The 72089-nt window shown below is 31.7% G+C and overlaps 2 protein-coding genes across 2 annotated transcripts; both read right to left on the minus strand.

Moving 5' to 3' along the window:
• Positions 1-12507: 12507 nt before the first annotated feature.
• On the minus strand, positions 12508-34444 carry LOC105320476 (uncharacterized). Its single transcript, XM_066072674.1, has 6 exons — positions 33842-34444; positions 32668-32803; positions 14793-17414; positions 14334-14422; positions 13621-13717; positions 12508-12758 (listed from the first exon to the last, which is right to left on the minus strand). Exons 1-6 carry the CDS (start codon positions 34442-34444, stop codon positions 12508-12510), a joined length of 3798 nt encoding a protein of 1265 aa, XP_065928746.1.
• A 13675-nt stretch (positions 34445-48119) lies between these two features.
• On the minus strand, positions 48120-49154 carry LOC136272012 (uncharacterized). The gene has a single exon (XM_066072675.1). It carries the CDS (start codon positions 49152-49154, stop codon positions 48120-48122), a length of 1035 nt encoding a protein of 344 aa, XP_065928747.1.
• Between the last annotated feature and the right edge of the window lie 22935 nt (positions 49155-72089).

The raw sequence follows: 72089 nt of genomic DNA on the forward strand, positions 1-72089 counted from the left end.
AAATAATCATTAAAAATCAAGGTGTATTTTTTTAAATAAAAGGTTATCTTGTTGTTCTAATGCCCTTTTTGTGTGATTATATATAGGGTTTGCTTTTATTAGTACATGTAACACCCATATGGAGAATAAGACAAAAAATACGTACCCAATGCATTCGATGTCAATTCCAAAAATTTACTTAACGTTGAAACCTAAAAAAAATCAATCGCAAAAGTCTAATATATCAATTATTGACTATTAATCTACATGTATATAAAATGATATATATAGGACCACATATTTTGTTAATCTCAATTCTTTCTATAAAAATTGCAATTGTGAGCCGCACAACACAGTAACTGCAAGACGTCAACTACTTAACGCAAGTAAAAGAAGTTTCTTGAAGTTTAACAAACAAATATTTTATTTTCAATCATTTTTTTATGAATTCATGAAAAATAAATGATAAAAAATTAAATGCTTTACATTTACAACTGAACTCTTTTCAACTGAATTAATTATCTACTTTTTCATTCGACGTCAACCAACCACCTATACCTACGAAATGTTTAATAATGGCGTCTCGTGGCGTACAAACACACAGTGTAATATCAAAAATTTATCCCATGAGTGATATTCACCGCATATTGCGATAAACATGTGATAAAGTGAAAATAAACTACTGAATATAGCAAACATTTATATTAGTCCCAACTTCATTCTTTAAAAAAAAATAGTATGCTTCGTTCAATTTTGTACTTTATATATCGTATCGTCATACGTTTCTAATAGTTATGTGTTTCCGATAGTTTATTTTGGTCGCGTGAGTTTTTTCCAAAATGACATTATTTTTGGGAGTTGATTTTAATCAACTCTCCTATGCAGTGACTCTGGCAAATCGAAAGTGAAACAATGTTTGGACCTAAGAACAAATGTCAAATCATCGCCGCTGACAAGACTTAGTTTTTGAAAATAATAAAAAAAAATTCGATGTAACGTATGCTGAAGCATTGTTTTTCAAGGAAACTTATCTATAAACACTTTGAAAATAGTCAGATTTTATATAATACAACAATTTAGATATTTTTGTTGTCTCGTGTGTTCCTACGCCAGAGTGTAATAAAGTCTCGTTCAACCAGACGCTCGGCTGTTTCCGTAAATCACCGAGAAGCAGAGAGGCTCTCTTGCATGTCGGAGATTAACGGAGACAGCCGAGCGTCTGGGCGAACGAGAGTTCGATATCAAGAGTGCTTGGATCCATCCGATGTTTAGAATTGTTCCGATTACTAATACATAGCTTGAAATCTATCTTTAAATATTACACAACATGATTCATATGGGGTTTCTCGAAATTCTTGTCGGAAAAGTCTAAAAATTCATATAATAAAAAAGTGCGTAATTCAAATACAGACTAGAAATCAATTGCCATGCAAGCTAAGTTGATTTTAAAATAAATGATAATCGATAAAATCAACTCCCCTCAGTACTTCAGTACTTTGATTCAAATTTACTGTCCTCTATATACATGTATGCAGCTAATGTAAATGTTTTGTTTAAAAGTCCTATAATGATTTTCTCTATTATTTGAATAGAGGTAAATTAAATTGCATAAAATTCTAAATATATTATCACAATATAAAACTTGCTTAGCGTCTAGTAAAATACATTTCTAATGATGTATTTTCATGCTAAAATTATCACTAGACGTTGTGAAATTTTTCTTTTTATTGAAGTCGAAGAGCGCAATAAATTGAGCTTGTTTTAAAATTTAAAAAAGTAACTAATTACCTTGTAAATAATTTTTTTGTAATACGTATCAGTGATGCAAAAAAAAAACGACATCAAAAAACTGAACGAAATCAGTTGAAAACGGCTTTGAAAACAATTGAGATTGTTACTAGATATATTCAAAAGGTTACATTGTATGTCACTTTTAAAAAAACTATTATTGTAGACATTTTTAATGAATCGTTCTATTGGAAACATCTGACGCTCATTTTGACGAATCAAATGCGACATCAAGTTTATCTACGGCTAAAAACTGCACAACATGACAACTTTTTTTTAATTCAGCATCGGCGATTTCAGAGGCTATCTGAGGTTTAAAATGATATAGTTTCGAAATTGTTAACTAAAGAGACAGCCATGCAGCGATGAATTAAAGGAACCCATGACGCCAAGATATGTGTACATGCAAAACAAATATTCTAAAATTTGTATTTAATAAAAACTCAATAAAATACGTCACTTGATTATTAAGTTTTGGGATAATTAATGTCATTTTAAAACTACTAATAATTAAAAGAGATAATGTACAATTCAGTTTTCTCGTTAAAACAATTTAGCATATTAAATCCCAATCTTTTAATTAAATTGGTTCTCTTTGATAAAACTTCAAGTCCAGCCTTCATCTAAATATTATGCTTAGAGGCCAACATGCTTACCGTCAACTGGTTTTTCATTGGACACCTACACTGGTTAATGATTGTTATGATATCGTTGAATACATAGTTATGTTCATAATTATTATAGGACCAAGGTAGGTACACGCATGGCTAATGGCCCTGTCACACTGTCACGATTTTGAGCTACGATTGCAAACGATTAAAAAATATCGCGCTATCTCGGGATTCATCGTAGTAACAGTCGTGTGTTTTTTTTTTCCTACCTCGCAGCAAATCGGCAAACGGCTTTCAGAATGTTAACAACAATCGTTGTCACAGTACTATTTTCAAGAATACGTACAACATCGAACTGCACTCAACGGGGCTTAATGAAACTGTGTATATAAAACGGCTTTATCAAAATTCTATTTTTGATATTTTGATGAAAAAGTATGTCAAAAAAATAGTGAATTTAATAATCACTTATTCCAATATCATACAGTAAATCTTTAGGTACGAACACGGATATTGCGAATTCTCGAATGTAGCGATGTTTTGTGGGTCCCGATAAAAATTCTTAAAACAATCTTTCAACTTTTTACAGTTATAACGAACTCGATGGTTACACATTTACAGGTATAACAAACTAATTTTGAGTTACGCAGAGGTGAAAAAATAGCACAAATTCCATCTTTCACACTGATATATTTTAAACATTTCTTTGAATGAATTTTTTTCACCTTATTTCTTCAATTTGCCATACACCTATCTGATTTATTTCCAGAGAAGCTATTTTATTCCAGGCCTTAATGACAAAAGATTATAGTTGTGTGGAAGGAAAATAATTTATGATATATAATAAATCGCTATCATTATTGTTGTAGTTATTACGAATTCGTTATATGGACATAATGAACTACGGAATCCGATATAACTAAATAAATTAACCGGTTGGTAGAAATTCACTATAAACGGGTTTTACTGCATTTAGAGTATGTTTTAATTTGTATGAAATAAATTTGATGTAGTGAATGTAAAGTACACCATACAACTTAAAGGGACTTGGACACGATTTGACTTAAAATTTTCAAATTTTATTTTTCTATTTTCAATGTATATACTGATAGATATATAAGTTTTTAATGCTATATCAACATTTTAAAGTCAAATATCAAGTTATAAGCAAGATACAGAGTTCATAATTGTTTGTTACATATGTGTCGTATTGGTGTAAGTTTCAATCAAATGTATCTTTCTTTTGTTGATACTAGTATCTATGAAGATATTGAGTTGGTTTAAATTGTTTTTTACTGTCATTTTGTCTAAGAAATAGTAAATCTCTACATTACATATTTTGTAAACAACTATAAGACTCGAGCTTTGTTTACATAACAACCAATTTTTTCCTCTGTATCTCGCTTGTAACTTGACTTTAGAATTCAATAATTTGGTTAATCATTTAATATAATGCATAAATCACCCGTACCTTAACATATCGCTGACAGAATACGTTGGAATTATTCAACGAAAGGCTGGGCGAAAATGTTAAATTCCATAGACGACAAAGCCTGCCATCGCATACATCAATTCCAATGCAGTCAACTTCGGTTACACATGTAGCACTGCACGTCAAAATAAGGTTTCTTTTATCAGGAACAGGAAATGTGAGATACACACTTCCATCCTCATTCATAGGTATACTTTTCATAAAAGTAAATTTATCTTCCTCTATAACACTAAAACATTTATGAAAACAAAGACATATCGATACAAGAAAATGAGTGAACAACGAGAGTTTGGTGACAGATAGCATACTGATGTCACTGTCACAATAAAAGAAGTTTGAAATCTTTTTAAATCCTAGAAGGTATATGCGGTTACTTGTCCTTGAAATAGTTTAATTTAAAAAAAACTAATATTTGTTACCACTATACACATTTGACAGTAATTACGGTGATCAATGTAAAAACTTTAAATATGTTTTTTTCTGACTGGCAGCCTCTATTTGTTCTCCAGCAGTGGTAAAACAAAAGGTTCAACTAAGGTAATGCGTTAATTAAAGCTCTCGCTGCAGTACGCATGTTTATTTTAACTGGCGCATTCGGATAATTAATAACTAGCAGCTTATTATGGGAATTATGCAGAATTTCGATTGAAAAGTTTATAAATTAAAAATGTAGCGTAAGATGTCAAAATTAAAATTCCTGTAAATATTGAGGCTAATTATTTAGACATAATTTTATACCTTTTTATTTGTCTCGGGAACATATTTGTCCCTCCAGTGAAATGAATGAACCACCTTCCTGAGGAAAAAATACAGCCTCTGTTTTTTTCTTGTTTTTAATAATTTACAGAAACGTAAATTAATCTGTGTTTTAATATGTCTGAAAACATGTTAAAGTACATGCGACCCTTTGAACAAAAACCAAATACAAAAAAAATATTTTAAAAAACCCCTACTGAATGAAGTTTAAAGAGTTTAAGATACCCTTTAACAACAAATTTTAAAAAGTCAGCACCAATTATAAAATTATCTTGTGTCTTGGAATAGCAATTTACGCAATAAAAAATGTTTGCAACCTACATGAAGTGCATGTTTGAGCATTGTTTTATCTCTTTTCCTAAGACATTTAAATGTAGTTTTCTTTGCCCCCTTCCCAAATGAGCCCTTTAGACTATTGATTTAATATTACATTAAGCGAGCAGGATACTTGGCGGAAAATGATTTTAAATCAGGTCAGCAGGGATTGAAATTGGCGAATTTCTGAACCTACCTCTTTATCTGTTAACTATAGTCTGTCCCAAGATATTTTTGCCGCATATTTTCTTAAATTATTCAATATTTATAAATACCTCTTGGTTCAGACGATGTTCATTCAATAGTATGAAAAAATCCCAAGATTTCCCCTTTAAAACGCCCCCTCTAGCTTGTCGGGTATCAGTACACGGCTAAAAATAAAAAGTCTACGAGGTTTTTCCATTGCCAAGGAGATGAAGACGCCCGGATGATAACGTTGAAAAATTGCGCGAGGGGTCCCGAGTATTTCCGAATGGAGAAAAGATGTCAACATTCCCCATTATAAATCTCCGTAGGAAATCTGTTTTCGTTCCTGTGAATTTTTACGAGGGAAAAATGATAATGTGTGAATGAAGTTATCTTGGAAATTTTCCCTTCCATCGATTTTAATTGCACTTCAGTCACAGGTATGTGTATTTTTATTAAAAACCGTTCAAATATGCAGCATAAATATCTTGGGACAGACTATAGTATATGATTTACACTTTGTGATGTACATATTTTAGCTTAGGTCGCATCCCACTAAAAAATGTTAAATAAAATGCACAGCCAAAAATTTACAGACATGATGAGTTAACGTTTTTTTCTTCGCTGTCTATCAATATCTGTATCAGTCATGCAATATCAAACCTATAAGCCCATATCTCCTCCCTTCGGGCTTTATTGTATTTGATCATACCAAATTGTATTCCATCACCTCATACTATCAAAGAAATTATTCCTTGAAATTATTCATAAAGAGTAACAAATGATTGCAAATTTTTCAGATATAATTGCATTTTGTATTACATGTATCACATTTAAGTACAATAGTTGTTTTTTTGTTATGAAAAATCATAGAACAATATCTTTGTAAAGACCTTGCATCAGCTGTACTGTTTATTTACAGGAATCAGGATGATATTTTTCATTAATAAGTAAACTTGGATAATAGGTAGTATTTTTATCTGGCAGATAGGTCACAATTGTGGAATTGAAGTAATTATGATTATTTGATTGAGGATTTTCAGCTAAGGATAAAACACTTCATTTTATAGTTCTGTATACTGTGGTTTCATTAATTTTCGTGAGTATCAATTTTCGTGGATTTTCTAAAAACCACAGTTTCAAGGATACGTAATTTCGTGGCCAATGATCCTATCAATACAAAATGTTAGTTGAAATTGAACTTCAATGAATTTAATTTCATGGATCAACTTAACAACGAAATCCACGAAAATTGGTATTCAACGAATATTGATGAAACCACAGTATACATTTTGTTTTTATGCGTCACATTGCTATAGCACACTTATATATTGCTGTCAATACAGTCGGAATGTCTGATTGTTTACAGCTAAATGTAATTTGTGTCATTTCGCAAGCTTGATTGTTTTACTATGTTCTTATAACTTTTATATACCAGTTCTTTTAAATAAAATGGGGAGGAATGTAGTGATAATCATAAAGCATAATTATTTACATCGGGTCCGGGGTTCAATAACAATCAGCTGATCAGGTGCACGAAATCGACAGTTGTATATATACCCTGATTACAGACGGACGCTCTCGCCGATCCTGTGCTCTTGATACAACTCAGCCTGGTGAGTTATTCACAAACTGCATGGGCACTCTGCATGTTATAAATATACACCTTCACAACAGTACTTATAGCGAGCTGTCGGCACGCAGTGCCGGCGCGAAGCGAGCTCTACCGGCAAGGCGTGTGTGAATAGAAAATTCGGGCTAGTTGCACATTCATTCAACAGATTTTTTTGGCGTCAATAAATCGGACCAGTAATGCATTGTTTTAATCGCCCCAGTAGTTCCATGTAATTATGGTTTCCCATTTTCACACTCTCAGGAGAACAAGTACATGAATTGTTATCGCTGACACAACGCAAATTCCATTACATAAGATTAACGGAGTTATCGCCCCTTCGAGTGACGTCACAATGGATTTCTTACACATTGATCCGACAGACTTTTTCGGCGTCAGTAAATTTCGACCCACAATGCAATTCCTCAATGTCGGTCGATCTCACTAGACTAGATACTATCTCATGAGAATCAAAGTAAAATTTTGAGAAACAGATAAATTGTGTAATTTCCATGCTTTTTAAGTAAACGAAACAGTATTTTTCGCGTATTTTTTTTCAGTGTGTTTTCAAAGAGACAGGCGACACTTGACAGACGTGAACTTTGACGTCACAATAAGGGGAAACTACTCTAAGTAGTTATTGTAAATCTGCTGAAATATAAATACCAAAATCTTCTCAAAATTTTGCAGAGCTAACGAATCGGGACATTTCTTCTGAGACAGGAAACAGCTCTCATTTGGATAAATGCTCACATATATTTTATTCACTATATTTACGGTCCAGGGACGTTTTTTAAAAGGGGGCGTGGCAACATCATTCAAAAAATCTTCACAAGCAAAAAGAGAAATAAATTCTCAAAATCAGGAAAATTCTAATTGGGGTGAGGAATGGGGAGTGCGTATTATGCCTTTAGCTCCTTAGCTGCACAAAAGTTTCTTTATTTTCACTACTATTTATTACATACTCCCGGGGGATCCATTTTCCTTACATAATCAACAAATGTTTTATACGTTAATTTGATTTTTTTTAAACGGGGCCGGAGGGGGACTTTGTGATAAGTCAATTTTATTGAATTTCAACTTAAACACTTTTTCAAACATAATTTTTATGTTCATTATGATAAGCGTAGCGCAATAGGTTAGAGCGTTAACAATGAATCTGTAAATCATTTATTAGAATTCTGCTGAGACTTTTGAAATTTTAACTTTACAATAAAAAAATAATAATACACATTTTGGGGTCAAATATTGTAAAATTTTAAATTTGTAAACAGTGAAAGAATTCAATTTTAATGTACTTTTATTCACATTGATATCGACGGGTGTTCTCTGGCGCGAGCTCGTCATCACCCAACAGAATATCTCGTGATACCCAAAATAATTGTCCAATAACTGTAACATATTTGTAGACACCTAGTGCAATATATTTCTAAATTGTGTTCAAGCACTTTTTACTAAAACGTTGAACAGCTACAAACAAGGTGCATTATAGTTATTTATGGTTTTATTACACAAAAGACAAATTTTAAAATTTTCATAAATAAAACTTGTACTAAAATGATTATCAATCTATATAAGGGATCATTTTGAAAACCATATCAGGGACGACAAAAAGACAATAGCAATTGTTTTTCTTCCTGCATTTTTATTGTTATAGTAACAATATCGAATATTCATTTTTGTTAAAAAGAAAAAACAAAATACAGTGATTAAAAAGACCACCAGAAATCTTTTTAAAATTGTTTTGATAATAAATAAATAATTATATTAGAAAATAAATCCGGATTTTAAACAGGAATCGACTTTAATTTTGTCCTTCACAAATATAAGACACTTAAACGTCACGTAAAAAGAATATCAAGCTGCAAAGCGGGTATGATAAGGCAACTCTCAGCGATCATTTAAGTAGAAATTCCTCTGATTGATATGACGTCACAGTAAGCAGCATGATGTGATCATTGAAACGCAACGTGTAGTATTTTATTTGCAGCTGAGGGGGAAAATCATCAAAACACCTATTTATTTCTATATGTTTTTATATCATGAAAAATGTTTAAATGATCAGTTAGTCGTCTTAATTGAGTTATACAGTCTTATTAAATGTTAATTTACACGTTTTAAACCTTTATAGGAATGCATCAAGTGCTAAACAGGTGCAGGATGTCAACTATAGAACAGTCAGTTACATATGTCTCTCAAAAGTGTTAAAATATTAGGACATATCTCATTGAATTTCAACTTAAACACTTTTTCAAACATAATTTTTATGTTCATTATGATTTATATGTATGAACGAAATGTGTCATGTTTAACTCCAGTATAATTTACTTTGAAAACACACTTTTATTGAAATATGTAACTCATTTAGAGGTACACATGTATGTATTCAACTATTGTTTGTAAATAAATATATTTTGTAATGAAAGGATGTACTGAAAGATTTGTTTGGATATTGTCCGAAGACATTATGGAGAACGAGCTAGGGTCAAGACATTCTGATTGGGTTCAAAGATAGCTGCATCGTGTTGCAATAATTGTGAAATTTAATGGTAATGAAATTAAGTTAGGATTCTACTGTATGGATTAATATTAAGAATTTAATCACAATAACTATTTGTAATTGTTTATATTCTCATTTATCACAATTGGGTCAAGATTTGACTAAAAGACAATTTTTGTGCGTAATTTTTTTCACTTATAAAATATATTTTTATCGTGTTGATTTTTAATAAAAATCTTATGATTGTATTTAATTTTAAATGAACATTTTTAGAAAGAAATCAAAACCTGACTCGTCAGGAAAAAGATTAAAAAAAATGAAAAGTTAGAGTGGGACAGAAATCAGGCCAAATATTCACTAATTAAAGGTAAAAAGTTTATACAGTATATTAATGTTAATCTTCTCTGACTTTTCTTTTTAGCCACTAACTTCCAGGCCACAAACTTTCTATAAATGTACAACTAGGATTATGACATGAGTATAGTTTTATTGACTTTATTTTTCCCAAAATAGTTATTAATTAGCGTAGCGCAATAGGTTAGAGCGTTAACAATGAATCTGTAAATCATTTATTAGAAGTCTGCTGAGACTTTTGTGTTTTTATTTTTACAAAAAAAAAAAATAAATAATAATATTTAACACGTTTTGGGGTCAAATATTGTAAAGAACTATATATGCTAAAAGTTAGATTTGGCCCCCATAATTCGTCATTTTTTTTTAAGTATTTGATTTATTTGCACTTACTGGCAGTATAATAGCGTCAGAAGTGACGCTAGTTCTATAATTCAATCAAAATCAGTCAATAACTGACATTTTTCTTACCTTTTTATAAATGGGAAATAAAGAGCGCATGCTTGAACAAGGTAAAAAAATGGTCACTTATTAGGCTTGGCTAGATACATTTCTGATTAAAATATTTTGTTTGTTCAAGCAAAATGAAAAAACTACTTGAAAACCATCTGTTTTATGCTAAAAATGCAAAAATGGCGGGAAAAGGTTGTCTTTACGATTTCATATTTCTAAATTTTGGGCAGTTAAATCAAAATGAACATTATGTAAAAACATCATGTATATATCTGTACAAAGAAAACAAAGAATTACAGTAAAATGACGATGTTCATTTTAGGGGGCCATTTTAGGTTCATATCATATATAGTCCTTTGAACATTTTTAAACAATGAAATTATTTACTTTTAATGTACTTTTATCCACAGTGATATCGACGGGTGTCCCATACGACCTTAATGTGTTCAATGAAAAATATCCCTAAAGAACCTTTGCTCATCCTCAGTACGCTTTTTGTGTTGAATATTTTCAGCAGGAGAACTGTTTAAAATTACTTGGATCAAGTTTCATGCTAAAACCATTATGAAAAATATTTTAGGCGTGTCACATTGAAATTTTTATATCTTTAAAATATGTTACAATATAAAAAGATATCATGATAATAAAATGATTATGATGAAGACACTTATAAAGATCATTTATGCAAATAGAAAATGGTGGAATCAAATCTGAAACAAATGAAGCCCACCTTAATAAACAGGGTTTAAATAAAAGCCAATTATTTACTTACATTACGATCACTGACAGTGATGAAAGTAACTCCGTGATTTGCCTAAAAGGCAATTTTCTACGAGAAGATCTAGGTCAATCCTCGCCTTTAAACTAATTTATTTTTTTATATTGTGAAATATAAGAGTTTATGAGAATTACAACGATGCCAAAAAAAGAAGAAGAAGAAAACGTATGAACAATGACAACAACGCCAACCCCCCACCCCCCTCTCCACATTACCCTTATATTTACATTAATTTCCCATTTTTCCAAATTCCTTGAGTTCTTTTTTCCGACGATTTTGGATTTAGAACGTGTTGGTAAAAGCAAGTTGCACTTTTTTCTTTATTTTTTAGTTTACAGTTAGACGTTTATGCATAAACTGAGTGGATAAATATACATGTACATGAAACACAAATTACGAGGGTTGTCCCAAAATAGCGTACATGTACACAGGACACATAATTTATAATCTGTTCACTGCGATTTCATTAGACTTCTATGTTTTCTTCAATGACCCTTTGGCAAACAATACTGAAAAATTCAAATCTTTACTTTATTTATTTCTCGAGAAAATAAATAATTAGTAATAACAAGTTTTGTCAGGCGGCGCAATGTGCGACGTAGAACATTTCCAGTTTTACGTTGTTGCTAAACCCTCCACATCGTTTAAGATAACATTTACGTTTTATTTCCGAAAAAGTCTCAGAAAAAATATTGTCTTTAAACAAGTAACCTGAGTGCACATTCAACAAATATTTCTAGTTTTTTTTAAATATTTTCTTTGTACAAACGATCTGTCGGCTCAAAACTTGTCCTGTATTACTTGTTGTCTAAGGTCTGTCTTGCCGAAATGTGTCGTTGAGCATTTTGACGTCCATTGATATCGTTCGGGGTTTCTTTTAAACCACTAATTGTCATCATTCAAATGATGTCAATCATTTGATCATTTGATAATTGTTCAAATATTTTCAATGTTTTTAACTACTTATTCACGAAACGCATTTTCAATCGACTTTGTTAATTTCATTTACTTTCAAAGCCGCTTAGCATTTATTTCATGATATTTACAAAATTGTATCAGTTACTGCTGCACCGCCTTAAACGCTGACATTGTCATTTTATTATGAGTTAACTTTTGAACATGACATAAAACGCGCTAAAAGATATTTGAAGGTTTTGTTATAGCCCAAACATTTTTTGAGTAAATAATAGAATTATTATCAAATATCAATGTATGTTCTTTTTGAATTTTTTTTATTCGAAAAGTACTTTTTCTCGCAATCTTTATTTCATTATGTTGATTTTAACTTTATGTTTTTCACATTGCGCCGTATGTCGAATTTCTGATCTAACATGCTTTCATTTCACTAATTTAATCTCAAACACTATTTGATTTTTAGACATTATTTGAATGCAAATTTCTTGAACCCTTTGTGGCACAAATTTCATCTTCCTTTGTCTTCGATTAACTGAATAACGCCAGTTGTCTACGCTATTTTGGTACAACCATCGTATATCAAATGACAAACCACCTATAAACATAGTCGTACATATACATGATTTTCGTGAATCTTTTCAGAATTTATTTCATCAAAATAGAATAAATCTAAAATCTACAGATTTTGTAATCATAAAATATTCCTTTTGATCCTTCGTAAAACATAATTGACCGTTTGAAAGCTGATTCATACGTATAGTCCAAATATGACTATGGTTTTCGTATCATCATTCGCACTTCTTTAAGAGTGTGATGATTGTCAAATTGAAACCAAAAGATCCCGGTCTTATCTGATTCATAAACATGGTTGTATTTCCCATTTAGATTCCCTTCTGTGCACCAAACAGCCCATGAATACCACCATCCTCCTTGATATACATCTGTGCACACTTTGGTCTTGCTTCCATCATTATCCTGATCCATAGTGCAAAATGAGGCGCCATCTGTTATCCATAATGTATCTGTAATACGACACCATAAATGTTATAACAAAACGAATAATTTAAGAATCGATGATGTAATTGATAGGACGAAAAGAAATTTTGTTAAGTTAAAAAAATAATAATAAATTACTATTTTTTTTATTAACTGAATTTATAAAGTAGACTTTAAGTCACTTTATAACTGTTCATAGTAAAAATAAATGCAATGCAACTACTTTGATTTTTATTTTCAAAAAATCTGAAAGGATAATCTTAGCATTGCTGCAGGCATCTACATGTAATACATGTAACTGCTATAATTGTACAAAAGCAGGTTTTACATATGAAACCATCAAAAACACATTCTTTAGAATGATATTTAAAATATATATAATATTAAACATAATAAGCAATGATATAGTATTTTCATATTACTTTAAATAAAGTCGTAAAATAATTGATAAAAACCCTCACCACCAATGTCCCCCGATATCCATGTATTGTGTATTTTATACAAAAGAGCTTCGTCGTCTACTAAGAATGAGTATTCAGCGTATCCCTCTTGGCCATCAAACGCCTTTATTTCAATCCTTAAATGAGTGTATCCAAAGATACTAGTCAGCTCATGTATATAGTTGTTTCCTAGAATCATGTTTTGTTGAGTTTTATTGCAGACAAATGAAATATTAAATATATCAAGTTATTACTCTAAAAATGCCAACCAGACAAATCATGTATAAATTGAGTTTTACTAAGTTCGGATTTTAAACAGATTATTTGTCGAGATTAGGAATAAATGAGATAAATTCTATAATTATTAAAATAATGACGTTCATATGGTTTTAAAAAAATATTGACAACGTTCATTTCAAATACATTGTGATACCTGACTGCAACATACCTAACCAGAATTCAGAATCTAGGTCACCGAAGCCAACTTTATATTCAGCCCAGTTCCGGTAGAAATCAACACTTCCGTCGTATCGTCTCTGTATGACCTGCAAAGTAGAACATGAGGAAAATTGACCAAGCAGCGACAGCGACAGCGACATGTTGGATGCGAATAAAGATAAAGTATATTGATTTCCATCAATGAGAAAAGTATACAAATGATCGATTAACTTTTGTTTTTTCTGAAATTTTACCCATTTATTACGTAATGTTTTCCTAATGTAGAATTCTATACACACTGCTTCAGGATGTCATAATTATATTTTAGGTATTAAATAATGTAATATCATACGTATAATGTAATAAATAAGTGTAATCTGATGTAACATCGTAAAGGCCGTAAAGAACACAAATTCGATTTGATATATTTTTGTTCAAAAGACGAAAAAAAATTGATTAACGTATCAATCTTTGGGATTTCTATCGGGCTTAAAGTAATTGTCAAAAATGTAGCTTTGATTTTTGATTTGTCGACAGAGTTAACAGCATTATCAGGTCGGAGATACCGTTAAGCTCAAGGTAAGAACAGCATGTAGCCATATGCATATACAATTGGTATAATGATTCCACAGATTACGAAACGAAGATTTTAAATAAAATGAAAGAATACTTATTATTCATATACATTTCATACATGCATTATGTTAAAAAAGATGAACATACAATCCAGGAGTAAGTGTCATTAAAACAGGGAACTTCGTGGTTTCCTCCAGAAAATTCGTATGTCATCACACAACGCTGTTCGGAACTTTCTGAAAGTGTAACATTTTCAAATTGCAATTTTCAAATATAATCTTACATAAACATTTTTATTGTTTTAAAGAGCTGGATGTTCATGACTATTTTACAACTTTTCCTGATCTTCTTAGGAGGAAAGGCTTTGCATAAAGATTAAATGTATTTTTAAATTGTAAGGCAAAAATACATGGAATTTTTCTCTTTTATTAATATGGTACCGATAACAAAACCATTTTTAAACATCATAGGAAGATCTGTTTGCTAATTTCTTGACCACAGAGCCTCCTTAAATTTGGTTACATATCTTGAATAATAAAATTGATTCACTTGTGAAACATCTTTTTAAATATTATTTTGAAAAAAAAATGTTTTAAAAAATAGTACCTGTTGTCATCTCATTTGTGCTGTCAGTAAGACCTGACGCTTCAGTTGTCGGTGCGTCTGTGGTTGTGCTGTCAGTAGGGCTTGACGTTTCAGTTGTCATAGCATCTGTTGTTGTGCTGTCAGTAAGACTTGACGTTTCAGTTGTCGGTGCGTCTGTGGTTGTGCTGTCAGTAGGGCTTGACGTTTCAGTTGTCATTGCATTAGTTGTTGTGCTGTCAGTAGGACTTGATGTTTCAGTTATCGGTGCGTCTGTGGTTGTGATGTCGGTAGGAGTTGACGATTCAGTTGACATTGCATCTGTTGTTGTGCTTTCAGTAGGGCTTGACGTTTCAGTTGTCATTGCATCTGTGGTTGTGCTGTCAGTAGGAGTTGACGTTTCAGTTGTCATTGCATCTGTGGTTGTGCTGTCAGTAGGAGTTGACGTTTCAGTTGTCATTGCATCTGTTGTTGTGCTGTCAGTAGGACTTGACATTTCAGTTATCGGTGCGTCTGTGGTTGTGATGTTGGTAGGAGTTAACGTTTCAGTTGACATTGAATCTGTTGTTGTGCTGTCAGTAGGGCTTGACGTTTCAGTTGTCATTGCATCTGTTGTTGTGATGTCAGTAGGAGTTGACGTTTCAGTTGTCATTGCATCTGTTTTTGTGCTGTCAGGAGTGCTTGACGTTTTAGTTATCGGTGCGTCTGTGGTTGTGCTGTCAGTAGGGCTTGACGTTTTAGTTGTCAAAGCATCTGTTGTTGTGCTGTCAGTAGGACTTGACATTTCAGTTGTCGGTGCGTCTGTGGTTGTGATGTCGGTATGAGTTGACGTTTCAGTTGACATTCCATATGTTGTTGTGCTGTCAGGAGGGCTTGACGTTTCAGTTGTCATTGCATCTGTGGTTGTGCTGTCAGTAGGACTTGACGTTTCAGTTATCATTGCATCTGTTGTTGTGCTGTCAGTAAGAGTTGACGTTTCAGTTGTTGGTGCGTCTGTGGTTGTGCTGTCAGTAGGGCTTGACGTTTCGGTTGTCGTTGCGTCTGTGGTTGTGCTGTCAGTAGGGCTTGACGTTTCAGTTGTCGTTGCGTCTGTGGATGTGCTGTCAGTAGTACTTGACGTTTCAGTTATCGGTGCGTCTGTGGTTGTGATGTCGGTAGGAGTTGACGTTTCAGTTGACATTGCATCTGTTGTTGTGATGTCAGAAGGGCTTGACGTTTCAGTTGCCATTGCATCTGTTGTTGTGATGTCAGTAAGAGTTGACGTTTCAGTTGTCAGTGCGTCTGTGGTTGTGCTGCCAGTAGGGCTTGACGTTTCAATTGTTGGTGCGTCTGTGGTTGTACTGTCAGTGGGACTTGACGTTTCAGTTGTCATTGCATCTGTGGTTGTGTTGTCAGTAGGACTTGACATTTCAGTTGTCGGTGCGTCTGTGGTTGTGCTGTCAGTAGGGATTGACGTTTCAGTTGTCGGTGCGTCTGTGGTTGTGCTGTCAGTAGGGATTGACGTTTCAGTTGTCATTGCATCTGTTGTTGTGTTGTCAGTAGGACTTGACATTTCAGTTGTCGGTGTGTCTGTGGTTGTGCTGTCCGTAGGACGTGACGTTTCAGTTGTCGGTGCGTCTGTGGTTGTGCTGTCAGTAGGGATTGACGTTTCAGTTGTCATTGCATCTGTTGTTGTGTTGTCAGTAGGACTTGACATTTCAGTTGTCGGTGCATCTGTGGTTGTGCTGTCAGTAGGACTTGATGTTTCAGTTGTCGGTGCGTCTGTGGATGTACTTTTACTGGGAATTGACGTTTTAGTTGTCGGTGCATCTGCGGTTATGCTGTCTGTGGGACTTGACGTTTCAGTTGTCATTTTATCTGTGGATGTACTGAGACTTGACGTTTTAGTTGTTATTGCATCTGTGGATGTGCTGTCAGTACTACTTGACGCTTCAGTTGTCATTCCATACGTGGTTGTGCTGTCAGTAGGGCTTGACGTTCCAGTTGCAGGTGCTTCTGTGGTTGTGATATCAGTGTGACCTGGCGTTTCAGTTGTCGGTGCGTCTGTGGTTGTGCTGTCAGTAGGATTAGACGTTTTAGTTGTCATTGCATCTGCGGTTGTGCTGTCAGTAGGACATGTCGTTTCAGTATTAATTGTGTCTGTGGTTGTTCTCTCAGTAGGACTTGACGTTTTGGTTGTCATTGCGTCTGTGGTTGTGATGTCATCAAGACTTGACGATTTAGTTGTCATTGCATCTGTGGTTGTGCCAATAGTGGAGCTTGACGTTTCAGTTGTCTTTGCATCTGTGGTTATGCTGTCAGTGTGACTTGACGTTTCAGTTGTCATTACATTTGTTGTTGTGTCATCAGTTGGAATCAAAGTTTCAGTCGTTATATCTTCTATACTGGTGCTGTAGGTACTAGTCGACACTGAGTTTTCAAATGTCATTACGTCTGTGGTTGTGCTATCAGTAGGAGCTGACGTTTCAGTTGTCATAACAACTGTGGTAATGCTGTCAGTAGGACTTAACGTCTCAGTTGTTGAAGCTTTGTTTGTCAATTCAGTTGACAATAATGTTGTTTCAGACGACATTGTATGCATTGTTCTGTCGGATATTGAACTCTGATCATTCGTGGGAGTAGTGGATGGTTGGTTGCTACTTGTATCTGTTAACAACATAAATAGAAAACTGTATCAAAAATAAAACAAAAGGTATACAAGAATACCAAATATCCGGGTTTTTTGCGTTTCACAAAATTTTCGATAATGGGGAATATGTGAAGCATTTTTATCAGTAATGCGTCAGTCATTTTTTTGCGATTTAAAAAGCTTCGTATAATAAATGATACAGAATAAAGTTTCTGCGTATTCAATACATGTACTTTGATTTATAAGAATAAGAACTGCAAAAAAGCGAAGATTAGATCTTCGCAAAATTTATCGTACATACAATAAATCTAAATTCAAAACGCCTTTTATTTACACACATTATTTTGTCACTTTCCTTATCTTCTTTGATATTATATGGTAGTCTTATGATTAGCCTATTGATTTTTTTTCCGAAATATACGTACCCACTACATTCAGAGTAAATTTCTGAACTTCACTTAGCATTGATACCTGAAAGAAATATTAATGTGAAATGTTATTCAAAAAGCGTACAAGTAAATAGACCTATTTTTTAAAATCAAATATTATACTTAGCCAAAGTAATAAAACATTAATTTTTTTTTTCAAATAATAAAAACTCCAACATCTGTATTTCTAATTACGTTCTTTTTTATTCAAGCTAGAAAAAAACTAAGAAATGTTTGTAAAGGACTTGATAAGTCGATCGTTCATGTTGAGATTAAAGGGAAAAACCTGGAACTTTTGGAAATGAAAAGTATGTTCGCAAATTTTTTTAACTCATTTGTGAATAAAAATAAACAAGCTTTTTAAATGCAAATAGAAAAATTCTCAAGTGCATAATATGTCAGGATTTAAATTTAAAGCAAAGCAAAAACATTTTTTGGGGAATTCATGCGTAAAATGAATAACATTTACTCAATATTACAGAAATAAAAATTCTTAATAAGATTTATTTGTAAAAATCACATACTTATAAAAGTAAATGTAGAAGTCTGGGTACTTATAATCATCAGATATTTTTAATTGATACAAAGACACAATTTGGTGTAAAAAAAAAATGCCTTTGGAGAGGTTGCTTGCTATATCAGCTGTTAACGGTCAATATGCTTGGCTTGAGAATTGTAACGTCACTCAGCTGTTAGTGAATAGTTAACAATTTCATTTAGTACATTCAAGCAATAAATTATTTTCTTTGGTGATTATTTAAAAAAACATAATTACCAAAGCGAATTATGTATTTCTGCTGCAATGATCGCTACATTCATAACCCGCATGAATCATCAAAGAAAGCATTTTATTGCTTCTATATTTACATTTTTCTTTCAACAAGTTAATAAATCAATTGTAAAAAGTAAGTTAGTTTAACAAAATTACTGTTCATGTACATCAGTACGTTAGATAAAAGAACAACTAAATCGCCTCCTACGGAAATTTGAGTCTGACATCATCATGATTATTTCGTGCAGTCCCAGAATTTTTAAGGTAGCTTCTGGTTTCGAACAATTGATAAATGAGGTGTGTAGATTTTAGTCTGGCTGTTTCTTTAGAGCTATGAATTAAGTAAAGTTTCCTTAAGAATAGAGGGCATCATACTCTGTAGATACTCTGCAACCCACACAAAAGGAAATTATAGGCGGTTCAAATAATTTATTTTTTTTAGAATTTGCAATTATAACTTTAAATGTAATAAAATCCTAACGAGCTAGCAGGAAATAAAAAGAAACACGCAATAAAAATAATAATTTGAACTTTTAATCAAATAATTCCAACATTGTATGTATCAGGATAAAATTGATTCATTAAAAATTAAATATAAACGGGATGGGAAATATGAAAACGTTAATATACATGTACAACATAAAGTACTTAAAGTGGCTTTGTCACGATTTTTGCCAAATAATTTTTTTTTCGATTTTAATGTTTACAATGCTTAACGCCACAGTTAAAACTGGCTGCACGTGTTTGCTGATTGTGCGTGTGCTTCGGGTTTGCCAGTCGCGGCTCCCGTGGTTGATCGTAGCGTTAAAAATCATATTGAAGTGATTGCGAATGCAACGTAAGACAAACGGACGTTTGATGTGCCAGTCGTAGGTGTCACGTACAACTATCTTTAAAGACGGGTCGCCACTCGGAACGTGTGTTGCCCGTAGGAATTGTTCTTCCGTCTTACGATTGTCGTGCACCATTCGTACGTTCGCAATGCCAGCGACAGTAATAATATTCGCGTCGTATACGTCACCTGCAAGTCAAACGTACCGACGTCTTTCTGTGCCCCACGACAGCTGCACGGACAATTGTTAGTTTTCACGTTAAATAAATAACATTTCTTCTCTAGACATGTACTGAAATATTTATCTGTTGAAAGCAAGTAAGTATTGAAACGTCAAAAGAACTCGTAGAAAAAAAGACTATTGTTCTGTTATTGCTGCAACTTCCACCAATAGGATGTGTTAAAGTTTTTGTGTAGTTGGTTTTTAATAAGTAAAAAATATCATTCTGCGCGTAAATATCATTTTTCCTCTCCTTACTCTGAAAATGCATATGATTCTATCTTAGCACGCTTGCAGGTCGAAGTAATTTGGAAATCTTATGCATTTTCTGTACTTCTATTACTTCGAATATCTATATGTACTTCAATATCAAGTTCCTTCCTATCCTGTTGTTCTTCTTTGCTTTCCATCTTTTAATTAAAAAGAACGCATTTGTTTGTTTAATTCGGTTATTAGAAAGGAGTAGAAAACTAGAAACTTTGATTTGATTTTGATGAATGGTAAAACTGTTGATTCTCTTATCCTTATGTGGATTTTTTTCATAATCCTTTTTCATAAAAAATACTATTTATGGGCAATGCGTACGTATCAAGAGGAATTGGTGTACGCATGACATATGTGTGACGTATGTTTACAGTACGTTTAATTTATATGTTGATGGTGAACACAAGCAACTTGCAGTCAACGTACGTATTACGCAAGAGACAAGCGAAATCTCCTTACGTTATTCGTGCAATTTAAATCGTACGGTTATCTTATGGGTTTCTTGAGTGAAGCACAAGTGCAGCGTACGTTTTGAGTTCTCGCAAGGAAACCGCGATGATTGTTGTGCATGTCCAACAGCCACCGCGCGTGCTGACGGGAAGCGTACGTTCTTCCAAAATCGTAAGATGTACGTGCGTGTATCGTAAGATTTTCATTAAAATCCGCCCGTAGACCACCCGTAGAAGCTCATGCGACCAGTAGTGACTTAGGCTCAAGTAAGGCATTTTTAAAAGGCAACAAAAATTTGAGTGTCATTTGTTGAGTCATAAGCGAGTTACAATTCTTTGTTCTGTAAACAAAACTTTTTTTTACATTTTGAATGTTAAAGTGGAAATTCCAGTTTTTTACCTAAAATGAATGTGTTAAATGTTAGGGGATGTTTATTTATGCTTAAAATGAAAAAAAAGATAGACAAACCTGCATGAAAAAGGATTTTTACTGGTATATTGAACCTAAATAAAAAAATGTTTATATGACAAAAAATTGTAAGCCCTGTATCTTGCTTATCATTTAACGAATGACTCTGAAATTGCATTTGATCAATATAAATGTATTCTTAAAGCATTGTAAATAATAAAAATAGAAAAACAGAATTAACAGAATCTTGTCTTAAGAAGGTAATTAAACCTTACAATGGTAACAAACACCAAACCTTCTTAAGTAATGCATTTATTACCTTGATATACCGTTGACAGAGTTCTTGTGAATGATTCATTGAAATGCCTTGGTAGAAAGTTCCATTCCATAGACGACAAAGTCTTCCTTTGCATATATCAATTCCAACGCAGTCCTCGCTCCTTCCACATTTTGAACTACACGTCAAAATAGGATTTCTTTTAAACGGAACAGAAACTTGTTGATATACGTTTCTTTCCTCATTCTTCGATATCGTTTTCCAAAAAATAAATTTATCTTCCTCAATAGAACCAAAACATTGAAGAAAACAAGACCATACCAATACCAGAAAATGGATGAGTGATAAATGTTTGATGAAAAATAGCATTCTGAAAACAAACTCATCCGATGGTAAATTTGAAAGGTTTGAACTATTTTATATCCTTAAAGGTATAATGGTTTACATTATCTATGAACCGTTTTAACGAAAAGAAAAAGTTAAAGCTTTTTATCTATTATAAACATTTGAAAAATTTGGGATGGATCGATGTTTTTAATTTAAAATCCTTCCTCACGACTGGCAGTCTTTTTCCCCAGCAGTGTTTAGACAAAGAAACAAAGACGATTAACGTTATTTTAAATCCTTGCTCCAGAGCGAATGTTTACTTTGAAGATTTTCTGATGAGAAAGAACAGCCCATAAGTGTATTACGTGAAAAGTCGATTAAAAGTATTTCATTTTAAAGAATGGCTAAATAAATTTTCTTGGAATACCTTGGCCAGTTTTAAAACCTTTAGAATATTAATGTCCTACTTTATATTTGTAAATGGGTAGATATTCGTTTACAAATGAAATTATGAAAACTATTTGTTTGAATTTGTTAGATTTGTATGGTTTTATCTAATATATCTTTCGATTAGCGAATATTTTAGCATAATCCAATCAATGATATAATAAATTCTTTTAGATGGCGTCAAAAATTTCTTTTGTATATATCTCAATCTAGACTTCATTATGTATACAAAAAAGCTATTTGATAGAGAAAGTGCGGTCCAAGTTCTCTTTAAATTGGGACGTATAATTTAAAAAAATCACGAGTATTTTAATAAAACCATCAGTGGTCGATTGCTTAAACATTCAGCTAACCAATACGATGCAAAAAGGATTCTTTTGCATTGTTTTCAGATAAGTTGCACCGGACCTCTTTTAAGTTAAGGATCGATTTCAACTCCATAACTACCAATTTCATATAAGTATATATCTTAGTTGGAGCAATTTACACACTATCAACCGCAATGCGAAGAATTTATACAGAATTTCTTATATAGTTTAATTTTCTGCTATTTATATATAAAAAAAATCCAGAAGTTTTAATTTTAAGGTGACTTTAAATTAAACAAAATTCAAACACAAATTCAGGCGGATTAATATGCTCTTTAGACGGGGTCACATGACCCCGTTTATTGGTTTACTGTCAGCCGTAGTCTCAAACCGAAAGTCACGCGTAGAACACATGAATTGAGTCTACGCGTAAGAAAAGATTGCAGAAAGTTTTCAGGCATTTCAGGAAATGTATCTATAATCAAGGTACTGACGGGAGTTCACGCAAAAAATAGTTAGTGGCGAACGGATTTACTTTTACCTATTGATTTTATATGAATCGCTGCCGGTAATCGTGTCAGATAAGCCGGTCTAAAAAATCAAAATGGCGACCGTGACAAACCTTGTGATTCTTCTTTAAGGTAGAATGACACATCATCACAAATGGTTGACCGCTGATCGAAACGAAATCTCGTTTTATTAAAAGGATTCTATGGACTGCAGTATATAACTTTCTCTATAGCCGAGTGGATAAAGTGTCGGACTTGTGATCCGTTCACCCGAGTTCGAATACTGCTGGGGCTTTTGTTGTTACTTCCTGGACTGATTATTTTAGATATTCATTTTTTATTCCCAAAACTGCAAACTTTTCGCTTATTTGACATTTGTACAGTTTATTTATCATTATATCTTTCAATATCAAAACATTTCCTATTAATTTGAGTGACTTTTACCAGGTGTGTAATTCCCCCTTAAATCCATTCATTACTTTCCAAATGATACTGAATACTATAATACTAGTTAATAGCAACACGCTGTGTGGAATTAGCAACGTCACACTGCGGCTATTTAATATTAAATGTACAAATACATAATTATGACATAAAGTTGGATCACACGATTTATTGGTAAATACTATTAAAAGTTTATTAAAAATAATAATTTAATAAAACAATTCTTAAAATTTAAACTTTCCGCTGTACGTGTCGTCCTAAACTGGTATTTTTAAATACCTAAGCAATTCTTTATATAGCCCTGTCTTACAAACGGGTTCTCAAGAACCAGGTGACACAAACAGGTATTCGAATGAAAACCTTATATTTCCGGATGATTAATTCATTATTTCACAAAATAGAAATTGACTTCTGTCCAATTCGTCCCTCAAACGAACGGAATCATATTTGTTATAGTACTTTGAATTATCTTATAGTGAAAATAAGTATTTCTAACGTCTGGTGCCTGTGTTTGTTATCGGTATACAAATGTTAACTTTGTTCGGTAATTCAGCAGTTGGGGTGTTTTCATAAACTTTGTATAACGGATACCGACTTGTGGATTTTCTCTTTGACCACAAAATTAAACAAATCTAATAATTTAAATTATCTACCTAGATTAAGTTGTTTTGATTGCCCCCCTTAGTTGCAGTTTTTTTTTTCATTGGGGTCTAATTTTAACATAAAATAACGTTGTGTCAATTAATACAATTATGAAGGAGAGTCCCAGCCAGGATTTAGTAAAGATTTTAGACAATTTATGAGGTAATTGCAAAATGTCGAATTTTAACATTTATTGATACATCTTATTCAAACTCATTTTTTGAAGTCTATTCAAGGAAAACGTGGACAATTACAAATTCAAACGTTCAAGACCCTGTCTTTCAGTACTCTCAGTACTTTGATTTACATAGGTGTTATAATTATTGCGACGTAGGAAAGATTATTTAAACGATGTTAAAAAAATATGTCATTCAATCATGAACACATCAAAAATAAAATTGAACAAATTATAAATAAACCAAATTTCTTTAAAGTCAATATGCGTTTAGTAATTGATCTTACAGTATTTCTGTTGATACTAGTTAAACATATAAACTGCCATTTTCCCTTTCTTAATAGATTAAATGACTTATTTAGGAGAAACCCCTAAATTTATCTTATTATTATTGTATATTACATAAATAAGCATGTACAATGGTAAAAGGGGTGATAACGAACAGTGTTTGAAATCAAACGTCGAAAAGAAAAATACAGGAGCAGAGCAAACACGAACCTCTAAAAGAATTAGAGATCGGATCGGGTGTTCAGGTGCAATGGAGGAGTGAACATCCCCTGCTGTCGTTGTATAGACCATAGAACTTACGAAAAGATAATTTCAATCGAGACTGTTTATAGTCCTGTTTTATTCACGTGTTTGTCAGTAGCTTGCCTCGCCTTAGAAACTGCTCATACGAAGAGCATGCCCTTGCATAATGAGCTGAGACACAAATTTCAATATGTAGGTGGTGAAGATATATTGCTACATAAATAAAGAAAGTTGCTCTTCGAAAATTGAAGTCATCACGTTTATCATAAAGTTTTGTTGTTACATGTAGTTTACTATCATTGTTCCTTTTCTGTTGAATATCAAACCATGAAATAAATGAAGCAGGCTCTGAGGTACCTTTTGTTTCAAATACACTGGAATATATCGAGCCAATGTTAATATGGAAGTAACATTTGTTAACTGAAAATACGTCGTCGATATACCTAAATGTTGAGGTGAAGCTAAAGTTGAAACAAAAAGCAGAAAAAACCCAGTGAATAATCCAAATGTCTGTTTCTGTGAATATTTTTTTCTATGAAAAGCCATTCCACTTGAATTGTAAAAGAAATGTTCAATCATTGGACGGCTGTTCTGATTTCAAATGTCATGATATTGGAATTTTCATGAACAACAAAAGAGGTGACACTCTGTTATAGTGCAGATGTCTCTGACAGGGATATCATGTACATTTAGAGCACTATTGGGAGAGAGACAGATTGGAAATAAGTGTAAGTCTTTAACTTTCATTTGTATGTGAATCCATGCCTTTTAAAACAGGTAAAGATTTTTTTAAGAGGAACATCAACAGCTCTTTGTTGGAATATTCTGTCAAGTACACAAAATCTATAACTTTTAGATATCATCTTAAAAGTGTGGGGTTTTTAAAAATTCCCATGAGATTTCAAATCTTTAAATAATGCTATTGCACTTAAAGGTTATTTAAAACTATTGCAAACGATTATGATGTTTCATGATTTTGCAATTTCTTTTTTTAAATTATCTCTAACAACTTTCACAAGACCTCAAAAAGGGTTTTAATAATACAAATTCATCATATTTACCCAACAACACCATAAAGAAACCTCATATATCAATTACAATATCTTTGTTTCGGGGAATAAAACTCAGACGAGGTTTATTTTGTTTCCGTTACACTTTTTTGTTTTATATTTCCGAGACTATATTCATATTAAAGTTCGAAGTTTTTCATCGTCACTCCATGCTAATGCAACGATCTCTAATGGTGAACAATGTGTACCGCAGGAAATCTTAGGGCTTCTAGTTCCTGTTAGATGGGTATTTTCTGAAATCCTTTTATTGGCTTGATGTGTTTCTTTACCCCCCCCCCCTCTTTTTCCCCAGCTCATATAAAAACAGCCTTACGAATGTCCAAAACTGAGTTTCAATCTACCCTGAAGTTTAAAAAAACTTCTGCAACATATCTAGTTATTTTTAATCATTTTAAAATCAAGCTTAAATAATATAAACTTGAACTTGTTGACAAGACTTATTCACTGTTTTGCTTTGTAAAATCAAAGTCCAAAGCAAATTTTGATAATGAATGGATAATTAAATATTAATTGTATTCACTTCAATCCGAGTTTTTTTTAGATCAGCATGTGTCATTGGTCTTTACATATAGATACTTTGTCAGAAGGCTTTCAACTTTTTTTTACTGTGATTTCATTAATATTCAAGGGTATCAATTTTCGTGGATAAAGTAAACATCACAGTTTCAAGGATACGTAAATTTGTGGCCACTGATCAAATGAATACAAAGTCTTAATAGAAACTGTAATTCGATGAACATTTAATTTCGTGGATCAACTTAACAACGAAATCCACGAAAATTGGTGTTCAACGAATATTGATGAAAGCACAGTACAAAAGTTATTGTTTCTTTCATTAGAATGAGGAAGTTAATAATGAAAATTTGAGTGGCATGACCTTTAATAGGATCAATGAAGCTTTAAACTTTTGTTGATATCAAAAGGAACAAATGAACTTGTTCAAACAATTCTCCACGGTAAAAGGGGTAAAACTTGTTGTTCAAATTTGGCGTATAAATTTTTAATTGAAGCTAATCTCATTCTCTGAGAAATACTATACCACTGTAGATTTGTCAGGAAAAAACTGCTTAAATAATTACCAATAAAAAATTGATATTTAATTTCCAATAAAAATTGACTCATTCTTTTTAAATAGTCCCTGTAAATCACGACATTTAAATCTTACTGTTGAATATATCGAATACAAAGTCAAGTTATCTCTCTTTGACATACATGTACAATGTGACCATGTTTTCCTTTTACGTGTTAATAACTGATCGCGATGGACACAAAACAGGCTACCTTAATTTTGTCAATATACCATGTAGTCAAAATTAACACAACTGAAAAAGTGCGACGTTAATAGTACTTCAAATATGCTCGACTGTCACAAATTTTTTAAATGTATTTTATTTTCTTAAAAAAGTATCATACATCCATGCATTCTGATTTCGTAACATTTTAAAAAGTTTGATAGTTGATTCCCATAACAAGTTATTTATGATCATGTATTTAAATACAGAGTTATACTAACATAACTTTAAAGAAAATGACATCGTTTCACCCCTATCTCTTTAAACATCAATTACCTTTAGTTAATGCAATTGTATTTGATAAACACATTTTACCAAAAGTGCAATATTTAAAAAAATACAACATGGCTCGGAAAGACACATTTTGTTTATGTATTTCGGATGAAGATATCTAGGGACACAATGGAGAGTTGTGTACAATTGATCAACGGTTCGGCTTGTGGTACGCTAAGGATGCTTTTGCCACATTGAATAACCTAAATGGAGTTTCATATGATATTAATGCATGTTTACTAGACCAGACCGGAATAGACTGGTTTGATTTGTATGCTGGGTGTGGGTTTTTTTTTTTACATCACTTTCAAGAAATTCAAATGATGACACGAAAGTGAGAAACAGATTTTCACAAACACCAAGGAATCAGCAAAGAAACACGGCTAAACTATTTTGTATAGCAACAACTTTGGAATCATTTTATTCAAGGGGGTTAGTGTTGGATTTGCTGAGTAAGCAAAATATTCCTGATTCGAGTTGGCGTAATTTTGTTGGTAACAAGTTAGGTAAAAATTCAATAAAAATTTAACAAATGCTTGAACATACGTTCGTTGGGATCTAAATTCATGGACTAGGATAACCTGCTGTGTACAGATCTGAATGTGAATCTTAATCTGCTTCCAAATAAAGCTAATAAAATAGACACTTGTACTGATACATTCCTATATTTATATGTTAGAAACAGCTCGCTTCACTGTAGCTGCAAACACACGGCAGCTTTCCAGAAGCTGACCTTCTAAGGACAGAAACTACTATGTAGGTAATCTTTAAAGATGTATCGTATTAAAAAAATTCCATATTGGAATCATCAAGCACAGATTCATAGTAATGTGCTCCAAAAAATTTTGTTTGTTTCCATGCATTCTAATTTTCCTTTTTTTTTTACTTCACCATTGATCATGGAAAGGAGCAACATGCAAGAACATTGAATCTGTATTTCGACAAACATAAGAAAGTTCGATAACTCGTTTAAATATTTAAGCTGTGTAGCAAGTGTTTTTCCGAAAGTTTGTGCTTTGCTATTTTTAAACAAACACTTATTTTTGTTTGATATTCACGGCTCTTTGTCTCTAAAATATATCGATACATTTTGGATGTTTAATTTTTTTGCCACGCTTTGAAATATAAACGATTACTAAAAACAATATCAATAAACTTAACTAAATCATACAGGAGTCAATATAATGAAGAAAGATTGGAGTCAATATAAAAAAGATCAAACCAACCCGATAACATATTAGGAATATAAAGTAACTTTAAGTTTAAATGTTTCAAAGAATTCGAAGCTAATGGTTGAATTAATCGTTGGATGTTTCCTATTCACCAATATTGGTTTCTAAGTTGGTATACTAAAGCAATCAAGAAAATAATTCAACCAACTTTATTATTATCGCGACATTATTTTGCGATTTACCAGAAATAAACTGGTTCTTGACGACTATTTTAACAACCACTCATCATCTACATTCGTTTTCATCTTACATTTATATGACAAAGTCAAATTTGCGTAAATATTGCGACTATGAAGCACTCGGTATTATCGCAAATATTTATCGCACGCGATTAAATGTTGATTTCCACTAATTTGTCTTTCAAACTCTTTACCATATAAACTAACGTTGAATAATGAAAAAAAGTCTAATATGCACATTTATCGATCATATTCTAGCTTCAGAACATTAAAAAACACCTGTGCTAACCACAGTATTGCAAACAAGATTTGAAAAATAATTAAAATAAAAAAATGGGATATAAGACCAAAAATTTGTTTGCACATATAAATGATACAAAAAAATATTTGTTGAAAGTCAAACTTCTTTTCAAATCGCTTTTATAATTCATCACTTTAATAATACGTATGTCCAATTTAACTTATCGTAGTGCACTTCTTTGGCAGTATTTATTTTTAGATATCATAGTGGCTTTTTAAAAAAAATATCCAGCATCCTGTATCCGTCACATTCTATCCTATTCTGTGCAAATATTAATGAATAACAGCAATGTATATTCTTACAATCATGAAATAAAAATGTATTTAATGAATCATTTCTAGCTATAGAATAGTGAAAACTGTTTTCGAGCTTAAATACAATTATTATACAATGCTAATAAATATATCTCATCTGAAGTGATTAGTGCACTTTATAAATAATAAAGTCTTGATCGAAGTAACCACAAAAGAAGAGGATAGGAATTCTGGCGCTATATGCTCAGGGTTCAATTCTTGGTCTTGATTGATTCCTTGATTAAAAAGAACGTATGATTAAATTAAACAAAATCGAAAAAATGTATTTGTTTGTACTCGTTACAATGTTAAATGAACAAATACATACATATACTTCATACAAATTCAAAGTAGGTAAATATAAAAAATCAAAGTGACTCAAACAATTTTCAATTGATTTTCAAACTCAGTCTTTTAATGTCTATTGTGTCTTTTTCTTCCAGTGCTGAAAAATAATATTAGCTTGCTGTATGAAATGATAAATCTTTAATAAGATAAGTTTTAAAAAATTCTTCCAAAAGTGTTTGGTGCTGACAAATATCCTCCCCCCTAAAACTATTTATAGGGGAGGTTAACGTTATAATCCAAAGTTTTATTTCAAATTCCTCGATGTTCCATTTACTGTTAATGGTGACACTTTGCCTCCACAAATGTGTTGGTAATATCGAAGAAAATAAATATGCTTTTATGAAAATGATATCTATGAACGAGGAACAAAATGTGTATTGCAAATTCCTCATACCTTATAAAAGGAATTATATTTTAACGTGTGGTGCTAAATGTGGAATTGATGAAAGCTGCATGGGAATTGATGTTTGTGATGGCAGGTTTTGCCGTCTTTGGAATGCGACCTTTTACCCGAGCCTTTTGTCGAATGATTCAAATGGACTATGCAAGCGGTATATTAAGGTAGTTTTTGTATGTACTTTTTATTTTTGTTATAAAAAAAACCCCAAGGTAATTCGTGAATTTGTTGAATTGTATATCAGAGATAAAAGTAATTTTTGTAATTTGTTAATCCTTAAATAACGTTTTATAATATCATTGCTTTAGTTTTATGTTTTTTTTATTTTTTACATTCAATTACTGGTTAGGATGAACTAAAAATATTGTCTCCAAACAACTTTATATGGCATTTTATCTTTGAGTACTGTGAGTCTAAGGAAACGCATTAAATTAAAAACTCCATGATGTTTTTACTAAAATACGGATAAAATTTGCTTTTTATGACAAGCAGAATCTAGTGTATTAAGCAATCGACGTATCAAGGTTCCATCAATCAATTAAAACAAGGGTGTTTTTTTTTAACCAAATTGAAGTCTAGTAAAAAGAGTTTTCAAATACTAGTGTCTTTTCATCTAATGTAACGTGTTTATGTAAAAGAAATAACTGATTTTTTTTCTTTTGGGCTACCTTTAAATATTTGACTGACATCCACGTATTTTTTCATAGCAGAGTTTCAAACAGCATTGCCTTCCCTCCGTTGTTAAGCCTTGTTATTTATATTCATTTTTTTAATTAAACCTTACCGTATCTTTATCCTTCCATAGTATTTTGTGTTTATGTAGTGTTTATGCATATATTATTAATTGTCTCAATGACACTTATATTCAAATTTTAGAAGTAAAATCCAACTTATGAAAATCCTTTCAATGCGATTTTTAATGCTGCGATCAGCAACAGGAGCCACGACTGGCAAAAACGGTAGTACAATGTACACGTACGATCACTAACGACATACGACCAGTTATGACTACTTGTATAATGTACCTAGTTTAGTGGATTTTTAATAAATTTCAAGCACTTTTGTGGTGTTTGGTATTAATCAAAATAAAATAATGCATTGCATCTTTTTCTGCATTTAAGACCTAATTATTTTTGTCAGAGATATGTAAAGCACTTCGAAAATACTCTAAATAGAAAAAGTAACGTTCTTTATTCTTTTTTAAAAAATTACATAACAAAGGGGTTTTGTTATAAATCTGAACTTATTGTGACGTATGGAGCTTTTAAACATTTTTAATATGTCATTTTCCTTGAAAAGAAAAAAAACGACAATCTAGACTACGATTACCTGAAAGTATCAGTTATAAATATTATAAATACCGTGAATTTAAAATATGATATGAGTTTAATAATAATATAATAGTATATACACAGGATTTGTCTCAATTTAGATTAATATTACATTATATACTATTAATTATTACTAATTTCCTTAACGTCTTTAGTGAAAACGGCAATGTGTAATAGAATATTCAGCTATCTTTTACGAAAAAACGAAACTGAAAGAGAGTCAATTAAGAGCAATTAGTATGTATTGTCTTATTTTTTAAGTCTTTTTTATTTATGTTAAGTCATCGTACAGTGCTGCTATCCTGAAAGTTGACAAGGATAGAATAGGATACAGGAAGACGTTTACATGATAGAAATACTGAAGTCAAACTCTATCCTATCCTATCCTATTTTATCCAAACCTGATTCGAGTGTAAATTTTAGAGTGTTTTTGCAACAACAAAAAATAATTAAAAAACACATTAACAACAATTTTGTTTATTATACGAAGTAAAACATTAAAAAAATATTATCAATATTAAATATTTACAAAGCGGTAGATAAAATTGATGCGCCATAAGTTTTTGTCAAATCGAAAACAGCTTAAGTATATAGTTATTGTAAACTTTAAGGCTTCTCAGTGCAGCGTAAAGACAGTACATAAATTATGTTTTATGTCCTTATAGATATTTCATTTTCTATTGATACATGTATCATGAACGAATAAGAGAGAGAGAGAGAGAAAGAGAGAGAGAGAGAGAGAGAGAGAGAGAGAGAGCGCTTTTGCACCGTGGTTTTATTAGAGATATATAGTCTAAATGATTTAAGAATTCGTAGAGAAAGGTGCATTACATTGCATGATATTGAATTAAACTATATTGTAAATCACAGTAAATTTATTTGTTGCTTAACAAATAATTGGGAATCAAATGCAAGTTTGCGTTTTCTGTGAATAAACATTTTCCTGACAGCAGGTAACCCTAGACCTAAATTGAAATTAGAATAAGGAGTAACTGTATCAGGATTAAACGCAGAAAAATTATATATACTAGACACTTTTCCACCCTTTAAATCATTTATATTTTGTTTGCAATGTCGCTATCGTGGTTCCCACGTGACTTAACAAAAATATTTTATTGAACTGTCAGTGATTTATATTAAATTTATAAAATATGCGTAGAGGATTTGTGTTTCTAAATTTCCTTTTTGATTCAATACATACAAATACATATAATATCGGGGTGTGCTATTGATAATACGTTTTTTGGGAGTTGATTTTAATCAACTCTCCTATGCAGTTACTCTGACAAACCGAAAGTGAAACAGTGTTTGGACCAAAGCACTAATCATTGCCACTGACAAGACCTAGTTCTTAAAAATAACTTATAAATTCCATATAATGTATGCTAAAGCATTGTTTTTCAAGGAAACGTATTTATAAATACTTAAAAAATAGTCAGATTTTAAATGGTACAAACAATTTAGATATTTTTTGTAGTCGTATGTATTCTTACGCCAGAGTTCAATATAGTCTCGTTTACCTCGAAGCTTGGCTGTCTCCGTAAATCTCCGACAAGCAGAGAGTCTCTCTTGCTTGTCAGAGATTAACAGCGACAGCCGAGCGTTTGGTTGAACGAGACTAGAGTTCAATATTGATCCATTTTTCCAGAAATATTTCTATCAATGATACATAGTTTTATTGAATTAATTCATCTTTAAATGTTACTTAACACGATTTATGTGGTTTTATCAACATTCTTGTGTCGCAAAAGTCCAAAAATTCATATTATAAAAATGTGCATAATTCAAATACAGATTAAAAACTACCCGTACTTGTAATGCAAAATAACATATCATTGATTTTAAAATAAATAAACATCGACAAAATCAACTGCCGTCAGTTCTTCGGTACTTTGATTGGTTTTTATTTTCGCTAAGTTGAACAGAAGTACAGTATGGTATAGTTAAGGTTATTTCTCAAATCTGTTTATTTTAATGCCAACCTATAATTCATAACCTTTAATCCATAACCTAGTACATTGTATGTGAATCAGAAAAGTATGATTAAAAACTGTACTTATTTTCTATTATGATGGATACAATGTAACATGTTGAACTTATTTGAAAATGTTCAGAGGTTAGATATTATCAAGGCGCATTCCTTTGTTGTACTGTGTGCTATTGTTAAACATATATTTTGGCTTCATTTATTTATTAGTATGAGTTAATGTTATAATAATTAGCCCACTTATCTAGATTGCATCATTGCATATCTTTGTTTTAATAAGAAAAGATATTGATATTTTTCAGGTATCAATGCTAGGTCAATTTGAGCAGTCCACATTGGAAGTGATGGGTATGAAATCTCATTCATGAAAAAAAATCAATTAAACAAAATAATAATCTAAACAAGAAAATACCTAATGTAAAAACAAATGCCTTTTATTCTTTTTTTAAAAATCTTGGATAAAATAACAATTTTGAATAATAAGAATACATGTCTCTTTTTTAAAATTTGTTTATTATATGATGAGTTTTTGATTAAATGTTTTTCACAGAAATAGATAGTAACCAGGCACTCACTTCATCGACACAGGATCAAAGTTCAGTTTCCGACACAAAAACGCAGAGTATGCCGTCTGAAGCAGTAACATCGACATCTGACACAAGCGCAAATGAAATACCAACGACAAATATAACGACATCAAGTCATACTGAAACCACAACTAAAGACACAACAGCACCATTAAGTCCAACTGAAACCACAAACACAAACATAACGACAACATTAAGTCCTACTGAAACAACAACCACTGACATAACGACAGCATTAAGTCCTACTGAAACCACAACTACATACATAACGACAACATCAGGTCCTACTAAAACCACAACCACTGACATAACGACAACATCAAGTCCTTCTGAAACCACAACCACTGACATAACGACAGCATCAAGTCCTACTGAAACACCAACCACTGACATAACGACAACATCAAGTCCTACTGAAACCACAACCATTGACATAACGATAACATCAAGTCCTACTGAAACCACAACCACTGACATAACGACATCATCAAGTCCTACTGAAACAACAACCACTGACATAACGACATCATCAAGTCCTACTGAAACCACAACCATTGACAAAGCGACAACATCAAGTCCTACTGAAACAACAACCACTGACATAACGACAACATCACGTCCTACTGAAACCACAACCACTGACATAACGACATCATCAAGTCCTCTTGAAATCACAACCACTGACATAACGACAACATCAAGTCCTACTGAAACCACAACCATGACGACATTGCTCAATCTTACTGAAACCATAGTTGCAGACAAAACGACATTATCATCATCTGAAATGTCAAGTTATAACATCACCACAGATGTTTTCACAATTGGGACTATAGAATCAACTGAAAAGACAATTTCAGATATGATAAAAATTGAAACTTCAGGTCATACTGATATCTCAACCACATACGTAATGACAACTGAAACATCAAGTTCTAATGGGAGCACAATATCACACGTAAACACAACTGAAACGTCTGATCTTAATGAAAACACAACCGCGGATATAATGACAACTGAGAAGTCAAGTGCTAGTGGCAGCACAACCACAAACGTGAATATAACTAAAACGTTAAACATTAATAATTCACCTTATAATATTCATTCGACTCAACCATCAACCAATGAAATTCATTTGGCAACAACTAGTGAAACTTTCCCTACAGAAAGGTCCACCTCCACCGTCTCTAATGATGAAATAAACACTACTACGGGTGTAATTACAACAGGTATGATGATATCAATCGTGTTTTAAATAAATGTTATATCTTTATGTTTTATATTTTTTGATTGATAAATTTCATTGTATATAATTTTGCACTTTCAGAAAGACCGATTCAGAACTGTACCATGACAAACGAGTTTTCTGAAGGAGACCGTGAAGTACCCTGCTACAATGATACTTATTCTTGGATTGTATGCTCCCTTTATTTTACAAATTGTTAGATAAATATATGAAAGCGATGTCATCAGATTTTGGCTAAGACACAAGAATTTTATCCAGAGAAATCACGCATTTCTTGAATACATTTGGCCAAAGTACAAGTACTATAATTTCAAATCATAGACGTATTTGGAATAACTTTCTACAGCATTTCATATAAGATGTCTTGCGAATATTCAGCATTTACATTATATCTTTAATTTAAGGAACAGTTAAATCAATTTAAGTTTTACGTTATCAAGGATCTGAATACGAATAAGCTCTTCAAATCTAAACAACAAAATTCTAAGAAAAACTGATTAATCTATCATATACAGATTCAATCTATTATACATCAAGCTAAAAAACTGCATTTCTAACTCTGAAAAGAACATGAATCCTTCTCTTTAAGTCATAAAAAATGTAATTCATATAAAATGTACTTATACACTATGAATGATAATTTTCTTAATTTGGCGTCGTTTAAATACATTTTTAGGTGTGTTTATAGGTTGTTTTCTTCTAGGTCATCCAGAGGCGCTTTGATGGATCGGTCGATTTTTACAGAAACTGGACCGAATATGAGAACGGGTTTGGTTCCTCACAATCCGAGATCTGGTTAGGTGGGTAGGACCAACGCAAAAATATTGTTTAGTCAAATTCCATTATCATATGCTTGTTTCTTGCTAAACACGTCGTCAGTATGATTACTCTACAAGATCATATAATTGGTATAGATTTCATTTTGTTTAATGTATGCATTTTATACTGTTGACAAAATGAGAGTTAAAGCATCATTTCTTTGCCAGGAAACCAATACATTAACGAGCTTACAAATGCTGGTTATACTGTCCTGAGAATTGAACTCACTGGCTTTAATGGAGAGATGAGGCATATAGAATACAACTTTAACATAGAAAACAAAACCAACGACTACAGACTGCATATTTCCGAACGAAATGTATCTGGAATAGGTTGGTGTAAAATAAAAAAAAAATCAATTTATCTCTCCAAAGCATGCAGTCAGTCAATTGAAAGCAATTGAAAGTTACAACTAGTTGTAAGCGCTTCTATGGGTGGTCTGCGAGTGCATTTTGATGTAAGATTTGTGAGACACACAAGACCAGCTTAAATTGATTTTGGAAGGATTTACGCTTCTTGTAAGCACGCACCACGGGAGCTGTTGAACATGCACAATAATTTCCTATTAATATCTGAAAATGTACGCAGCAGTTGCACTTCAATCAAGGAACCCATAAGGTAACCGTATGATTAGACATGCACATATGTCGTATAGAATCTTACTTGTCCCTTGTGTTACACAAACATCGAGCTCACAATCAACATATAGATTTAACAGAAGGTGAATGTCATGCGTACACAAAAAAAATTCCATATGGTTTAAAAGAATTGATTGGCAGTTTTACATGTACCACTTATATGAATGCGACCAAAAAAGAAAGTCAATAGGAAAAGCTTTCAGAAATCTCCTTCCAAAAACAAAATCCAAACCGACGAATGCCTTCTTCAAATGTAGAAGTGAGCTAAAAAAATACTGAATGATAAGGTATTATATATTGAAGTATTCCCCCACGCACATTTGACTTGCAAGAGCGCTAAGAGAGAATTATTTACATTTCTAATGATCCTTATGAGTGAAGAAGTGGCAATGATATTATCACAAAAACAATTTTTTCGACCAAGAGCTTCTACACAAGTTCTCCACACACTACAAGAAGAATTCTTGTAAGATCAAGCGCAAAACTAGGCATAAAGGATTTTTTAAGAAACTCTCATATAAGAAAAGGTAGTTATTTCCTAAGTCTATTAATGTTTGTTGGCACTTTCTGTCTAAAAATACTCTCGTCTCCTTTAAATATTAAATATTAATTTTAAAGATCCAATCGTGATCAAATTGCTTTTACAATAATATGAAAAAACACTTAACTTTCTTTTTAAAATAACGTAAATGGTGACAATAGTAAAATGTTTGTAAATACAAACTATTTCATGCAAATGTTTACTTTCAATTGAAAGTTTCGTCAAAGCTATTATAAAGATTTCCTAAAGTTCAACAATTATTTGAGGAAAATTTAACAGGTTTGGCTATTTACCAAGGCATCATTTACAGACTAAAAGTATTCTTTTCCCTCAAATTCTCAAATTCGTTTGACGTTTCAATAATCGCTTGCTTAAAGCAGCTGTACATGTATTTTGAATTTGATTTTTTTTACGTGTCCAAAAATTAAAAAAAACATTTTAATGGGAAAATAATATTTTTGTTCGTAATTTTTGTGAGCCTAAAAACACCTATGTGATTAACTTGACTTACGATGCAGATGATGGTACATGTACAGCCATTTAAAATGCAAACGTACGTCTGTTGCACTACAATCGTAAGAAGCAAGTACAATTCCAACTGTCATCGCATTCTTTGAGCAGCCATAAGTCTCCAACAAAAACCAAACGTAACGTTCATTTGTCTTCCGTTGAACTTGCAATCATTTCTGAATCACTCTCTTTCGCCCCGCCATAAGCCACAGAAACCAGTTGTACACGCACGGTCACCAAATACGCACGGCCAGATGTGACTGAGGATTAGGTTGTCCTTGCCTGCTTGGTTACAGTATTAAACGTATTTCGGTTTTTGCCAGCTTTGGCTGCCTCGGCAGCGTAGGGCAAGAAATTGTTTAGAAGTGAGTGCAAATGCAATTTAAGTCAAACGAACGTTAAAGTCGTAGGTGTCAGATACGATAATCTATTGAGACGAGTTGCCACTCGGAACTTGCAAATATCTGTATTTGTACCGTACTTTCGTTACACGATTGATTTGCAACAGATACATGTTTGCCTTGCAAATGGCACTACTATATGTAATATTGGCGTTGTTTGTCACTTTTGATCAATTGTACCGATGTCCTACTTTGCCTTATTCACAAACCAGTATTTGTTTTTGTTTTCCATTTTGTTAACATTTACTGAAATTAAATTATTACATAAATGTGCTAAACAAAATGAAGAAAGTCAAAAAGAAATCAAAGAGGTAGGAAACTGTTCTGTTGTAATATCTCCTGAGGTAAATAGGCTTAACCAAACGATGACACAGTTTTAGAATTTTATCAAATCTAATTTACTTTATGAGACTGATACAATTTTTTTTTTAAATAAAGGAAAATAAATGTAGGAGAAAGCTTCTGTAAAATTTTGAATATCTAAACTATTAATTAAATGGGATTTTTTCCTGGTCATTATTACTTTTTGGGAGTTGATTTTAATCAACTCTCCTAAGCAGTTACTCTGGCAAACCGAAACTGAAACAGTGTTTGGACCTAAGCATAATTAATCACCGCTGACAAGACTTAGTTCTTGAAAATAATCGATAAATTCGATGTAACGTGTGCTGAATCATTTTTTTCAATGAAACTTATTTATGAATACCTTACGACAAGCAGATAATCAGTCTATATTTAGAGGTCGCGTCATCAAGCTACATGTATCATGCGACCCGGTGTTGGCAGAGAGTATCTATTGCTTGTCGGAGATAAACGGAGAAAGCTGAGAATCTGGTTGAACGAGACTAGAGTTCATTATTGCATGGATCCATACAATTCTTGAAATATTTCAATTACTGATACATAGTTTGATAGAATCAATTCTATATTTAAATATTACACAGCATGATTCATAAAGGGTTTTCTTGAAACTCTTGTCGTAAAAGTCCTAGAATTCATATAATAAAAGTGTGCATAATTCAAATGCAGACTACTTGCCAAGCAAAATAACATATCGTTGATTTTAAAATAAATGATAATCGATAAAATCAGCTCCCGTCAGTACTTCAGTACTTTGATTATTCATAGGCTTTAAATTCAAAATTTTTATAATTGAGAAAAAATTACCATATTCACAATTGATCAGATTAACTCCAGCAAATTTAAACAAATTGTTTTCAAGTACGTTGAATTCAATATCATTTATAAACAATTTCAAAATTGTTTTACTATTAAAGATTATGGGGCCACAAAGAGGGGAAGAGGGTTGAAATTTTACATAGATTATAGAGAGAAAAATCTTTTAAAATCTTCTCAAAAAGCATTTGGCCAGAAAACTTATAATCTCAGGAAGTGCAGATTTAAGTTTGTTCAAATCATGGTCCCCGGGGGTAAGTGGCCGTCACAACGGGGGCGGTTAGACAAATTTATACATAGATATACATAGATATATAAAGAGAATTTTTTTTATTAAAAAAAATTGCATAGAAAAGCTGTAACTTTATTAAAAGTAACTTCAGATTGTGTAGATTTATATACGTCAAAATACAAATCTTGAGGAGCAGGGCGAGGCCACATTGAGTATCTAATTTCACAAAGGAGCACTTTTTAATTATTCAAAAAACAGAAAATTAATAAGATATTGTTTCACCTATACATGTATGCAAGCATTTTGTCATATTATTGATTCTTTAAAATTGTTAAGACTTTGGCCCGTTAACAATTTGTGGGTCCCTCGGAAGAATTTCAAAGTTTCATGTTGGTTTGTATACCAAATATAAACACTTGTTTAGGATCTTTTTGAAAATTACAATGCTCAGAAAAGGGATTTGATTATAAACATAAGAGTATCCAAGGGGAGAATGTAATTTTATTTTTACAGGTCCCACATATACTATACTACATATTATTATGTATATTGTCCAACTATTTTGTATTATGACTTTATAAAGCTGTATTTGTTACCATGTCTATTGTTGCTCTTGTGAGCGATGAGGCACATTGCCTCTTGTTTTTTTGTTATTTCTTAGTGGGCTGTGCACGCATGGCGTACGTTTACCGACAGAGGAAAGGTGAGATCTTATTTAGGATTCATGTATGTCCTACGGTTATCTTAGTACGTGTTTCTTGATTGAAACGTTACTAAGGTTTTCAGATCTTGCAAGAAAATCTTAGTGCATGTCCAACAGATATCGTGCGTGATTTGATTTGATATGAACATAGTTCATAGTAGGGATAAGGCACAAGTTCCATAACTTTGCCTTTCATATCCCGTGCATGCTTACAAGAATACAAGAAGCGCAGGTCCTCTCAAATTGTAAGATGTTCTTGCGTGTCTCGCAAGATTTTCATTAAAATCCACCCTCACTCCAATATTTTTACCAAATGTTGAAATTAAGACCAAAATGGCATGATTGCAAATGTACGTATGGAAAATACATTGAAACAAGACGGTTACACCCACCGATGATGCATTTTTAATGTAAAGTGTCTCCTTTACAGATAGCTTACATCACAGTGACTTGGCATTCTTCTGTACATTTGATAAAGACAACGACAACTGGAACGCAGCTCACTGTGCAGATGTGTCAGAAAAAGCCAGTGGTTGGTGGCACTCTAAAGCTGCATGGTGCACCGATGGTAACCTAAATGGAATATATACGGACCAGTATATGAGCTATAAGCAGGGAATTCATTGGTTTGCATGGAACGGACAATGGACCCTCAAAGAAACAAAAATGATGCTCAGAAAAACCTAGTGGATTGTGAATTATCATATCATGCGAGTGGATTGTGGATCACCAAAACAGCGAGATACACCAATGGTTACCTACATGGTGTCTATTCGGATTTGTATATGAACTGTCTATAGTGATCTATTGGTTTGAGTAAGACAAACAGTGGGCCCTTAAAGAGACAAGAAAGACTGATGCTGAGATAACCATGCTTCACTTGTATTTATTTTCTTGTGTTATTAAACGATCAATTGAATATTTATTGTGATAGACTTACCCAACTAATTTTTATTGTTTTCTATTCATGTAAAGCTTAACTTTACTAATGGATGTAATTGCATGGTATGTTACAGTAGTTTTATTGCGTGTTGCTGACTGACTGTGGACTCTTAAAGAGACTTGATACTAAAAACCATGATACTTTCTATATTCATCGTTTTGTGTTATAAAAAGTGCAATCAAACGAACTATTAGGTTATGCTGAAAATTAAAGATTTTATTCTTATGAAAAATTACCATTGATATACTTTAAGATTGTGAATTATGCCCCATGTTCCGAACAGTTTGTGTGTTATCTGTGTTTAAATCTTGCACCCTTTAATTGAAATATAACTATCATTTATCTGCATATCAGTCTGCCAGTTTGCCTGTCTAAATAACCACGAAATATACTCATGAATATATCATATTGTTTACCTATCTATAAATAACATGTTTATGTATATTTATAAATTTTATTCACTATATCAATCTGATTTCTATCTATCTATCTATCTATCTATCTATCTATCTATCTATCTATCTATCTATCTATCTATCTATCTATCAAAATTATTACTATTATTAACGAAATTTAGAATAAAGCATTACTTCATGAAAGACTTGGATTTAATATTACAAATTCGTATCATTAAAAGGTGCGACTTCATTGCTTATTGAAAAAGTGTGTAGTTGCTTGTTTCGCTAAGCGTTATAGCTGCAGTACATTTTTGTCGCTTTGTGATACAACTCTAATGTTAAGTCGCGATATATCATTAGTGTTTGAAGATGCCAGCAGTTCATGCAATAATTTATAGCCTTTGGCATCGCAATTGCAACGCTAAATAAAATTTACATCATTAATTAAGCGGCGTTGTATCATTAACGGTTGTTACACGCAATGATTTAGCTGGTATATATAATCATTTTAATTAATTTTTAATTTATGTAGCTATGAATGTGTTTTACTTGCTAACTTACATGCTAACTTTCCATAATGTATCAAAGGCATGTACTTGCACTTTAGGTTTTGTTGTGATTTGATAACTCATAACTCATACTTGTTTTTTCACAGAGCTGATAATTTTTGAGGAGAACTTATAAATTGTTAAGAAATAAATCAAATAATTATTCATTGGTAATTAGAATCATCTTACTTTAAAAAAAAAGTAAAAGTGATGATTTCTTTGTGTTGAAGTGTTTGATTTGTGCTAGTTTTTAGTAAACATTATTTTTTTTCCTTTTTATAATGATCTTTTCAAAATTAATTTCAATTTGACTCGATAAGCAGATGTGATTCATGTTCACCTATATACATCTATTATGTGCCGCCATAAATATTCCTGTCAGTTTTAATCAAAACAATATTTAAAGCAATATGAGCTGTATTTTTGGAATTTTATTTTGCTGCAAAAACCTGCTAGTATGATAAGTCTGCATGTAACTTAAACTCTTATGATAAAAAAATTAAAAGAATCTATTAATTTTATCAGAAGAAATATTTCTCTTCTAGGGAATATATAGCAGATCAATTTTTATACAGGACGACAATAAGTTAAATGTGATTCAATTAAGGCTTTTTTTACGACTTTTCCAATAAAAATATAGCTACTAGAACAAAAAAAAACCGTGATATTTTTGCCAATTTAGTAGAAAATAATATTTTCTTAAAAAAAAATCAGCATGAAAATTGGAGCTCATATTGCTTTAAAGCAATGTAATATACATTACCTCTGTGAATATGTTCTATGTAAATTACAACGAATAAACATGCACAGTGCATATTATTCTATTCCGTCAAACTGTGAGATAGTGTCCGTGTTATCTGCCAATGTTGAATAGTCATCGAAACTATTTCCCAGCTTTATTCGATTTCCCTTGTTTTCAAACTCGGAACACTTCTGGTGTAATTCGAGTGGCTACTATAAATTCAAAGTCCGGTAACTCTAAATTGTTTATTGTCTAGAAAATCATTAAAATTTTCATTGGTATAATAAAATACCTTTTTACTGACTGTGGACGATATCAACGGTCCAGCTTCGCCTTGCTTGTGAAATATTTGCTGTCTTAGGAAACAATAAACTTGCTCTCGTACTCATAGTCAATAGGTATATAATATGCCATTATTTATTCTTTTTTGCAACCGTGGTGAAAGCCAGACCCAAAGTTGAGTATAAGCCTAGGATTATTTTATGTAAGGAAAGGTTATTGTTTATGCATATTTATAAAAGACTCACGAACGTTTAGATTTGCGCATGTGCGAGGGAAAAATCGAGGGAAACACCAATGGAAAGTTACTAACAACAGGGTTATTTCCAAATTTTAAATAGCATGAAAAAAGCTTTTTCAAGCATTAAAAAATCAAACTTTTACTCTGATTATAACAGACTAATAAAAAAAAATAAATTTCAGATATTAAAATCAAACGTACGGGTTAATGATGTTAAATGTAAGATACGGTATTAGATAAGCTTATTTAAGGTAAAAATTGTAGTCATTTTTAACTTTTAAGATATGTTTGCAAAAATATGTTGATAGAAATATAACAAATTGTTAAAACACTGTATACCAACTTTTATTCGCGAAAACTTTCTTTTGCAATTTTCCGAAGATAAACTGATTCAAGGCGACTTTTTTCGCGACTATGTTTATTCACATTTTTTTTTTATCTAACTCTCATATAGCAAATCCTAGTTCGCGGCGAGAAATAATCGCGACGAAGAGACTCTTACGATCGCAAATATTCCTTGCATGAGAATGAAAGTTATTGGAACATCCTGATGCTAAAAAAATGGAAGTTTGGTCTGCACTTAAGGTATACGTTTACTCAGTATGAAAAAAAATCCACTGACGATAATGAAAAACCATCTATTGTGTGTTGTAGACCTTTCACGGTACTGGTACTGTATCAGTTATCGGCTAAGACCAGTTATCGGCTAAACTCAGAGTTCAGGTTTATAGCACGGGACAATCCAAGATTTTTTATTCAGTCGTCTTTTTCGAATAAAGGAAAGTAGGTTTGCTTGAAAACTTTCTTGAATATGTTTTTAACATGAGCTTAAACGATCATTGTTTACCGCTGATTTTACATCTTTGCACTTTCAGCAGTGGGGAAAATGACGTAATAAGTTAAATATATAATATTACCTCTTTGTGATAGGTTATTATATCCCTTCTTTGATTTGACATATAATATCAATACATATAACATGTATAAACAAAAGGAATTCATTAATTTCTGAGAGATTCGTAGCGCAGTTGAACGCCTGATTGCACAATTATGTATTGAATACGTGTACGATTTGGTGAATTACCGTATGATAATAAACGAATAATTTTATGAGTTTTGTTTATAATGTATCACAACCCCGACACTTTAGTCTGACCCCACAAGGGACATAATTCAAATTTTATTTAGCAGAGTATAAAATCAACATGTACAGGGATTTTACTATGTTATTATCACGAAGCCGATAACTGGTACAGTAGGTCGTAAAAACTTTGCAAATTCGGGGCCTGATAAAAATCACAAAACAAGATGTTTGCGGCTCTAAAAATGAAATAAACTAACAGATTGATAAATAAGGAGTTCATTATTTAAAGTATGGCAAGTTTTATCCAAAAATATCAAGAAATAAGAAAATACGAAAAGAAAACATTAAATTTTAGCCGATAACTGGTACAGTGCCAGTAGTGTTATTTTTCACTTTCAAAAAAGTAGTTCAATGACCTAGTTTTTAATGGTCAATGAGTATTTTTGAAAATTTAAGAAAAATCATTAAAATGTTACATTATGATTGAGATTGTCTTAATTGTGAAAAAAAATAAAAATTGCTAAACTCTTTTAAAAATAAAATCCAGTTTATGAATGGTAGTGACAATAAATGGATACAAAGCATCAAGTTTTTATTCACAATTTTTATAGATATTCTAGTCCCAATTTTTTCTATCAGTTTTCAAACAGAACACTTTAAATAATGAAATACAGTTCATGAATGGCAGTGACACGATATAGATACAAAGCATTAAGTTTTCATTCCTAATTATTATAAATATTTCAGTCCGAATTTTCTCTTTCAGTTTTCAAATCCCTTCCCATTTTTTATTCAATTTAACAAAAAATTGAATGATGATAATGATAAAACATTTATACTAGAGAGGTTGAGATTTCAAACGTGTACGGGTACGTGTACGTGTACTAGGGGAATCACCTAAATTCTTCGCGTATTACGTCATCGGTTTTTGTGACGACATGGTTTCTACGCGTTCTCTAAACTTGTAGAGTGCTGACTACACGTAAGTACAAACTTGTAGCTTTTACAATAAAAATAATCTAACTGATGAGTGAATATGCTCTTGTGATGCATTAAATAGATTTTTAAACTTCATTTGCATGTACATTGAGTAGAAATTCACCATTTTTTACAAGTTATTTATGTAAATTCATGTCACAAAACTGCGTCGAGAGGCCTTAAAAATCATCAATCGCCTGTCATATCATAATACATTTGTATGATCCTTAAATACAGAAATAGTCAATTAATGTTTTATTTATGAATTATTTGATTAATTGTGTATCTGTAATGTTGATGGAATTCGTATCTGCGATTTTTGAAAGTGTGACATGTAGTTGGAAAGGGGGTGGGGGGAGGGTGTGGGGGACAGGGGGTCATACCATATCAATTGACACAAAAAAAATATTAATCAAATAAAATGTGATATCATTTTAATGACTAACTAATTGTTTTGAATATTAGAAATATTTTTTGCAGAATATGGATACTGGGATAAAAAAACCATTTAGGTTTTCTGAACAGGACGACTTAAAAATGTTACGGTAAGCATTAGATTTTGTAAATATTAGCATGCGCGGATCCAGAAAGTTTTTCCAGGGGAGGGGGGGGGGGGTCCAAATTGAAAGTAAGGGGGCTACACTAATCATCAGAAATCTTGACAAGCTTAAGAAAAAATTTCCAAAAGCATGAAATTCCTAATCCGTGCGGGGGGGGGGGGGGGGGTGCTATATCTATAACTGCAATTTTCAATATCACTTTTAATATTTCCGCTTTAGACCCCTTTGCAAAGCATATATGTGTTTTTCCGGGGGAGGGGCATATTTGCAATAATTTTACTATGTAAATTTAATAACATTCCTTTTTCCAGGGGGGTCCGGACCCCCCCCCCCCCCTTCTACATCTGCGCATGATAAGCGAAGTTAAATAGTTATTTTATAACTAATTACTGCCATCTTAAAACAATACAATGGGTCAAAATTTAAACCGTTTAGGATAATTCACACTTTAAAAAAAAATCTTTAAATAAAACCTCCATAAAAAATAAAGTATTACACGTTTTTCAACCTAAATTCATGTATAAACTTCCGTGTCTGATTAGAAGGGGGTTGTGAAGCGATCGCAACTTTATACAGAATATTTTCTCTACTGCTGATTGTTGAAATTAGATATTTTTTTCATATAGCAATATTATCCGTCCTTTGTAGAGAGGTCATTAGTAGAAACCCATTTAAGGACAGAGGGAAATGGCTAGAAATATCGTTGGCTTTACCTATGAGTGTTGATGCGAGAAGAGTGAGGGAGAGGACCGTTCTACTAATGGAACAAAGAAGAAAGGCGAATAGTTCATCGCTCAAAAAGTATAATTATCGGAATTACAATAGATTTTGTTTGTTTAATTTTTGTTTGGGGGGGGGGGGGTGAGGAAAGTTACTACTCATTTTGTTATGTAACAAAAAATTAACTTGAGGAAAAAGGATTGTGAAGCAGAAAAATTACATTTTTAAATATTTACTCAGGTCGGGTGTAGATGAAATTTATGGGGAAAAGGAAATTCTCCTTGACGAAATCTTAGACCTGGCAAATGATGAAGAGGAGAAAAAGAAAGATGACAAATCAAAAGCTATTAAAGAAGAGGTTCTGTGCAAAGATATCAGAAAATGTGCTCTTGATAATTTGACACCCTCAATAAGTGGTAAGTGGTATGAGAGAGAGAGAGAGAGAGAGAGAGAGAGAGAGAGAGAGAGAGAGAGAGAGAGAGAGAGAGAGAGAGAGATTACTTTATCATGATAAATCATTCAGCGTAATACATGAAGAAGTTCAGTATATTGATATATCTTTGCTAGAGCTAGGTGTTGTACATTGACCACATATTGATTGCCTTTGCTTTTAGTCAATTACAAATAAAACTGTTATTTCAGACGAAAACCTGAAGAAAATGCCAAAGAAATCAGCATCAGTTATGTCATTTTTGAAAGAAAAGGCGGAACTTGAAAGACAGTCAAAGGAAGATGAGCTTGCGCTTCGTCGCGAACAGTTCAATTTAGAAAAAGAGCGGTTTGAGATTGAAAAACAGGAAAGGCTCCAAAAGCTTGAAATGGAAAAACAGCAGTCTAAATTAATGTTTGAGCTGTTTTCCAAATGTCTGAATAAATAAATTACATGCGAGTTAATTACTTTCAAAGCTATACACGCGGCCAAAATACATAATTTTTGAAAAGTGAGATAGAATGAAAATGAAAATGAAACTACTAATACAATAATTACATTGAAAAACGTGTTTGTATCGATTGTCGTATTAAGGAGAAACCTTGTGTTTATTACAATGTATATTTTGTGTTGCTTAATTTTGCTTTCTAAAGTTTACATAATCGAAGACTAAGTGCATTGTAAGCATATAGCATATTCATTTTTTAGCACTCTAATTTCCCCCCATATTTTATTAGTCAATTAAAAAGAAACCTGCAAACATCTCGACGTGGGGCCAATCGTTTGCGATTTTCCCGATGCCCCTTGACAGAATGAAGGGCGGCTTTTTTTAAAATTGGTATTTATTGGTGGAGTCCAAAGATACATTTGTTATTGTAATATAAAGTTGATAACTTTTAAACGGAATTGAACAAAAATGTATAAATTTCCCAAAAGTGTTAACTTTACGTGTTTTTTTCTAAACATTTTAATTTGTCTTGATATAGTTAAATGGCAGCGTGTATAGCTTTAAACAATTTACTTTTTTGTGTCTCAACACTAGTTCAGGAACAATAAATTTCACAATTATTATTGTTTTTACTTATATTACATTTATTTTAATGCAAGTATCTATTACGCATTTACAGTCACCATGAAAAATTGTTGCAACAATTTGGATTCAAGCTATCATCAAATTTCCTCACACCCCAGATTGGCAAAATATACAGATCATGACATGTATTCCTCAAGTGCAGGAGGTGAAAGATAGAAATATTCGCTGGTCACACTGCCGTACAAACAAGTATGGCAGTTGGTGAGCAAAGAGGCCACTAGATAATATTTCGCCACAGGTTGTAAGAACAGCTTTTGGTTTTTCTTGTAATCAACAAAAGCAAACAGAGAGAGAATTTTTCCAAAAGTCCACTCAACACTTGACCGAAGTTTTGACATTCTACCGTTAAAAATCCTCTCCTGGTCGCTGAGTATGGCTCCTTTGAATGGCGTAATAAGATGTACACGCAAAGGATAGGCAAGGTCGCCATATAGATAGAAAACCGTGCCGTCGGGCATTGTCATATACTGCTCAAGTTTAGGCAGAAGTTCGCTCATTCTTAACATTGCAGAATCATGACGTTTTGCCTCTATAGGGCCATACATATTGGCTATCAACCCGTTTGGTATTACTACAGATTGGAATTTAAGGCCATGCACCCGTTTGTGTCCACTGTAGACGAGTTTTTGGTTAACAGAAGGTCTACATATTGGCCTTACAGTCCCGTCTATGAAGCCCCAGCAATGTTGAAGCGGCCCGCCGATATCCGATATCGCATCTGCGTATTGTTGCAGGTGTTCCTCATCCAGCCAACTCTGATTCAGATTACTTAACTTTCCAGAGTGTTTGATGTACAAGTAATCCAGAACAGTGTTGGCAATGTACGACAGTTCCGATTTTGAACGGTTAAACAATGGTTTCATGTCTTCTAACCTGTTCGGATATGACAAACGTCTGAGCAAAATCAACATACCCTCATGTGCAGTCACCCGAGTACCATTTGGACACAGGAACTTCAATGGCAGAGACAACGCATTGCAAAGACGAGAAATGTCATTCCTTTGAAAGCGGAAAAATGAGTAAAACTGCTCATCAGATAAATCATCAAGATTCAAACATGGACCTTTTACGTCGTCTTCGTTTAAAAGAGTAGATAAAAGCATCAAATCGTCGTCTTCACATAAAGATGAAATATCTAAAGCATCTGCCATGTTTTACGTAAACGCAATGAACGTAAATGACGTCATTTCTGATGTCACAATAACAAAGTGCTCGAAATTTACGTACACGTTTATATTCTACAAGTTAAGAAATCTCAACTGATAAATTACAAAAACGTGTACGTGTACGTGTAGTTTTAACACACGTACGCGTACCCGTACACGTTTAAAATCTCAACCTCTCTAATATTTAATCAAGTACATTGATCTTTCTCCGCTGGCATTCAATCTATATGAGGTCAATGATAAAAATTTGGAGATATGATGTCTTTTAGCGTTTTTAAGCTTTTTTCAATATTTTTGTAGTGTGTGCCTTACGATTATCACAATGAAAAAGTGAGATAAAACCAACAAAAAGTATGCTAAATTATGTTGCCTAACATATAAAAACCTTAACTTTAATATTACAGTATTACCAAAAATATTTCAGTAAACAAACCTGAAAATTTAGTCCGAATTTCCTCAATCAGTTTTTAAATCCCTATCCATTTCTGATTCAATTCAACAAAACTTTGAATGAATCAGATGGTTATACTAAATAATTTATAGTATTAATTATAGTATATTGACCTTACTCTGTTGGCATAAATATAGATGAGGTCATGATCAACTTTTTGAGATATGGTGTCTTTTATCGTTTTTAAGCATTTTTCAATATTTTTGTATTCTATGCCATACGATTAAATAAACAAAAAAGTGAAACTAAACCAAAAGATAGTATGCTGTTGACTAACAAATAAATTCTTAACTTTAAATATTGCAGTGCTACCAAAAATATTTCAGCGAAAAACAAAATCTGAAAAATTTAGTTCGTATTTCCTCTGTTCTACTAAAAGTCCAACTTTGTTTGAGCCTAATTACATAATATAATAAAAATATCGAATGTTATGTCAATAATAATTCATTTTATAAATGCCTTTTGTATTGAGAACAAATTTTACTCATGATATTTAACTTTATAACAACTTAAATTCTGAGTAAACAACGTCCTTAAAGTTTAGCAGCTATTCATAATACTGTTAAACTACTGACACAAAAAATGTTCATTTTCTTCTAGAAAACCTTCCCCAACAAATGATAGTTCTTAGTAATAGTGAAAGCATTCCAAAGTAGTGTAGATATAGATTTGTTAAAAGGTGACATGAAATGATCTCAAAATACTCAAAAGCAAAGGAGTAAATTTCTTTAAAAAGATCAATTAATTCAAATCATCTCAACAAAGCTTGACACAGTCCGCTTACGTCACTTTTCATGTATTATAGGTTTTCCATCATTTCATGAAATAATAACTCGATTAAAACCCCGTACAAAGTAGATAATTATGAACCAAAGCTTCCGTATTTGAAGACACTGATAGAGAAAAAGTGCCAGTTCTTAAAAAAAACAATAACCTTTTTCATAACATTGAAATATATTTTGAAACACTTTCCAGAAAAGGTGTATCTGAGTATACTTTGGATACACCTCAAATTAGAATTAGTTTGAATAATGTAGAACCATTATACAAAAGGTTTCTATATTTAAAGGGTTTATTTCATGTATGACAAATGAATCGTATTCAACTAAATGCCTACAATTTCTCCTAAATGGTTGATCTTGTCTTTACATTTATATCTATATTCGGATTACGATTTTGGGCATTGATATGTTTTAAGAAGTGTGTTATAAGGCATTATACTTATATATTGACACCATATTGATCAGCAAAAAACACCAAGAGTTGTCTCATCATACTATCAAACTATTTGAAATTCAGCTCGGTATTTTACAACAGTAATTCCATTTTTTAATCTAACGAAACCATGCATTATTTATGAGGTCTAGACTGCGCTCCATACAAAGAGGGAGGGTGGACGAATAAAGACGCCACTTAAAACAAAAGGTTTTTACTTCGTCAGCATCAAATATATTGTTCTGATGGATTTGTAGATTGAAAAGAATTTCAGATGCAGTAGAAGAAAAATCAAAAGAATTAATTTGCTTTCAATTATTCTATCGGGAAATCGACATGAATTTTAATATACAGACAGATGTATATAATTACATGTGTGCTTTGTTGAGTTTCCTTATATCAGAAGTTTTAAATTGTCAAAAATTAAAAAAACAAAACAAAACAAAAAACTATACAGGTTCTAAAATTCATATAATTTTCAATTGATTTTTTTACAAAATGTAAACGTACTCCCCGCAGAGATAATTTAATTTAACATTGATTGTGTTTTTATTGTTTCCACTGCTGATTAAAAAAACACAGCCTGGTAGTCGTGAATAGTGATTATTAAATTCATCAATAATCATTCAACATAAATACAGTTTAAGTGTTATATTTGTTTTTCTTTAAAACGATTTATAGATAAACCTATAGACTATAAAACTCTCAGTTTTCGTATTCTTTTCTAAAGTGTGTCTTCAATATGCTACTTATCACTCAACTTCTATTGTTGTTCTATTTACTGATAGCACTTTGTTTCAACAAATGTGATGGTAATATTGAACAAAATAAATATGCTTTCATGAACACGATTTCGGAGAACGAGGAAAAGAATGTTTATCGCCAAATTACCACTCCTTATACCAGAAATCATATTCTGGCGTGCGGTTTAAAATGTGGAAACGATAAGTGCTGCATGGGAATTGATGTATGTGATGGCAGGAATTGTCGTCTATGGAATACATCTATCTTCCAAAACATTTCAACAAATAATTCAACTGAACTTTGCAAGCGGTATATTAAGGTAATCTATGAATTAATATTTTATTCTCAATAAAGAAAATAAAACCAAGTAATTCATTTTGTATTTTGAACACGTATTAGCTAGGAAAGTATGTAATGCTTTTAAGCCCCTTTATTAACATTTATAATGTCACCTATTTTAGGAAACGTTTCTTGTTTAAAGTTTGGCCAAAAAAAATTCATATTGTTTACAACATAAACTTTTTAAACTCCACAAAAAATATATATGCAAATAGCTTTAAGTGCTTGATAACCTTCAAGTAGTGTGGGTCTGAAAAATACTCACAAATTTATTACAGCTTCTTTTTTTTAACAACATGTTTATCTCAATATACTGTGGATATCACTCAAGGGATAAATTCTTGATATAATATGTTTGAATAAGTTTCCTCGTCATTTTCCAAATGATTTAATTTTTATTACCATGTCCCAAAAACTACTTAACCACCCCGGAAAGAGTTATATTGCCCTCCCCCAAAACAGTTATAATTTACAAAAAATAGTTTATGCCCTCTCGAAACTGTATCATTTTCGCTGACACTTATTTTGCATATTATTTAAATCGGGTTCGAAATTCGAAGAGAAAAAATAAACAGTTGCCCCAAAAGCACACTGTACAGCAAATAAAACGTCTGCGAGTCGTTTTAAATTCAGACCTACTTTACATGTACCTGCTTAGAAATATTTCTAAAAAAAACCCAGAATGTATTTATACAGTTTTTCAGAAATACACTTTTAATGAAATAGGTTCGTTTTTGATCCGTTGTTATTTGTTTAAAAATGTAATACATATATATAACATGGCTTTGAGGGCAATTAATATACACAAATATTTGCCTCGAGGTAACGGGAAAGTCATGGAGTGTTATGTCGCCCGATGCCGACAATTAAACACCAGGGGTTTTGTTTTATGTTGTTTATCATATTTCTATTAGTCAAATGTCTACTTTAGACTTCTTGTAAAAAACTAACTATCTGTTTAATTATTCAAGTATGATCTTATACTAAATATGAACATTTAAACCATGACAAGATCGGCAAACCTCATCGTAAAGCGGTTTGAAACACCTTCATTTTTACATGGGAAACCCTAGCTTTAAGATGTCATGTACATCCTATAAGTTTCCGTGATTCTTTTCATCACTTTTAATTTCATCGTAAGCAATTTCATAGTCAACGTAAAAAAAAAAAATATTGACGGCCTATCCTGTTTGATCATAATTAGTTTGGTAGAGATGTATCGCACTGCGTAGATGAACTAAATAGTCTTTTCAAAAATTTTAGATTGAAAAGAACACGTTCGTTTTCAATCTGTTTTAAATAGTCTCAGAGTTTGAGATTTTACACAATTCACTTTGAAATCAAATCGTTAATCGTTACTAAAATTAAGCTGCGGCGATATCGGATTATTAGGCATACTAAGTCTTGTCATTTTGAACTTTGCAATAACTCAACAAAATTCCTTTAGATTTTGCTTTTGAATTAGAATTTTGATTGTACATATTTCGATATACTATACGGTAAATGAATATTTTGAACCTTGGTTTTGGTAATCAGAATCGGTACGTTAATTTGTTTAAACAATTTCTTTAGTGATTCATTCGGGATATGAAGGTAGCGACATTGCAGAAAAAATACATGACCCACGTTAGCATTCTATTGTTTATGTTAACATCTTTCTTGTAACTATAATCAATTAATTGATTATAAAGCTAGTAAAATTCACTAAATTACTGATAATGTACAAGAGTAAGTTAGCTAAAAGAAACAGCCAAATCGTCTCTACTTTGAGATTTTGAGTCTGACATCATCATGATTATTTCGTGCAGTCCGTGAATTTTCTTAGGATGCGGTAGGTTTTGACCAATTGATAAACAGGGCGTGTCAATTTCAGTCTTGTCAGTATCTTGTCAGTTTCAGCCGCTGTAGATATCGACCAATCGATAAATTGGGCGTGTAAATTTCAGTCTGACTGTTTCTATAGAACTATGAATTAACTATAAGTTTCAGTAAGAAATAGAGGAAATAATACTTGGTAGATGAAATAGAGGAAATAATACTTGGTAGATGTAAATATAATCCGATAACTTTAATCTGTTAACATCAAGAAAGAATGCATCGTTAACAAGGAAAATCTGCTTCATGGACAAATGAAGATTTTTTCGGTATTTAATTGAATTCAATTACCTATTTAACAACTATTTAGACAAAGGAAGAATTATTGCTGCAGTCTCAGGGGGCACTCAACTTGCTTTCGTTCCTCGTACCCATGAAATGACCCATTTCTTTAGCTGTGCTTTGTACTAATGCTAATGCTAAAGATATATTTATATTTTATTTATTAAAACGATACAAGCTAATTACTAGTACTTGTCAAGAATACTGTATATGCATGTGTATACTTTTTGTAAGAACAGTCAATAAATTGATATTTTTCAGGTATCAATGTTAAGTCAGTTTCAGCAGTCTTCTTCGAGTGTTATAGGTACGTACATTTATCAATGATTTTTTTTTCAGAAACAAAATATACCCAACAAAAACTTCCAAACAATGTAATGTAAAACAATCAATTCATAAAATTTTGGCTAAAAATAACAAATACAAACATTATTAGATAACCTGAATGCAAGTCATTTTTACACATAAGTTCTGTAATGAAATCTTGATTTAATGTTGTTCACAGATAAAAGTACCAACCAAGCAGTCACTTCTCCGACGCATGATCAGACTTTGGTGTCAGACAGAGCAACTCAGGGTATTCACTCTGAGTCAGAAATGTTGTCCTCTGACGCAAGTACAAATGAAGCCACAAATGTTTCAGCAATTTACACAGCGCAAACTACTAAAATTGTGAGTAATCTCATCCAAACAAACACAAATACGACTCAGTCATCAACTGATAATGGCTCGACAACTCAAGACCTCACAACAACCAAACCGTCTTTTCCTACTGATACTACAAACAAAGACCCAACAATAACAGACAAAGCAAGTACAATAGACGAAACAACATCAGACGTACAAACATCAATTCTATTATCGACAACACCAAGTCTTACTGAATTCTCAACAACCGACATAACGACAACAACAAATCCTACAGAAACCACAACCACAGATATAACAACAGCATCAGATCCTATTGAAATAACAACCACAGACATAACAACAGCATCAGATCCTACTGAAATAACAACCACAGACATAACAACAGCATCAGATAATACTGAAATTACAACCACAGGCATAATGACATCAGCAAATCCTACTGAAATTACAACCACAGACATTATAACAACATCAAGTTTTTCTGAAACCACAAGTACAGACAAAACAACAACATCAAATCCTACTAAAATTACAACCACAGACATAACAACAACATCAAATCCTACTAAATTCTCAACAACCAAAGAAATAACAAAAACATCAAATCCTACTGAAACCACAATTACATACAAAACGACAACATCAGGTTCTACTGAAATTAAAACCACGGGCATAATAACAGCAGCAAATCCTACTGAAATTACAACCACAGACATAATGACATCAGCAAATCCTACTGAAACCAGAACTACAGACATAACGACAACATCAGGTTCTACTGAAATTACAGCCAAAGGTTTAATACCAGCAGCAAATCCTACTGAAATTACAACCACAGGTATAATAAAAGCAGCTTATCCTACCGAAATTACGACCACAGACATAATAACAACATCAAGTCTTACTGAAACCACAACCACATACATTAATATAACATCAAATTCTACAGAAATCACAACCACAGACATAGCGACAACATCAAGTCCTACTGACAGTTTAATTGCACACACAATGACAACTGAAACGTCAGGTCCTGATGACAGCACGGCCACAGAAGTAAATACAACTGACACGGCAAATACTAACACCACACTTGATAATATTCAATCGACTCAACCATCAACTAATTTGGCAACAACTACTGAAACTTTTCCTACTGAAACATCTACCTACACCGTTTCTCATGGTGAATCAAACACTACTACGGGTTTAAACCCAACAGGTACAGTGCTTTCATTCATGTTTCGAAAAAAAAATCATCTATTTTTTTCGCATTATTTTATCAGTTATGAGCTATTTTAACAAAAACATATTAAAGAGATTTAAATACTGAAGACATTTATTTTCATATCTCTCATTAATGATTTTTCTCTTCAATATTTATTTTGCTTTTAGAAATTCCAAATCAGACTTGTACCATGACATTTGAGTTTTCAGAAGAAAATCGTGAAGTGCCCTGCTATAACAACACTTATTCTTGGATTGTATGTTTTTTTTAAAAAAAATTGTCAGACGCTTCATTTTTAAAGATATATTTATATTAATTTGAATGAATTGTTTTGTAAATAATATCTTATTGGGGGATTCTCTCCATAATACATATAAATAATTGGACAATACTGTTCTTAAAAATGTAGACTGGTTTCTTTAAAAAGCTCACAAATTATGTCTTTTTATGAATATTTTTTTTAATTTAAATTGTTCAAGTAAAAAAAAAAGTTTTTACTGCGGCCTGAGGGGTGGAGCTAAATCCTACAAAATCAATGAAATATTTAAAACAAAATCTTCTTTACTCCTGGATATCAAACAATCAAATGCAAACTGCTATCAATGATTAATAAGAATTATGCTCTCTACCAAAATTGTGACATTACTGAACCCAGGGTTACGGGTTCTGGTTCTAAGATGGGCTCTAATGATTATATACCATATAAACAGAGAAAGTACATAGCTATTATGAGGAAGAATGCTTCTGCATGCAAAAATTGTGAATTTCGTAGACCCTGATTCAGGTCAGAGGTTCTGGTGTTAGGTCGGAGCTCTAATGATAGCAAAATTACCCCAATCATTGAAAATACTATGGTCTGCTTCTGATTATAAAGCCCATTAACAAAGTATGAAATGTAATATAATATGTATAATCAGGAAGAATCCTTCTTTCAAAATTATGAATTTCATGGCTCCTGGGTCAGGGGTTCTAGTGTTAAAGCGGGGTTCTAATGATAATCCTGAGATAATTAATTAATTCTTCAATAAAATTCTCCTCTGCTTCTGGATATTAGGCATTTGCTAATTTTCATCGTGTTCCTTTTGGTATTTTATCCAGCGACGATTCGATGGAAGTGTTGATTTCTACCGAAATTGGGCAGACTATAAATTTGGTTTCGGTTTCATCGATTCTGAATTTTGGTTAGGTGTGTTGTATTTTACAAAATTCTTTGTTAAAGCATTGGTATATAGCAGATTTATGTGGAAGTCATTTCGTAGATTCGAGAGAATTATTGATTTTCCTGACTTAAACTTATCGTGGGTGAGTTCTGTATCAGATAACCTCAAAGCTTTACTGTATGTAAGGAAAAACAATACAATTCCATGTACCAACATCTCAAATCTCAAGTGATGTTTACGAGGGAAAGTAGAATTTTAGTTAAAATTATACCTGCCAACGTATGTAAACAATAAAAGAGATTCTTTTTGAAGACAAGTTTTTAAATTATACATTGCAACAAAAAATTACACTTTTTATTCATTACTTGGTCGTTTCTGAAAATGAAATAAAGAATTCAAAACGCAATAAAAAAAAATAGGAATATTTATAAACTCGTCATGTCTTTTATAATCAATGTTGTGGCATATCATAAATATTGCCTTTTCTTTTTTACAATATAATAAGAGGACACTTAATTTTTAGGGAACAACTATATACATGAGCTGACAAGTGTGTTTGGGTACACTCATTTAAGGATTGAGATAAAGGACTTTGATGGCCTTGAAGGATATGCTGAATACACATTCTCAATAGACGACGAAGCTCTTTTGTATATGATATATGTTTCCTGGATATCGGGAAATATTGATGGTATAGATTGAATTGTGAAATGATTTCAAAAAGATAAACTCGGTAGATCCCTCAATCATTATAATGGTGTATTGAGCCACCCTCAGTGTCTTGCATGTTTAGAGAATAAAGCACAAGAACAATCCAATGTAAAAACTTCACTATTGTTTTGACTTCAGTGCAATGAACTTTGAAAGTACTTTAACACTACTAATTCTCAGGTCAACATATGTGAAATTAATAATTTGTTTTATTATTCTAAAGTGGTTTGAAACCACTTTAAAAATCAAATATTTGCAACAAGAAATAATTAGTCTTGTTATATATTATTTCTTTGTTACAGATAAATCATGGCTTACAGACGGCGCTTTATTTTGTACTCTTGATCAAGATAATGACGGAAGCAAATCAAAGGTGTGTACAACTGACTTTCACGGGGGCTGGTGGTATACCATGGATGCTTTTTGCACAGAAGCTAATCCGAATGGCCTATATCATCATACGTATACACCAGAAAAAACCGGAATTTTCTGGTTTGGTTTTGGCAGCTCCCCTTACCATACTCTTAAAGAAGTTCGAATGATGATACGAAAACCATTATGGTATTAAGAAGGCTAGGTGATAAATTTATTAACCATCAAATCTGTCAGAAACGTTTAGATATGATATTTTTGGGGACAAAAAATCATTTGGTAAAAATAAAATAGTGTAATTTAAAAAGTATATTCCTATATCTTTGCATATAGATATTCGTCTAAAAGAGATAAATAAAGCCTTAAAATGGCACGGCCAATGAGTCCTCTAAAGACCATTTGCAAACACTTGAACTGATTTTCAATGTACATTCATTCTTAAAACTCACACTTATATAGTTTGTATCGTATATCTGGTTTTGTTCTATATTATTTGTTCTAATTGTATCGTTTTTATTCTATATAAATAATGCTTCATGTATTTTCATGTTTTAAACGTAAAAGTGTTAAAATTCGATCTGATATTTATATTTATTTCTTTGCGTGGTTTTCGTTAGTATGTGTTTTATCGTTATCAAACAATTCAAGATGAAAAGATTCTCCTAGCATTAGTTTAATTTTATATTTATTGTTTTAAAAAATTATCAAAGTTATAAACATGTCATTTGTTAGATAAACTTTAAACTCTTTTCGTAGTCCATTATATTTTTGACATGCAATTAGTTAGGCGACAAGCTGATAACTCTTAAAAATATCAACAGAATATCCGAAAGTTTAACTTTATCCGTGAATATTTATGGACGTATTACTGAGATGATATATGTGTATCATAAACCTTCTTTTTAAAGACATACCATATTTACACTTCCTTTTCATTGAATGTAGCATACATAAATGACGACGGAACCAATTCATATCTCCAATAGTGATTTTCAGGAAAATTTTATATCACATTGGGATAATAAATGTCAAAATCAATCAATAAATTACATAGATATCGAATAAGATTTTAAGTAGGGACCATATCAAAAACTATTTGTATTACTTCTCATTTTCAATTGAACACGATGGGAAAATGTACGGCCATATTTGAAAGAAATTTATTATAAGCTTGGAGGAATAAATTATTTGTTCGAACAAATTAGGATTTGTTCGGGAGATTTAGGATTGGTTCAGACATATAAGCTATTTGTTCCGACAAAAAAGTTATCGGTTTGGACAAATTAGGTTATGGACGAAAACGTTATTTGTTCGAAGGAATATAGATTTGTTCAGTCGAATTAGGATTTCTCGGACGAATGAAGATTTTTGTCTCTCGGTTAATTCGATACCCAGGGACATTCTCTACGTACGAATAGTTTTTAAGGCCAGTCAATCTACTGGCAAACAAGTTGATAAACCGTTTCAATTGGAGTCATTTTTATAAGTTCTATTGTTGATACAACGACCTTGTCAGAAAATATAATTTTCCACTGAGTCGCATGCTGACTGATGTTTTTCCATAATTATCATTACACCATAATAAATCTGTTAATTGTCTACGTTTTTCCCGTTTTTACCTAATGCGACAAAAAGTACACGGCGGGAGTGACCGGTCAGCAGAGGATGCTCACTCCTCCATAGCTTATTTTTCTTTTGACTTTTTATTTTGAACACTGTTCGTTATTACAGCTTGCCATTTCATGTTTCGTGGATTCATTTTAACATATATACGCCTATGGTCCCTTGTTATTTCTACTTTTTGGTATCCTACGTCTATAGTATATGTTGAATCAGTGATTACTTAGTATCTAATATGTTACTCATTTGTTTTGACTTTTTTCCTGCAAAAAAGGCATCTACGGATAAAAACATTTGAATTTTGTCTCTTTAAAAATTGTCCTGCCGTTTATACCGTTTAAATGTATCTTTAAACTCAAGCAAATATTCAACATATCGAATTCGTTTTGTCTACCGACAATAAAACGAACTTACTAATGAATTTTGTATTGTTATTTTTATTTTCTGTATTTTTTTTTATTGATTGATAAAATTGAATTTCACAGTAATCATCTTGTTTAATAAACAACATGGTAATTAGCAAGCAAACACAATTGACTTTCATCCAGAAGAAATAATATTTGGTTAAGCATTCTGGCCTAAAATGTCAAGATCATAGTTGTTTAAATATAAAAGTAACATATTTATTTAATATACGTCAAAAAATTAGTTAGTTTGTTATGATACGGACAATGTCAAAGATTTCAATTTTTTCTTGGCATGATGAAGTTATGACATACTTAACGTAGCTCGTGGGTTTGCTGACGTCACAATAGGATTCGACGTAACGAGTTAACCGTCGTAGCAAACTCATACATTTCTTTTAGAAATAACAAATGATCTTTAGAAACATAAAATGAAATATTTTAAAAAGATAGATCGCAGTTTATACAAACATTTATAATTATCAAGTGCTAAAAATTTAAAGATGACATACTCTGTCGCATTGAGTTCTATAAGGTATGAGTGTGCGTTGAAACTCTTTAATCTAATTCATGTTTTGACAAATACATTGTAAATTGAACCGTATGCATTAACTTCGCTCGTTTCACAATTCTGAATTCTGTATTTTCAAATACCGATCTAACTATTAGAATTATTTTGGCTTTAGCAAGTTATCGAATACGATTACAAACTTATTTGTATGTCAATACTTGTATGGTAATTATTTTTGCATTGAATGCATGACTGACTCATTGGAAAGAAAAGTAGCCATGTTTCTTCTCTTCACAACCTTACATTAATTTCCTTTATGCATTCGAAAACATTCATAATAATGTCAATTAGATTTGCATGTTCTAATATGTGTTAATCAGCTAGTCTGGTCAACCAGCGCATTTTCATATTTGGTTCTCAGACGAAAGAAATTGATGACGTCGGGCTAACGTCGTGATAAAAATATAGGATTTTGTGAAATCTTTTAAATCTTTAAAGTTGTTTTACGAAAAATTGGCCGAGAACACATATTGATTTTATATTGTGAATTGATTCAAAATTATCTTTTCTGTTATTGTGTTGAGTAAAATTAAGTTCCTCTAGATCGTTTAAAAGTTTTGGGCATAGTTTTGAAATGCGGTTTTCGACTAAGATATGCATTTTACTATATATTTCATTGAAATGGCGTTGCTTGATTTTATCAGCGACACTGTGTTTGAATCACGATAACATTATTACTACGCAGGCGAATCTCAAATAAATTTTAGAAATAAATATCTGAAACCTATCGATCACGCGGACAAATTTTCAGGGTAGGTTTTCTCGCAAGCAGTTAACCCGCGAGCTACCTTAAGCAGTGTATGATAAAATATCAAACTATGAACTTCTTGGCATGATAAGGTTATAATAACTTTGTGTCACCTTCTAGACAAACATTTAAAATAGACAATGCATGAAACAATTTCTCATAACTTTCCAATTTAAAAAAACGAAGCCCTAGCCGACGAGTGCAAGGTAATCAATATATTTAATTTAGAATTGCATACAAATACCATATAAATTTTATTGTATTCAATATCTGGATACAAATTTTTCTATAAGAATTTTTTTTTTCGCTAGTTATCACTTACCGCTATACATTGGTGTTTCATTTCAACTATAAATGCGGGTAAATATATATATATATATATATATATATATATATATATATATATATATATATATATATATATATATATATATATATATACAACCAATAAATCTAAATGTTTCATCAATAACTGCGATGATTTATCAAGTTATAATAATTTTCCGAATCGTGATTTTTTTTATTGCCGAGCGAATCAGCCGATTACGGATGAACTCACTTAAAAATTACATTATAAAGGGAAAAATTGAAGCAAATATTCGTTTAAACAATAAATAAAAGTTCCATACCTGCTTTTATACATATATCTAATGAAAACAAAAATGTAATCGCTAATTTGTTATTTACGTAATTGTGTACACTCCGCATACGATTTAATATTTCCGATACACAAGTATTTTAAGTTTACTAGCTCGTTCTAAAGATTTGTGGCTTTCTGTATTAATTAGACATATTTATTATTCGATCATTCGTCGATAAAATTATTTTTGTTTTAAATTTCGTTTCATTTAACTTTTATAATTTAAAAATATAAATAGTATGGTATAAGATAGAATAGAATATATATAATTTGCATGATAAGATGTAGTGTACAGGATATAGGATAGGATGGGATTGTTTGCCAACTTCAACGACAGCAGCCCTGTATATGTAGTTTTTGGCTTTTTATTTTCATTATAACGGACGAAATACAACTTAAGAATAATTCCGAAGGCACTACGAATAAATTGTTCATCCTGCGTTCAGAAAGCGTTCACATATCGTTCATCGTGTATTCACTGATCACTTTGCGCTTCGTTTGCGCTTGCTCATAGATCGCCGTTCATTAAATTCCGTTCAGCGTGTGCTCACGTCTTCTTCAAAATTTGAAGAGGTTTTCTAAGTACACATATCAACTGAATATAAAACTGATCATTTAAAAATGTCTCTGTTTTTTCGTCGCGCAAACATAGCTAAACGATGCACGGATTCAAAGTCAAGAGAAAAGTAAAGTGCAATGTGCAAGTCAATGTACAACTAAAGAAAAACAAGAAGTAAGGGAAAGAAAGATAACGCAGAATCTAAAGCACTATAAACGCCAGATTTGAGTTTCAAGTATGCAACTAGGTATAAGGAATGCAATAGGTTTAGAGCCTTGCACTCTAGTATCAGAGGTAAACATATGCTAGAATATGTTGGATGAACCGTTTTATTGGTTGGACTTTGCTTCAATATGAATATTAGATGCAAAATGATAAATCGACTTTAATACTCAAAGACTTTTGAAAGTAAAAAGACAAGAATAGAAAGAGCTCGTTCTAAAATCAGGTGGTTTTTTTTTTTAATCAATGATTTTTATAGGTTTTATGTTAGCATTACATCAATACTTTCTTATAAAATGTTATATCTTGTCTATTATTCAAAAAATGATTCTCAGGTTTCTTTTACCTCGACTTTCTAACGTTTTCCAATGACTTATGTTAAAAAATTTTAAACAATGGTTATTTGCAACTATGTAAATATACTAAGTATAAACAAGATAACTCAGGAACGATTTTTTTTTTATATTTCGTAAAATTATGCATTATCTTACAAATCTTAAATATTAAGACGCAAGTACAAATAAAAAGGAATACAAATCACCTGATAAACTTGATAAGTCTTACAAACGACGATATACAAATGGTAATAACAATGTTCGAAGACTCATTATAGCAGGCTTTGCAATTAACATTTCTCAATTTATATTTAATGAAATACACATTTAGAAAACACAGATACATGATTTCAGGTATAGAATATTGAACCCTTTTCATATGTAATATATTTGAGTTTAATTAATAAAATATCATTGATTCCAAGTCATATAAGTAATTCAAAAATGTTTCTCCGCCTCTTGAAAGAGATTTCTTCAAATTATCATTTGCTTTATGTCCTTCTTTAAACTTACTGTATAGGACAGACTGCTCTTGATGCAGAATTTCGCATGCTTTAAAAGAACGCAGTATTTTTCCAAATCGATGTTAAAGAAGCTTGGGGCCGCGGGAAATTGTCCTTGCAGACATGACTTTAAGTACGAAACTATGGTTTAAAGGTCACGCAACAAAAAGAATTACGTTATGGTACATGTATGCAACGAAACATTTACAGCTGCGATGTCTATTAATTTTCAATATGCCAAAAAATGAATGTTCACTATTTATTCTTACAAATTGAACAAGGTTCTCTTTTTAAAATCATCAAAAAGGAACTCAAGTGCTGCTAAGTCTTTGGCAAACAAATCGATATGCCAGCAAGAATACATTTCATTTTACAATAAGGTGTGAAATTACATTTTTTTTGTATAAATGAATACTTACTTTAAAAAGTAATTAAATAAAAAAAAATAGCCTTGATTTCTACCTTAAACTGATTTCTACATTTGAGACAAAAGTTTTCATTGTGATGCAAACAATACCTAATTAGAGAGAGACGGCATTGTTTACCTTGTAAATGTTGGAATATTTACTTTGCCTAGGTAAGACCCATATTTTGTTATGTATATGTAGTACTACTTATAAGTGGGCCTATGTTTTTTGTTTTGTATGTTTGTTTGTTTGGTTTGTTTGTTGGGTTTTTTTCTTGTTTGTTTGGGGTTTCTTTTGGGGGGTGATTTTTTTTAGGGGGGGGGGTTGCAACCACTATTAAAATAAAACAACTATTGAAATAAATTATTTCAATAGTGGTTGGGAATGCATTTCATTAGAAAAATCACTTTGCATTCACTATTGAAATAGATTATTTCAATACTGGTTGGGAATGTATTTTATCTGAAGAATCACTTTACAACCACTATTGAATTACAACCACTACTAAAATAAAATATTTAAATAGTATTCCAGGATGTATTCCATGTTGAAAATTAATTTACAGACACTGTTGAAGTACAATTAATAATTTTTTTTCAATCGAAGTTTAGAATGAATTTCTTCATAAATTTTTCTTTGAAAATTTACATTTTTTTCTTTACATTTATCTTTCTACAAACATATCATATCCTATGATATTGTATATTATTTGCACAATTGTGAACATCTTGTAAATTGCCAGAACTTCTATTCAAACCCCCTGTATATTGAATAATTATTTATTGATAAATATTATCATAATTATCACTATAAATATAAATTATTTCAATAGGGGTTGGGGTTACTTCACTACGACCACTATTGAAATATATTATTTCAATAGTGGTTAAGGATGCGATACATTTCAACCACTATTGAAATAATTTACTTCAATAGTGGTTAGGGAAACCTTTCATTTCAACCACTATTGAAATAAAGTATTTCAGTAGATGTTTGACGATGCATTTCAGTTTTATGTCTATTATTATGTCTATTTGTAACACTTTCCTTTCTGCTAGGGGTGTTTCTTAAGAAAAGAAGTATGTCTTATGAGATGATGAATTCCTTTTTGATTATGATGTTCTTTGATTTACCTCTATATGGTCATGTTTCCCATACCACCTGTCATCTGGAACCGAAAGTGTTATGCACAGTCAATAATAGGCATTAGGATAACAGACTACCACTATTAAAATATTTTATTTCATTAATGGTTGTAATGAACCGCATCTTCAACCACAATTGAAATAAATTATTTCAATAGTGGTTGTAATGAAATGCATGCCTAACCACTATTGAAATAATTTATTTCAATAGTGGTTATAATGAAACGCATACCCAACCACTATTGAAATAATTAATCAATATTGGTCTTAATGAAGTATATGTACATCCCCAACCATCATTTAAATTATTTATCTTAATAGTGATATTCATTATTACATAAATCTATAATGATATATAAGCTATAAATTATTTTTTAACATGCAGGGGTTTTGAATAGAAGTTCTGGCAATTTACAACGTTGTCTTCTAGTACAAATAATTTACAATTTCCATAAAACATGATATATCTATAGAAAGAGAAAGGTAAAGAAAAATATAAAGCAATTCTATATGTTAATCTGCGAGGATTGGTTATTTCTGCACAACAGTGAAAATCCTAAAATAAGTACATTTACATCATAGTCTTGATAACTATTACCATAAAATATGCAAGTCTTTAATACCTGAATTGTGTATTTGAATTGTTTGTTAAATAAAAACAAATGTATATGCATGTTTATCTGCGATAACACGTTATTTACTTCTACACAGCAGTGAAAATTGTACCATAATTGTGTATTTGATATTATTCGTTAGATTTCTTGCATTTCAAAATAGTTTTCAAATATGATATACAACTTCTTTCTTTCCAAATTCGTTACATAATAGCGATTACATTGTTATGATTATAAATAATTCATTCCCATCTACAATTAAAAAAAATAAATTTAATAGTAGTTGAACTTTAATGGTGTCAGTAAAGTAGTTCTTATCATGAAATACATCCCCAACCTCTATTAAAAATCATTAATTCAATAGTAGTTGTATTTCAATAGTGTTTGCAAAGTGATTTTTCTAATGAAATACGTCCCCAACCACTATTGAAATTATTTATTGAATTACTTGAATTTGTATGAAGAATATGTATATATTTGTTCATTTAACATTGTAACGAGTACAAACAAATAAATTTGTTCGATTTTGTTTAATTTAATCAAACGTTCATTTCAATCAAGGAATCAATCAAGACCAAGAATTGAACCGTGAAAATATAGCGCCAGAATTCCTATCCTCTTCCTTAGTGGTTACTTCGATCCAGACTTTATTATTTATAAAGTGCACTTCCCAATCACCTCAGCTGAGATATTTATTAGCATTGTATAATTATTTTATTTAAGCTCGAAAACAGTTTTCACTATTCTATAGCTAGAAATGATTCATTAAATACATTTTTATTTCATGATTTTAAGAATATACATTGCTGTTATTCATTAATTTTTGCACAGAATAGGATAGAATGTGACGGATACAGGATGCTGGATATTTAAAAAAAAAACCACAATGATATTTAAAAATAAATACTGCTAAAGGAGTGCTCTACGATTCGCTAAATTGGACATACGGCGTATTATTAAAGTGACGAATTATAAAAACGATTTGAAAAAAAAGTTTCACTTTCAACAAATATTTTTTGGTATCATTTATGTGTGCAAACAAATTTTTGGTCTTATATTCCAATTTCTGATTTTAATTATTATTCAAATCTGTTTTGCAATAATGTGGGTAGCACAGGTGGTTTTTAATGTTCTGAAGCTAGAATATGATCGATAAATGTGCATATTAGACTGTTTTCATTATTCAACGTTAGTGTATATGGTAAAATATAAATAAAAGATGAAAACAAATGTAGATGACGAGTGGTTGTTAAAATAATCGTCACGAACCAGTTTATTTCTGGTAAATCGCAAAATAATGTCGCGATAATAAAAACGTTAGTTAAGTTATTTTCTTGGTTGCTTAGTATACCAACTTAGAGACCAATATTGGTGAATAGGAAACATCCAACGATTAATTCAACCATTAGCTTCGAATTCTTTGAAACATTTAAACTTAAAGTTACTTTATATTTCTAATATGTTATCGGGTTGGGTTTGATATTTTTTATTATATTGACTCCGATCTTTCTTCATTCTATTGACTCCTATATGATTAAGTTTAGTTTACTGATATTGTTTTTAGAAATCGTTTATATCTCAAAGCGTGGTAAAAAAAACATCCAAAATGTATCGATATATTTTAGAGACAAAGAGCCATGAATACCAAACAAAAATAAGTGTTTGTTAAAAAAAAAGCAAACCACAAACTAACGTGGAAAAACACTTGTTACACAGCTTAAATATATGAACGAGGTATCGAACTTGCTTATGTTTGTCGAAATACAGATTCAATGTTCTTGCATGTTGCTCCTTTCCATGATCAATGGTGAAGTAAAATAAGGAAAATTAGATTGCATGGAAACAAACAATTTTTTTTTGGAACACATTACTATGAATCCGTGCTTGATGATTGTAATAGGGAATTGTTTTAATACGATACATCTTTAAAGATTACCTACGTAGTAGTTTCTGTCCTTAGAAGGTCAGCTTCTGGAAAGCTGTCATGTGTTTGCAGCTACAGTGAAGCGAGCTGTTTCTAACATATAAATATAGGAATGTATCAGTAGAAGTGTCTATTTTATAAGCTATATTTGGAAGCAGATTAAGATTCACATTCAGGTCTGTACACAGCAGGTTATCCTAGTCCATGAATTTAGATCCCAACGAACGTATGTTCAAGCATTTGTTGAATTTTTATTGAATTTTTACCAAACTTGTTACCAACAAAATTACGCCAACACGAATCAGGAATATTTTGCTTACTCAGCAAATCCAACACTGACCCCCTTGAATAAAATGATTCCAAAGTTGTTGCTATGCAAAATAGTTTAGCTGTGTTTCTTTGCTGATTCCTTGGTGTTGGTGAAAATCTGTTTCTCACTTTCGTGTCATCATTTGAATTTCTTGAAATTGATGTAATAAAAACAAACCACACCCAGCATACAAATCAAACCAGTTTATTCCGGTCTGGTCTAGTAAACATGCATTTTTATCATAGCAAACTCGATTTAGGTTATTCACTGTGCCAAAAGCATCCCTAGCGTACCACAAGCCGAACCGATGATCAATTGTACACAACTCTCCATTATGTCCCTAGATATCTTCATCCAAAATACATAAACAAAATGTGTCTTTCCGAACCAGGTTGGATCTTATTGCACTTTTGGTAAAATGTGTTTATCAAATACAATTGCATTAACTAAAGGTAATTGATGTTTAAAGAGATAGGGGTGGAACGATGTCATTTTCTTGAAAGTTAGGTTTGCATAACTCTGTATTGTAAATACATGATCATAAATAACTTGTTATGGGAATCAACTATCAAACTTTTTAAAATGTTACGAAATCAGAATGCATGGATGTATGATACTACTTTTAAAAAATGAAACACATTTAAAACATTTTTTGACTGTCGAGCATATTTGAAGTACTATTAACGTCGCACTTTTTCAGTTGTGTTAATTTTGACTACAAGGTATATTGACAAAGGTAAGCTAGACTGTTTTGTGTCCATTGCGATCGGTTATAAACATGTAAAAGGAAAACATGATCACATTGTGTATGTATGTCAAAGAGAGATAACTTTACTTTGTATTCAATATATTCAACAGTAAGATTTAAATGTCGTGATTTAGAGGGACTATTTCAAAAGAATGAGTCGATTTTTATTGGAAATTGAATATCAATTTTTATTGGAAATTAATTAGGCAGTTTTTATCCTGACAAATCTACAGTGGTATAGTATTTCTCAGAGAATAAGATTAAGAATTTATATCCCAGTTTCGAACAACACGTTTTACCCCTTTTACTGTGGAAAATTGTTTGAACAAGTTCATTTGTTCTTTTTGATATAAACAAAAGTTGAAAGCTTCATTGATCCTATTAAAGGTCATGCCACTCCAATTTTCATTATTAACTTCCTCATTCTACTGAAAGAAAAAAAATTTTGTACTGTGGTTTCGTCAATATTCGTTTCATTCAATTTTCGTGGATTTCGTTGTTAAGTTGATCCACGAAATTTAATGTTCATCGAATTGCAGTTTCTATTAAGCCTTTGTATTCATTCATTTGATCAGTGGCCAATTTACATATCCTTGAAACTGTTATGTTCACTTTATCCACGAAAATTGATACCCTTGAATATTAATGAAATCACAGTAAAAAAAAAGTTGAAAGCCTTCTCACAAAGTATCTATATGTAAAGACCACTTATACATGCTGATCTTAAAATATAGGATTGAAGTTTATACAATTTATATTTTATTATCCAATAGCATTCATTATCAAAATTTGGACTTTGATTTTACAAAGCAATACAGTGAACAAGTCTTGTCAACAAATTCATGTTTATTTTTTTTAAGCTTGAATTTAAAATGATGAATAGTAACTAGATATGTTGAAGAATTTTTTTTTTCAAACTTAAGGGTAGATCGAATCTCGGTTTTTGACATTTGTTAGGCTGTTTTTATATGAGCTTGGGAAAAAAGAGGGGGAGGGGGGGGGGTAAACAAAACACATCAAGCCAATAAAAAGATTTCAGAAAATAACCATCTAACAGGAACTAGAAGCCCAAAGATTTCCTGCAGTACACATTGTTCACCATTATAGATCGTTGCACTAGCATGGAGATGAGTGATGATGAAAAACTTCGAACTTTAATATGAATATTGTCTCGGAAATATAAAACAAAAAAGTGTAACTGAAATAAAATAAATCTCGTCTGAGTTTTATTCCTCAAAACAAGATGCTGTAATTGATATTTGAGGGTTCTTTGTCGTGGTGTTGGGTAAATATGATGAAGGTGTATTATTAAAACCTTTTTTATGTCTTGTGATAGTTGTTAGAGATGATTAAAAAGAAGAAACTGCAAAATCATGCAACATCATGATCGTTTGCAATAGTTTTAAAAAACCTTTAAGTGCAATAGCATTATTTAACGATTTGAAATCTCATGGGAATTTTTAAAAAAAACCCTCACTTTTATGATGATTTTTAAAAGTTATAGATTTTGTGTACTTGAACAGAATCTTCCAACAAAGAGCTGTGAATGGTCTTCTTAAAAAAATCTTTACTTGTTTCAAAAAGCATGGATTCACATACAAATGAAAGTTAAAGACTTACACCTATTTCCAATCTGTCTCTCTCCCAATAGTGTTCTAAATGTACGTGATATATCTTTCAGAGACATCTGCACGATAACAGAGTGTCACCTCTTTTGTTGTTCATGAAAAGTCCAATATCATGACATTTGAAATCAGAACAGCCGTCTAATGATTGAACATTTCTTTTATAATTCAAGTGGAATGGCTTTTCATAGAAAAATATTCCACAGAAAAATTAGATTATTCACTGGGTTTTTCTGCTTTTTGTTTCAACTTAAGCTTCACCTCAACATTTAGGTATATCGACGACGTAGAATCAATTAACAAATGTTACTTCCATATTAACAGCTACTCGATATATTCCAGTGTATTTGAAACAAAAGTTACCTCAGAGCCTGCTTCATTTATTTCATGGTTCGATATTCAACTGAAAAGGAAAAATGATAGAAACCTATAGCTACATGTAACAACAACACTTTATGATAAACATGATGACTTCAATTTTCGAAGAGCAACTTTCTTTATTTATGTAGCAATATATCTTCATCACCTACATATTGAAATTTGTGTCTCAGTGAGTTCAATACGCAAGGACATGCTCTTCGTATGAGCAGTTTCTCTAAGGCGAAGCAAGCTACTGCCAAACAAGTGAATAAAACAGTACTATAAACAGTCTCGATTGAAATGATCTTTTCGTAAGTTCTATGGTCGATACAACGACAGAAGGGGATGTTCACTCCTCCATGGCACCTGATCCGATCTCTAATTCTTTTAGAGGTTTGTGTTTGCTACGCTCCTGTATTTTTCTTTTCGACGTTTGATTTTGAACACTGTTCGTTATCACCCCTTTTCACCTTTGTACATGCTTATTTATGTAATATACAAGAATAATCAGATAAATTTAGGGGTTTCTGCTAAATAAATCATTTAATCTATAAAGAAAGGGGAAATGGCAGTTTATATGTTTAACTAGTATCAAAAGAAATATTGTTAGATCAATTACTAAACGTATAATGACTTAAAAGAAATTTGGTTTATTTATAATTTGTTCAATTTTACTTTTAATGTGTTCATGATTTAATGAAATATTTTTAACATCGTTAAAAATAATCTTTCCTACGTCGCAGTATTTATACTACCTATGTAAATCAAAGTACTAAGAGTACTGAAAGACATGGTTTTGAAAGTTTGAATTTGTAATCATCCACGTTTTCCTCGAATAGACTTCAAAAATTATTTTTGAATTAGATGTTTCAATATATGTTAAAATTCAACACTTTGCAATTGCCTGATAATTTTTCTAAAATCTTTACTAAATCCTGACTGGGACCCTCCTTCATAATTTTATTAAATTGACACAACGGTACATGAATTTTATGTTAAAATAAGTCCCCAATGAAAAATAAAAAAAAAAAAAAACTAAAACTAAGCGGGGAAATCAAAACAACTTTATATAGGTAGATAATTTAAATTATTAGATTTGTTTAATTTTGTGGTCAAAGGGAAAATCCACAAGTCGGTATCGGTTATACAAGGTTTAT

Source organism: Magallana gigas, chromosome 10 (assembly GCF_963853765.1).
Source record: "Magallana gigas chromosome 10, xbMagGiga1.1, whole genome shotgun sequence".
NCBI classification, from domain to species: Eukaryota; Metazoa; Mollusca; class Bivalvia; order Ostreida; family Ostreidae; genus Magallana; species Magallana gigas.

Excerpts from the sequence above, each read along its gene's own strand:
- LOC136272012 (XM_066072675.1), bottom strand. The coding sequence starts at position 49,154 with ATGGCAGATGCTTTAGATATTTCATCTTTATGTGAAGACGACGATTTG.
- LOC105320476 (XM_066072674.1), bottom strand. The coding sequence starts at position 34,444 with ATGGTTGTGGTTTCAGTAGGACTTGATGTTGTCGTTATGTCAGTGGTT. Across the intron at positions 17,415-32,667 it reads GGAGACAGCCAAGCTTCGAG|ATACAAGTAGCAACCAACCA; the intron begins GTAAACGAGACT and ends TGTTGTTAACAG. Across the intron at positions 13,718-14,333 it reads ATGACACTTACTCCTGGATT|GTCATACAGAGACGATACGA; the intron begins GTATGTTCATCT and ends TCTACTTTGCAG.